The sequence below is a fragment of the Lepidochelys kempii genome, chromosome 2, assembly GCF_965140285.1.
Source record: "Lepidochelys kempii isolate rLepKem1 chromosome 2, rLepKem1.hap1, whole genome shotgun sequence".
NCBI lineage: Eukaryota > Metazoa > Chordata > Testudines > Cheloniidae > Lepidochelys > Lepidochelys kempii.
In genome coordinates, this window is record NC_136381.1 from 125,364,952 (window position 1) to 125,437,040 (window position 72,089).

The window sequence follows — 72,089 nt, forward strand, 5'->3', positions numbered from 1 at the left end:
TAGGGCCCCTGGGCTGGGACCTGGAGTAGATGGCGGGCCTGAGTCCCTCCCTCTCCACTCCCCTCCTCTAGGACACTAGTGGGGCACTTAATACCCCAGTTCAGGGGCAAGAAACGGTGCCCTGAACTCCCCCACAAGAAGAGAAAGCATGAGACCCATCATAGTAGTGCCGGCAATTTGCCACAGTATGTATTGCCTTGATTGGAAAAAGAAGTGCGGTAACACTTTGAATAAGTATCTGAACTATTTAACATACGTTAGAACTGAACTTCCAAATCCTTTTCGTTCATCCATCTCTAATATGAATAATTGCTAATGATTTATTTTTGGAAGTTTTACTCTTATTTAAAAAAGAGTTCTAGAACAGCAATAAAACAGGACTTTAGCCAATTTTGCATTATGCAAACACCAGTATTAAGCTGTTTACATAAAGTTCTGCTCTGCAAAGTCAACAATTGATTCATTTTTTATTAGGATCTTTATAAAGACAAAACAAATATAACTGTGGTGACCCCATGAAACTAAAACCCATCCATTCACCACAAATCATGCAAATGACTATATAATTCAGATATTTGTTAAAGAAAGACAACATTTAGGGGATGGCTGAATCACCAGAGGAGTGGTTAGCTGAATGTTTGCCAGCCTTCATTTAACATAGATAAAACTAGAATAAAATGTTGAAACTTTAGCCAACATAATGGGAGACAAGATTGTCTCATGTTATATTCATGGTATTCTGTTAATGAAAAAATCATACATTAGGAAATGATGTGCAAGACTGGGACAACCCACTTTACTTTCAGGCTAGAGGAGTAGACTGCTCAACAAAAGCTTCTGGGGAAAAATGCAGATTGAAACAAATTAAACTTGACAGATCTCTTTGCATGTTTTATTTTTCAATAAATGTCCATATTTCAATGTGGTGTTTCTGCATAAGACCAAAGAGTAAAAAATGAAAAACATAGAAACTGCCTATTATAAATGGGTTAAATCATGGAATATATTTCCTAGAGGGATGCCTAACAATATCTAGATTTCACCATTCACTCTCTTTCCTATAATAGATATTAATTTGTCCCAACTAATTGAAACTTTTCTATGGATTTGGTTCCTATTGAAACCTCCTGCTATTTCTGTATCTTCCCAGGACTTTGCAAGAGGAAAAATGTCTTAATTTCTGTTACTATGACACAAACAAAATGTAGTTAAGGCGAAATCTGGGTATGAGCCTGTATACCACTGAAAGTGTGCATTTAAAGTTCTACTCCACCTCATAAGCTTCACATCTAATGAGGCAAAAGAGCACTTCAGTGGCAGTGTAACTGCAGTGCAGCTGAGGAGTATATAAAATTTAAGTTAGATACTGTAGACATGAACAAAAAAAAGTACATCTCAGTTAAACTGAAATATTTTCCTCTTTTTGCAGAACATTGATTGAATGATGTGTGCTCTATTTTAGGACAGAAATTGTAACTTTATTTTAAAGAGTTTTTTTTTTTCTAGAGGAATAGAATGGATCTCATTTTAGTAAATAAGTTTGTACCTAAAATTATCATCACCAGAAAAAAAATGATTAAAAAATCTATTTTTTGTTCTGTTGAGAATCGTGGGGCTGGTGTTTGTAAACTGGTGTTTGTAAAAAATAAAGAGTAATGTTCATTTACTATACAATATATACTTCAAGGCATAAACAAACCTCTAACTAAAGGGTGTTAGGAAGAAATTTTACCTATTTTATAACTGTTTACTTCAGAGTTTCTTGCATCTTCCTCTACATCATCTGGTACTTGCCAGTGTGAGAGAGTCACTGAATTAGATGAATCTGTAGTCTTATCTGTTATGGCAATTCTTATGAATCTACATTCTCTGCAAAAATAAAAAGCTGGAATTTCACCAATGTGGAAAAAGTTCTTGAATTATCCTTTCCACAATCACTCCATTTTCAAAGCAAAAAGTTTTATATTTTTGCTAGACATGGAAAGATTCTGCACTGGATCAAATTTGACAGATTACAAAAATGCAAAGGAATTTACTTTTAGTCAAGTCAGATATAGCAAAATTCCAGGATAATGAACTCAAATGAAAGCTGGATTTTGTAAATAAAATGTGCATGCACGGGTACCAAAACTGTATTTGAAAATTCAGGAAGTGTGCTCACAAATGGCATTGAGGCATAAGGGCAAATCGGGAAAGGCATCTGAATTGGAGCCTAATTTCTAGTGAAAATGGGTCTGTTTTCAAGCTTAAATTAAATGCATACTAGAAGATCAAATTAGGGAAAATGGGCCCGTCTATTAAGTGAATATGGATTTCACACTGAAAACATATAAAAGTTTACATTCTTGGTTGTTTCTGATGCCAAAGTATATTTTCAATGCCATTGAGTTCCAGAACTTGGAGACAGCTCTATTTAGTAGTTTTTCAGGTTCCTTCCATATTAGTCATAAAGGTTCACAAATCCCACCCTTTGGCAACCCATTCCCCTTTGACATCCTCTCCAGGCAAATCATGAATGCTATTGTTTCAATTTGTTTGCAGTATTGTTGTGTCCATGTTGGTCCTAAGATATCACTCAGACAAGATGAGTGAGGTAATTACTTTTATTGGACCACTTACCTTCAAAGATCCAGTGACCATCCCAAAACAAATCAAGAAATCTGTTCTCTACAACCTGGCCCTCAGACACCACAGATTATGCTCCGGGGAGGAAGTCCGGGACACACACTTTCACACACTTAAAACCTTCTTCACCAAATCAGGACGCTCCACCAGAGAAGGAGATTGCATCATGCGCCAAAATACCACAAGAAAACCTGCTTCAATATAGGGATCGAAAAAACAATCTTCTACTGCACACCCCTAGTTGTCCCTTACCACCCCACAATGGAACCAATAGAGGGGAATCATTAAACAACCTCACAACTTCACTAAGTTAATCAGCAGAGACAAACTCCCCATAGACCACACTGATTCAGCGGCACCAGATCCTACTATGCTCACAGAAAATAAGACAAAAACACCCAGGGGCAAATACTTTTCACAAAACCATCACTCCATATCTGACCTCCCAGTCCTTGTCCTCAATACCTGCAAAAGATGATCCTGGGAACTTAAATTTGTAACTTTGTTAGACATTAAAAATCACAGTCTTAATAAAGACACTGGATTTATGGCTTATTGCAACAATCTGTAACCCACTTACTCCCCCCTCCTCTTTTTGTCCTATGACCTTGAATATTCCCTTCATGTTAACTACTTATGCTATGCAATGAGTTTCATCTTGTATTCAGGTGTGACACTCTGAGTAACTTTCCCAGATCTGAAGGCCAGCTCTGAGTAGCTTGAAAACTTATTTCACCAGCAGAAGTTGGTTCAATAAAAGATATTACCTCACCCACACTGTTTCAATTGTCAGACAATGCAAAATGGAAAAAGGAAAAACACAGGCAGATAAAATCATGGTATCAACATTAAAAATAAAACAAAATCAAAACAAGAATTTCAACATCCCTCCCAAAGGAATACCATTTCTAGATAAACATATCTAGAATAAATGGAACATAGAGATATACTGAGCAGTAGTTTTTTTGTTTACCCTTTCATCACAATTCTATCTGCAAGGAAGACTCAAAAGATGAGATGCTTTCTAGAAATGGAAGGCTGTTACACAATCTTTGCTCATTTAAATTCAGAACCACATTCTAATGCTTAAAGTTCGCAGATGTTTGCGTTTGAAACTAAGCCATTTGCCCATACCTTCATAATACAGAATGATCACGTTTTCTTCTGTTGTCATATTTTAGTCATTGTTTCAGCCAATGCCTGAAACAAATGAGCTGTTTCCCCCGGTAACAGTCAAATACCCCTTCTACTTTTTAAATGACAATGCCACTAAGACAGGCTCATTCCCGTCTTGTGCTATCCTTTTCTTTCATGATACTTTGAGAAACATTAACATCCCTTGTATTTTTTCTCTTTTATTTGAAGACTGAATATCCAGCTGTTACCTTAATTACGTCTGCCACCAGCAAGGATCTGGCTTTACATACCTGCAGAGAGAACCTTTGGGGTGTTTTAATGACTAGCTATAGCTTGAGGAAAGTGACTCAAGAGCAAAGCAAAAGCTAGTTCAAATGGCTACCGGAGCTGTCAATTTCCAATTAAGAAATTTGTTTGTCTCTCGATATATTGAACCACTGCAAATTATATGTTTTAGCACTATTGGTTAATCTTTTGCCACCTGACAGATGGAAATAAATCAGTTGACTTATATCAATCACTTTCACTAAGTAGAAATATTGAAATCCTGGTACAATTTTGCATCTGTCAAGGACAACATTAAATCACAAGAGCAACCTACTATTTTCAGACAAAGTGGCATCCGACATGTAGAAATACGCATAGATAGCATTACTCAATCTCCCTCCAAAAAGGTGTGATGGGATGGGGGTTAGGATGGGGGAGTATCGCAGAAGACGGAATCCTGAGAATCGGGTGGAGATACCATGTTTGTTGTTGTGTGATCTCATGATCTCCTTGGTAGGTTAGCATAAACAAGCAGGGTCCCTGGAATGATGACATGGCATGAGCTTAATAACAACAGAACATGTATTTAGTACTGGAAGAAGGGACAGAGGCAGCTCCCTTGCTGCTAGTGCAGCTGCTAATTCAAAAATCCCCTTCACTTTCCCTCCAAGCAGGAAGCACACATGCACACATGCTCATTTTCCTGAGAGCTGAGTCATACATACAGATGTGCCATACATACTGATCCAGGAAGCACAGCAACTTCGTGACAGCATGGGTATGGCCGGAGCCAGTTCTAGGAGTGGGTGAGCAGGGCGGTTGCCGTAGGTAGCAACTACTAGAAGGCACCGTACCACTGTGCTGCTGGCCTTCCCTCTCCTCTGCTGATTGGCTGGCTGTGGGGGTTGGTTGTTGTTGTTTTTTTTGCTCAGCTGCTCAGGGTGTGCGTCACCAAAAGTATTTTTTGCCTTGGTAGGCAAAACCTCTAGGGCTGTTCCTGGGTGTCTTTCCACAGCATAGTAAGCTTGAGCTATAACTTGAGTGTTACCCCTACCTGGACTCCCAGACACACACAGAAATTTCTAGTTCAAGTTCTTCTCATGCCCTTCCACCACAACCATAAGTTTTTCTAGCATTGGGCACATGGTATGGCCTGGTCTGTAGACCTGCCAAGATCTTCCATTGCTCCCCAAGAAATCAGCAGAAGAATAGATGTTCCATGGTTTGTGTTTCACTGCAATCACATGACTGTGGGTAATTGGAATAGCCTCATTTCTGCATATTGATTTTGGACCTACCAACTCTTGCTCGGAAGCAATATAAACATCTACAAGTTGACCAATCCATCTTCGTGCCTCTGCGAAGGCATTCAGCAATGTCAATATGCATTTGGACATACTCATCAAGTATTTCAAGTCATGTATACCATATTTCCAATTGTGTAGCCATCAGTGATTTTTTTATGTGGTTCTGTTGCAGCTAGGAAGCATTTCCACAATTTTGAGCATCTAAGTACTACAGTGTGGCTGTGTAGCGGATATCTGTTATCTTTGGCTTGTCATAAGTGTTCCATTTCACTTGTGACCACTCTCCTGATAGCTGATGAACCAATTCCAGTTCACATTTGTTGGTTTTAAACAATCTGTGATATAGCAGCAGCTGTCTTTTCGGCACAAGGTCAAGCTTCTTTGCACAAACCAACCTTCCCCACACAGGACATACATATTTGACGTCAAATAACAAAGTGTAAGTGTAGTGGCTCTTACTGCTGCTGGTTGGTTCCCCATTTTTGAATTTTAGCTCAATTTAAGTCATGATTGAAACTAAAGTTAGCTGGCCCAGAATGCATGGGGGAGGGTGGGAGAGGGGAGTTGAAGCTCAAGTGATGGTGATGCTCCTGTTGGTAAAGTAGTGGGAATGCAACATCTCAAATGACAACATCTCATCATCAGCTATCCAATCTCTCAGTGTACCTCCAGTGCTGTTTTGAAGTGTGGTCACTCTCACTAAATGCAGAAGAACCACACACACAAGCTCTACAGAGGTAACCAAGAAAAAAAAAAAAAGAAAGAGAAGAAAAAACATTTGCAAACATTTACCTTAGCCATTTGAAAAAAGGTAATACTTGAATACATACTTGGAAAAAAGGTAATAAATACACATCACAGAAGCTATCGGGTGATCATTATAACTAGAAGGTGGCTTTTTAATGATTACTTCTGTAAGAGACCATGGGGAATCAATTTCCCAATGTAAAGATCCATCAACTCTCTTTTTGTTATGTGTTTTCATAGCACCTACCACAATGGATTCCTGATCCTGATCCATGGTCCTATGTGCTAGAATAATAGCACAACCAGTATATTTAACTAAGACTAGCAGTGTTTGGGCCTTTGTCCTTTTGTGTCTACCCAGCCTGTGACAGTGAGCTTCCCAGCACCGGTTGACAAATTCTGGCTCGCAGGGCAAACACAATGTTAAAAATAGCTGCAGAGACAGCTCTTGAAGCAGTGGCATGGGCTGGAGCTCAGGCTCTGAGGCCTAGGGCAGGCTTACAAGCCTCAGCTCCAGCCAGAGTCATGACTTCAAAATGCTATCTACACAGCTATTTTTAGAGTACTAGTGCAAACCCCATCTCTTGACGTAGGCTGGGAGGCTCAGTGCCATGGTCCGTGTAGGCATAACACTAGTGACTGCTCCACAGAAGAGGTGAATTAGTCTGCTATACCTGCCATAAATGCTTTGCTGTACTAAGGTGTTGGCACTGACATGGCTGCCAGCTCAAATGAGGTCAGTGGCATATTATGCAACCAAAACTATATTGGGTATATGATTTTGTTACTAGAAAGAGAGAGATCCACCCTAAGAGCATCCCAATGCCAGAGGCTCAGTGGTATCAGGTAGTGAGTGAGCTGGCCCCAATTCACTTATGTCTTAATCTGCGTTTAATATGTGTCGTGTAAGGTATCAATAGAAAACCAACAACAATGCTCACTAATATTCTTGCATGTTGTATGTATGATAAGGGACAGTAAAAATGTGAAGGAAATATGGAGCTAACACGTATTTGAACCAGACAAGTCCGGAGAGTAGGTAAACAATTTGTTTTCCAAGGCAAAGGAACAGCTGACGCCTCCATCCAAGTGCAATCACTAACAATTGGCAATCACAGCCAAAAGGCCATTCATCGGCACATTGGAGGCTGCAGGGACAGATCAGTTTGCATTATAGAAAACACCATGGGGGAAGAAACCATCATGGAACCTTCTCCATCAGACTCCATGGCAGCTTTCCTCACATCAGGGGCACTGGACTTTGAGAATAATACATTTCCAAAGTACACTGGTTTAGAAGAGAAAGGGGCAAAGAACCCCAAAGTTATCTTTCTTCAAAGACCACAAAAGAACCAAGCACTTTGGATTTTGTGGGCGATCCTGACAGAGGGAGTGGTCAGCTATCTTGTTGCAAGGTGATGTGACAAGAATCTTACCTTGAACCAAGATTGTAGTTTTGTTAAGTCTTAGTCAATAGAAAGTGTTTTTTTCTTTTTATTTGCTTGTAACCATTTCTGACTTTATTTTTTACACCTGATCTCACATAAAACCTCTCTCTTTTAGATTAAATAAACTTGCTTTTATTCTAAATCAATCCAGTATTATGTTTTACTTGAAGTGATTAACAACTCCAGTTAAAGCAACAAGCTGTTGGGCTTCTGTCTGTTTAAAGGAACAACAGACCTTATCACTCCTCCGAATGTTCCAGGAGAGGGCCGGACATTTCAGGACAAGCAGTTTTGGGAAAATTTTGGACTGGGGGGTGTGTGTTGGGGTCACTTGGCTAGTAGTAACCAAGGCTGGTGGAGATCAGAGTGGGGTTCTGGTGTAACAAGCAGGCTACTGGAGTCAGAGTTGCCGAATGAGGGCTGTTTAACATACAGACATTCAGTACTTGCTTGTATGCCATCTGCGAGCTTCCAGACAGGGAGCTACAATGGCAGAACATTTTACGGCACTCAGGGTTCCAGGACAAATGGTGACAACACCTCTCACCGGTCTGGGTTGAACTCCAAAATATGACTGATAGGTAGATGTGTGTATTGTATCTACCTTTCTCACACTCTATTATAGAGGAACTGGTAACAACCTCTATATCTAGATTGCCTGACATTTTCTATTATTAAAAATTTGAAAGAATCTAAGTTCTAACATCTCTGTTTGTAGCAAAACTTTCAAATTTGACAGGGGGAAAAGCTTTCAGGATAGAAAAGTGCCTCTTATTTGTTCGGTGAAATTCCACTGAGGTTTTGCTGAGATACCAATTGTTGAGAGTCCTCATTTCCCTTCTGTGGCTTGTTTTCCTCAAGACAATATAAGGAGTATCCAAAATAATAACTGAACACAAACATTCTAAAAAGCTGAGATCATGATACCAGCAGAATATCAACAGCCGCCGCTTTGGGAATGCCTGGTACTTGCCAGTGCAGCTGTAGCAGTGTTCTGGGGGAAAAAGCTTTTTTTTCTCCCCTTTTATTAGTTTACAAAAAGAAATTACATACAAAAATATGTTAAAACAACATTATTTAGGCTGCAGGAAAATGAGGAAGTGCTGAATTTACAGTTGTTTACACAAACTTAATTATGCTCCCCGTGGGTATGCAGTATGGAAAAGGCTTTAATTTCATACTGTTTTTTGCCAGAGGATCCCTTCCGCAGTCATTGCTTAGGATGAAGGCACAAGGGGGCAGAATTAAGATTCCACGGGCATACACACACATACAGATCCTCCTGAACTTTGCTCATTTAATTTTATACATTTCTCTTTTCTTTGGTTCCCACTGGAAAAGGCTTGTAATATCTCACTTGCACTGTTCTCCCAGTGCTTTGCCACATGCCATGATCAAATATCCTTATACATAAATGTGGAATCAAACGCACTAATTAAAAGATTGTGTCCTTGATTTCTCTGACAGAGAGGAGATTATAGTAAATCTTTGTAAACATTTCACTTTGCCTTTTTTTGTGTGATTCTTTTAACATTTAAAAGCATCTTTTAGATGGGTGGTTTTGATTCCAACATATCAGTTTAACTTGCTTTGTTTTGCTTCCACTGTAATGGTTTTGTACAGTGTTCTGATTGATCCACTTTAAAAACACACCTGGTAAACAGCCATTCATACTCATAACACTCAGCAAGCATTCCACTTGAATGGGTGAAGAGGATTCTCAAGTGATATTTAAGCAAATGAGATGGCCATAGGAAATCATTGTGTTAAGATCACTTCCCAGCTAATTGTGCCTTGGGTGCACAATTTTTTACATTTTACGTTGTATTGATTTGTATTCTGTACAGAACGTTATACATTTCAAAGATATAAATGAACACTGCATATTGCAGTATGTTTATCAGTTCCTTCTGTCATATTTCTGAGTTTATTTTCTAGCATGCAACAAAGGTTATTTTTAACAATATTAATTATTTCACCATTGACTTTAGGGGTACAGGTTCCGGTGCAAGCCATTCACTTCAAAAGTCATGATCTAGCTGGACTTCTCCTCATTTGTCCATGTAAGTGGGCAGAGTTAATTGTATTTCAAATCCAGCATACTACATCTTTGTAGTTCCACGATAGCGTTCCACAACATTTTTAAAAAGTTAGCAATTGTTCTCCTGAGATTATACCCAAGATTCCTCATTCTGTAGACAGCCACTTTATCAATGAGTTGATGGCATTATTAGAAAGTATTTCCTTGTAACTTATTACCATTTCCTTTACAGACCTGTCTGTGCTGCAATAGATTTAACCAAACAAGATTTGCTAAGTTGTTAGACTATCCCTAGTACCTATATTATATCTACATCCCTTGGTTCTGATTATTTTATTAATCCATGTAATTCAGATTAAAGACAAAACAATCATCCATAAGTGCTGAGCTCTGGGGTATGACTACAAAATGGCACATGTGCCACATAGTCCTTCAGCTGCATTCCCTCCTCCCCCATAAAACCTGCTTTTAACAATACTGTAAATTCCTATTACTCCATTATTCTTATATGGCACTACTCTCAAAGAAAAATAAGCAGCTAGGTTAGCATATTAGAGTTTCAACAGCCTTTTACAGTTTGAGAAGACCCTATTTAGTTTAATATGATTACATTTATGCACACCACAGCCCATATAGATACAATAAAGAGCTTACATTCTAACAGTGCATTTGTAAATACAGCTTGTGCTTTCTCAATTAAACTGACAAAGTTAGGCTCACATTGTACAGTCCTATCCCCCTTTCCCAGGGCAGTTTCTGTGGCTCTGGGTAAAACAGCAGAGGCTCTTTGGAGGTCATCCACCTTCGGGCCCCTTTTCTGACACCATCCCGTAACACAGCCAAATGCACATCATACATCCCAGGGTCCAGGCTCAGACAGGAGCCCACAGGTGCAGGCTTCTCTCCTCCAGCACTCATTTAAGCTGCAAGTACACACGTGACTTGACCTAGGGTAGGGACCTCCACCCCAAACAGAATGTAGGTTTTTGCAAGTAGGAACAGGGAAAGTAACAAACAAGAGAATAAAAAAAATACATACGAGTTCGTAAAAGAACAAATATAAGAGAAAAAAAATGCAGGAAAAAAAAAAGCATGGGCCAAAAGAAAAGAGAAAGTTTAGAAAAAAGTTATTGACAACTGTACAGGAACCTGGTTTCAGGGGACATCATAAAAGGGCATCTGCCCATCTATTGCAAGCGGGGGTCCATCCAAAAAAGAGAACAGAATACACCGAGTTAGACTCTGGTATAAATATTAAGCCCGTGTTACAGAGGAGCTGTGCAGCAGCAGAAGTCCTATGTTCCCAAGCCTAGTCTATATCTAAAATGTAGGTTGACCTAGCTACAAGGCTCAGGGCTTTGAAAAATGCCCTCTATGACATGTTAGGTTGACCTAACCCCTACTGTGGTCACAACTATGTCAATGGAAGAATTCTTCCATTGACCCGGGCACCGCCTTTTGGGAGAGGTGGATTTACTACTATGATGAAAAAACCCTTCTATCACTGTAGTAAGTGTCTACATTGCAGGGCCACAGTGACATTGCTGAAGCTATGATGCTGCAGCGCTTGCAGTGTAGACATACCCTTAGTAACAATTCTCTCTGAAAAAAGAAAAGGAGTACGAGTGGCACCTTAGAGACTAACCAATTTATTTGAGCATAAGCTTTCGTGAGCTACAGCTCACTTCATCGGATGCATTCAGTGGAAAATACAGTGAGGAGATTTATATATACACAGAACATGAAAAAATGGGTGTCATCATACACACTGTAAGGAGAGTGATCACTTAAGATGAGCTATTACCAGCAAGAGAGCAGGGGCGAGAGCCACTAGTACTCCTTTTCTTTGTGCGAATACAGACTAACACGGCTGCTACTCTAAATTCTCTCCGAAGAGCACATACTGCAGCAACACCTCCAGCTCCCTGGGAAAAGGTGCAACATACACTCCCTTTCATGGATGCAGAAGAGGATGCGTTCTTCATCCATCTGCGGGTTTAGCATCACTGGGCTAGGGATAGCTATGTGCAGAGCCTGTGTCCCTCAGCCACATTATGGCTGGTCCATGTGAAGATGGGAAGGGCTTGTGCAAAATGTTGCAAAACTGCCTGTCTTTAATGTTGAAAATGCAAACTCTCTTTTACAAAGTTAATGCTGCTACAAAACAATCATATCCAACCATAAAAAAGTTCCTCTTTGTAGTAATACTCCCAGATTGACTCTTTTTCACATACATACATATTGTAATTTGGGTACCCAATGCCCTATATATCATGTAGTTTTGTCTCATTTTTTCCAATAAATGATAACCTACAATTTTAATTTAGCAGTATTTTTGTGTGTTTATGTTGTACTAAAATGTTGAGGAGGAAAAATATAGCCCTTTAAGAATGAGTAGGACAATAGAAATTGCAGTATATATTTTCAATATGATATTTAAAAACAAAATCTTGATGGACTGCCTAAATCAAACAGCTGATTCAATTGTATGGAAAGTAAAGATTACTGTAAGTAGATAATTCTTGAAGTGGTGAGAGGTTAATAGAGTTTCTAAAATCTGCAACTATCAGGATTTAACATATATCCCAGGGCAATTTTGTGAGGTTCAGAAGGAATTCATTTTTATAAACTCACTCAGTTCACTAGAGATTCCTGAAGAATGCAAGCTGTAACACCAACATAATAATATTTAAGAATTAGATTAAGGATTAGCGTCATACTGTTCTAGACCTCACAGGCTAGAGTAAATAGTTTGACATTTCAAAGAAAATATTATGAAGCTCACTCAAGGGCACGCTTCAAAAATCAAAGTCCCAAATTTGATCCAGGTTTTCACCTTTTCTATAAAAGCATGGATTTCTGCATTAAAAAAAATCCAGTATGGGATGTGGAAATGGAGCAAGGGAAGAAATACTCTGAAAGAACAAAGAAAAGAACTCAAAGATCTAGATCTGACTAAACAGATGAATATGCAGTGGATAAGTCGTGCTATAAAAAACCAGAACCGATAGACTGAAAAATGCTCAGAGAGACCTGTCAAGATAGCGACTTGGGAGTGATTTCTGATAAATCCCTAAAGTTTTCAGTCAGAGTTTTAGTCATAAAATGTACCCACATTCCCATAACATATGTCAAGTTAACTGGCAAGTCACGGAATACTGTGCTGACTCTGAACCTACCTTTACTGAAGTCAGAGATAACATTCCTGTTAACTTCTACAGGATCAGAATCAAGTTTTTTGTGATGCTGGGCTAGCCTTGTAGCTGCAGTTAAGAGAGCAAATATGATATAACAAGCATATGAATAATCTGTGCAACTAATGGATTAATAACTTTTTATATATATATTTTAGAAGTAAACCCTATTAAGCTCATAGTTCTGGGAGAACTGTGTAATGTAAATAGAAGTACTGTAAAGATCAGTATTAGGACTTCTTTTAATTGTTTCATAAACAGCCTGCCATCTAATTACTTGATGACAGCACAAATCTGAGATATCCCAAACATAAGGAGTGCAGAACCCCACTGAGTGCATAATTGGGTAGAATGGAACTGTGGCCTGCATACAGTTCACTGGCTTTAATATCAATCAGTGTAAAAATCAGATACCAAGGGACAGAATACAAACAAGCACAGTCAAAAATTGTGTGGCAGGAATCTAGGAAAGCAGCAAGACTGAGCAGCACATAGGGTTGAGGAGAGATAGCAAACTAAATAGGAATTTGCAGTGTAACACCATTCTGAATAAATTATATTCTCAAACGTATTAACAGGAAGATCACAAACTAGAGAAGGTTTCCTCTTCTGCATACACAAACCCAGATGTGTTTGAATCTAAAGATATGTCATACATTTTATTTACATATGTAGGAAAACCAAAGAAACAACTAAAGAAAAGTGAATACAAAGAAGTGAAAGAAAAATTATACCAGGATTAGCTAATAAGTCGTTTGAAGAGAAATCAAAGGAGCTAAATTTAGCTATTGTAGTAAAGAGAAAACAGGTACAAGGGGCTATGCACAATGGCCATAAATACCTTGAATGATGTATATTTACCTTCAAAGTAACAATATACACAAAGAAAGGAAAGAAAAGAAACTGAAAATATGATAGGACAAGTGCCATGGCCCAGAGATTAAAAAAGGAAAACATTAGTTCATAGATTAGGAACAAGGTGTTACCATCAAGAACTGGATTGTGATTTATACTCCTAAAAGAAACAGACAGGAAATCAACACTTCAAAATCAGATATTAAAGAGTAAATTAGGATATTATTTACAATGTTATAATGGTTAGACTAGAGGATGTCAGACTTGATGATTCCAATAGTCTCTTCTATGATGAATTTTTTGGCCCATTTAGGATACTGGCCAACACTGGGGAAAATACAGAGCCAGAACACTCTAGGAATTGTTCAGGGAGAGATCATGCCTCAGGCTAGAGCTTCTAGCTTGAAACCAGGGCCAGAGACTCTCCTCCCCACCAGGACAGCTGGTGAAGAGAGGACAGCATAGTCTTCTGGATTTTTAAACCTTCTTACTGGTTCACTAGCTAACTTTCTGGGGGGCTCTGACTGACCAACTTTTCCCCATATACACTGGCATCTCCAAAGTCCCTTTTCTGCTCCATAAGATGATCTGTTCCATACCCCTTACATCAGTGGTTCTCAGCGAAGGGTACATGTAACCATCGGGGTACTCAGAGGTCTTCCAAGGGGTACTCATCTCATCTAGATGAGTGTTTCTCAATCTGGGGGTGGCAGCCCTCAGGGTGGTCATGGGATGGATTTAGGAGGATTGCAAGTACAGGGTTAGCATTAGGGGGTGGCAAGTAGGGCAACTGCCCAGGGCCCCATGAAGCTAAAGTTACATGCTTCAGCCCCAGGTGGTGGGGCTTTGGGTTCAGACAAGACTCATAAGTGAAAAACAGGCTCAAGTATCAAACTGAAATGTAAGTATAATATTTATATTCCAGTTGATTTATTTTATCATTATATGGTAAAAATGAGGAGAGCCAGCATTTTTCAGTAATAGTGCGCTGTGACAGTTCTGTATTTTTATGTCTGACTTTGTAAGCAAGTAGTGTTTAAGTGAGGTGAAACTTGGAGTACGCTAGGCAAATTAGACTATTAAAAGGGGTACAGTAGTCTGAAAAGGTTGAGAGCCACTGTCTTACATCACGAACCTGACCATCTTAAAGTTCATTGACTCAAGTGTAATGCTCCCATACACTGAAATAAGGGTCTCTCTCTAATGGATTAGGATCAAATTGTGGTGAACTCTAATTCCTTAAATTTAATACAACTCTGTGTTGTTAGGATGAAAGCTCTTCTAACAAGGCAAGTTTGTGTACTCTCTCTCTCTCTCTCTCTCTCTCTCTGTGTGCGTGTGCGTATACATATATTCGTAGATGAATTTAACTCCCATTTTGCTCCATCACACAGAGAATTTATATTTAATGGGAAAAGGAATCAAGTACGGTGGATTACAGAGGACTTTTGTTAATCCCCACCTCTCAGGATCTGCATCTTTGAGCTGTATAATTACCCAGGCTTTTAGGAGGAGTACAAAGTAGTCTGACCTTTCTGCTGGATAAGGTATTCTCTTGAGGATCCAAAATCCATTACTACCTGAGGTTTGTGCAGCTCAGAGAGGTAGAGAAAGGTACTTCTCTAAATCCAGTCCTCAATGAATAAAGTATAATTCCAGTCTGAGATGAAATATGTATATTAAATGTGTCCTGTACTTTGTATATTAAATAAACATAACAGATGATAAAATCATAGAAACGTAAGGCTGGAAAGGACCTTGAGAAGTCATCGAGTCCAGCCTCCTGTGATGAGGCAGGGGCAAGTAAACCTCGACCATCCCTGAGAGGTGTTTATCTAACCTCTTTTTGAAAATCATCATCCAGGTGATGGGTATTCCACAAGATCCCTTTGAAGCCTTTTCCAAAGCTTAATTACCCTTAGAGTTAAAAGATTTTTCCTAATATTTAACCTAAATCACCTTTGTTTCAGAGTAAGCCCATAATTTCTTGTCCTACCTTCAGTGGACATGAAGAAAAATTGATCACCATCATCTTTATAATAGCCTTAACCTATAAAATGACGTATCAGGTCCTCAGACTTCTTTTCCTCAAGATAAAACATGTCCAGTTTTTTAACCTTTCCTCATAGGTCAGGTTTTCTAAATCATTCATAATTTTTGTTGCCCTCCTCTGGACTCTCTCCAATTTGTCCACATCTTTCCTGAAATGTGGCATCCAGAACTGGACACAGTACTCCAGCTGAGGCCTCACCAGTGCTGAGTAAACCTGGACAAATACCTGCTGTGTTTTATATACAATGCTCCGGTTAATACACCCCAGAATAAAATAATCCTTTTTCGCAGTTGCAATACATTGTTGACTCATTCAATTTGTGACCCATTATAACCCTCAGAGCTTAATCAGTAATACAACCTAACCAGTTTATTCCCCATTTTGTAGTTGGGCATTTGATTTTTTCCTTCTCAAGTGAAGTACTTTGCACTTGTCTTTATTAAATTTTATCTTCATGAATTCAGACCAAGTCTCCAATTTGTCAAGTTTATGCTGAGTTCTAATTGTGTCCTCCAAAGTGCTAGCAACCCCTCCCATCTTGCTGTCATCTGCAAATTTTATAAGCATACCCTCCACTCCATTATCCAGGTCATTAATGAAAATATCAAATCCTGCTGGACCAAGGATTAATAGATACAGCAATGCATATTTAAAAGTCATTATTAGTTAGTCAAATGGTAAACTAAGCCATCTACTTTTTTACTGAACTGTTTATTTTATTGTTCTCATATTCCCATCCATTCCCACCTCAGTATCATCCACCCTTTGAGTCCTAGATTGTAAGCACTATAGAGCAAGGACTGTATTCTTTGTTACTTTTCTGTATGTTCCCAACACAATGGAGCTTTGATCTGTGATCAGGGTACCTAGGAACTGTCTAACAGTAAAAATAAGGGATTACTACTGAGGAAAATTAGAGGTTGTGCTAAAAAGAATACAGTTAAAACACATAACTGAGGTAAGAGGATGATTCAATAAGGAAAAAGGTCAACTGTTTCATTAAAAAAAGAGAAAACTTCCTCTCTTTAAATAAACAGGTGCTTAAAATATTCTGAAGAGCAATAAGTAGAATCAATTTATATTTTTGCATGCTATATTTTACAGAATGCATTATCGAGAAACTTTGGATTTGAAATGTAAAATACACACCTTGAATATTATGTAAGATCTTCTTTTTAAAAAAGAAAATGTTTTATAATTAGGATAAAAGTGTAAGTAAAAGTGATCATTGACATTAAGACTTCTCCACAAATTGTGAGAGCGTTTCCTTTAGCAGGAGCACAACATATTTCATGATGCCAACTTAATTTAATTGGATGCTCTCAGAGACTGCAGAGCAACTGGAGTGTGTTTAAAGTGGTAAGCTGTATCATAAAAATACCACTAATATGTTTGGGAAGTTGATTCTAGAAAATATACTTTTAGTTAAGAGAAAAAAAATACTACAACCACTCCTTCAGGGCTGCTGATTCAGATAATGAAATAATACAGAATCTGGGTGAATGGTGACAATCCATAGTGCATGTAAGATAACTTGCAGTAGAGGAAAAGTGAAATCATTTATACTTTTACATTAGAAATATTGTAGTAAAATACCCATCTGAGCAAAGAAGAATGGTCTCTTCCTTCCAGCCCAATCGGTGAAGCATGAGAGATACTCAGTACTTCAAGGAATTGCAAGCAGGGCACAGCACCTCCTCCCCCAGCATCACTCACATATGAAAGGGAGCTGTTGGTGTCCTGCAGCCAAGACTTCCCTCAGGAAAGAAAAGCAATGTGGCGGGAATATACTGCTGGGGTCAAAGAGCAGCTGTCACTTGTGAGGGAAATGGTCCCATGTGACTGTGCATCAGAGTGGGATTTCTAGGTCCCTACTTACAACAGTGGAGGCCCCAAGTAATATGGCTAAATCCCTGAGGGAGTCTGCAAAGCTACAGGTTTTCTTAGTGGAGTCAGTCAGTTATGCACCCCAGTATCTAGACATGCATGCCTTAGGCACAGTAGCCATTCATGAGGTGTCTGATGAGTTTACTGGCGGCCAATAAAAACCCCAAATAAAAACCTCTGCCCCCACTGCAAGAAGTACAAACTTCCCCTAAGCTAACATTTACACAAATGTGCATGCATGCATCAGTGGCGCTGGAATGCTTTTTACACTGGGGGTGCTGAAAGCCAGTGGTCCCAAAGCTTTTTACTTTGCCCCCCTACCCCTGCCCACGCCTCCTCTCCCCAGAGCCAAGACCAGGACCAGGCCGTGGCTCCGGGAGGGCGGACAGGGGGCAGGTGGCTGAGGCTGGGACCACATCGGTAGTCACCAGAAGTGGAAAAGTCTAGTTCCATTGTCTTGCCTCCAAGATACTTATGAGTCTGTATGAGTACGCAGCCAAGGTACTGTGTCACTAAGACAAGAGTCAGAAAGCTATGCAGTTAAAAAAAATATCCTACATATGTTTTCTTTTTAAATTAGAGCAAGATCTTTAAAAACCCTCCCTTTTTGGTGTTCTCTTCCTTATCCTTTTACTCGATTAAAAAGTCACTTTATCATCATACACATCTTTGTCTATATTGTCTTATACCTGACAATGAAGGAAGAAGTCCCTTTTCCCACTCGTCCCAAGAAACATCTGGACCACTGACCTGAAATCAAGCAGTAATGAGTATTTTGCACTTGCATTTCTTGTACTTTTGTTAACAGATATACTGCTAAGTATTACATAAGACCAGAAAAAGAGAGCTGCTCCTTAAAGAAAAGGCTTGGGCAGTTAATATTAGCGTGAGCTTGCAGGAAGCTCAGAATAGTATGCAAGAGATCCTGAGTGGAGTTCCAGCGTGGAAGTCCCTGGCTATTGAAGCTCCAAAAAAGTCAGGATTCAATATAATAAACTTAATTGTCAAGAAAGCAGCCCTCATTCGTAAAGTGGTAACACAGGGCACAAGTGGTTAAGCAGGTGATTTGTTTGAAAAGGAGGTTGGTAAAACATTTCAGAAACTCCCAATGGAAGTAATTCCTGTACAAGTATGGAAATACTTCAAATTAAAAAAAAATATGCAGATAAAGTAGACGCTACCCCCGATCACAAATACTGGCAAATTTAATGTCACTTGCAAAAACCAAACATGCAAAGTCTAAAACCATAAACTCTTGAAAGAAGACACACTGACATGCAGTTAAAGATTGTATGGGAACATGACATAAGAAGGAAGATTACACAATGAAAATAGATTCTTATTCTGAACCATATAAGAAGGCTTTGATGACTCTCTAACAGAGCCATGCTCTCTAAAAACCTACACATATACTTAACAGAAAGATTAAAAGTAAGCCTTTCAGCATAAAATACATTGGCTGCAAATGTTATAGCACTGAAGTTATGCTTTTCTTCATTTTGTAGAACTATCCAAATGTCCAACTCATCTGAGTCAATGTCATTACCAATTTTAATTATATATTATATCAGGATTAACCCCAACCAGAATGTTAATTTGTTACACTCAAGCACCTTTCAACTAGACAACCTGAGTGCCATCACCCATTCCCAACTTACATCCTAATTTTCACAAGAACGTCATATACATCTCTGTGTCTTAAAAGAAAAAGGAACAAACCTACTAAATGTGTAGGGATGAGTGAACACAGCTGTACGTTTCACAGAACAGTTATGGCCTCTGATTTCACAGGAGTTTCCATTAAATTTAATAAACTTAAAAGAAAAATGGTAAAGGCAGAACTACTGACTGCTGGGTGGTATCATTTATTTATAGTGCCCTAGAAAGATCTCTGAATGCTATGGAGCTACAAGATAGCATACTAGCTCACCAGGAAGTAAGGGCCTTGAAAAGGACAAGTTATGAGTCAAGATGGTTGAATGATATCCTAAGGTAACGATGTTGTGTCTGCTAGATGGAGTGAGAAGGCTTAAAAGACCAGAACCTTTCAATTTTTTCTGTTGGATGGGACCAAGGATTTGATTCAGAAAACTGGTGTTCAACTGCAAAATTGACTTCAAATATAACAAAAAATTCAGCATGAGGACCCCTACTGTTAAGAGTGCAATTCTGTAACAATGCTAGCAACACAGACACTAGGCCAAACTCATCCTTGGTGTAATTCCACTGAAGTCAGCAGAGGTATGTCTTGGAATGCATTTGACTCTGTGTTTGACGTTGAATATTCACAAAGACTACTTGGGTTGTTCTCAAAAGCAAAATATTTACAAATACTTGTGCTATTCCATGGGAAAAATCGGCATAGATTTGTCACTGTTTTGACATTAAACAGTTTTGAAATGCTGAGCATTTTAAAGCATTCGGTTGTAAACTGCACTAGATTAATCTAAGGTACTTATGTAATTTGTTAGAAGTTGTGTAAATTACAGGCTTCAAGGAACTCATACTTTATATTCCTTCAGTAGGTTTTGTCAGATGCATTATTGGAGAGCTTCTTCTTTTCCTTATATAAGCTTGTCTTGGGTATATACTGTAATGCTCAAGTGTTTTCCTACAGCTGTCTTCTGAAGCAAATAATATATTTACATTTTCATTCCAGTAAATAATGCTGAGTATTTGTGTGAGCAAACCTGCTTCTACGTGCTCTTATCTCTAAGAAAGGTATAACAATGCGTCTGATATTTGCATTTTCATATTTTGTGTCTCTTTTTAACCATTTCACTGCTCCGTGTATCTCAACAACCAGTTTTAGCTCATGAATAGAAAAGAAGAAGAAAGACTGCACCAAATTGTACTAAAAACTATGGTGGAGGAAGTATAGAAACAATATCCTTTCTTTATGCATGAACTGCGCATCAAAGATATTGGTTACTATTGTCAAGGCTCCAATTCAGCAAAGCACTTAAGTGCATGCTTAACGTTAAGCACATGCTCCAATGGAGTTCAATTGTGTTTAAGCACATACTTAAGGACTTTGCTGAATCAGGGCCTTATGGGACCAAGTGATCTGAGGCATTCCCTTCTTACTCTACGTTCTATCAAAGAAGTTATGAACTAATAGGCTGTTTTTGCTGTCAGATCCTGGAATTCTACAGCTAATGGGAGGGAGAGCGTGCAAGGTCTCTGAATGTATTCCTACTGACAAGCTTTACTGCATAGGTCAAGACTTACATCTTTGGTCAGGTTTTTAGCTGATTTGTGGATCATCAGAATGTCAGCATGTGAAATACCCTGGGTACAATCTAGACCAGGGTGGGCAAACTTTTTGGCCTGAGGGCCACATTGGGTTTCCGAAATTGTATGGAGGGCCAGTTTGGGAAGGCTGTAGTTTGCCCACCTCTGATCTAAACTAGCGAGTAGCTGTGTCACCCCTGCCTTCGAACCTGAGGTGCCCTTTACAGTGCTTTTCTGTAGTTGCCTCTTCTTCTGGACTGCTCACAATCAGGACATGAAACACTCCCAGTTATGTCTGTGTGCAATTCCAACTCTCCAGACACACCTAGGCTTTCACCAGTCTTAGTTTTTCTCATCACATGCTCTCAATAGTCTTACTGGCTAGACTTCTAGGCAGGACGCCTTCTTCTGTGTAATGCCTGCTTCTTTTGTTCCTTTTGCTGCATTAAATCTATGGACACAGAGAGGAGCCCACTACCTCCTGTGGCCTAATCCTACATTTATGTATAGTTCTGGTGACTCCCCAAGTGTCATTAAAAGAACTGTGGGTAGCTATCCTTTACAAATGAAGTGTCTATGGCATGACTTTTCCCCTTTCAGAATAGCGGGAGTAGAGAAGCTTGTTCCCCTCTAGAGCGTCTCATCATAGGGCTTGCATTTAATATATTGATAGAGTTATGAGGCAGAGCAATATCTGTGTGTGTGCACGCGGGTGTGTTAGAAACACATCTTCAATTGATTATGTGGGGAGACATATCCATTCACGTGTCTCATTTATAAAGAAGCCTATGGGACAGTCTGGATCTATCTACTTCCTTCACTACTATTAGACCTTTGTGATCTGCCATTTTTCACCCCTGGTCTACATGACTTTTTTTCCAAGCTACATTATCCCTTATTTAGAATCATGTTGAGGGATTGTGAGTACAGTATCACATGACATTACACATGCCTACTAGCAGTTTTGCTTGACGGAGAAGAGGTTAAATTCCATTTGCTCACTCTATTTTTATTTGAATATTTGCACAATACATTTTAGACATTTTTGTCAGGGGGAATATCACCTAATGAATACAGAAGTGTTTACTGAGGATTACTTTTGTTTGGACCGAAGATCATGCAGGGACTTAAACAATTAAGCTAAAAGTACTTTTGTGAATGTCCATAGCTGCTGTCCCACAGTATCGGCCAAGATACACATTTAACTAGACAGATATGAATATTGGTCACAATCTTCAGCATTGGAAATTTGATGAGCAGGTGCTGGCTGGAGTAGATAGTGCAGAACTAAAATCTCTATATTTAGATGGCCTCAGATTGAATATGTTTTAATTGTTTTTTTGTTTTCTTTTTTTTTAATGTCACTCCTGGAAGTTGCCCACACTGACAACTTCTGACATCTCCTACAGTGATATAAAAGAATACCAAGAAGAACTTTCTTGCAAATGTATTCAGGAAATCCCATTTGTTTAGAGTTTTGTCCGAAAATGCTGCTTCAAACCCAAAATTTCTCATGAAAGTGAGTTGGGATCAATTAACTTTCATTTACGTGCAAGCAGAGTTCCACTGGAAACCTGCCTTGTTCCCTGACAGCTAACCTGGCAAGTTGCAGGCTACCTGACACCCAGGTTTCTGGATTCCATGTCTCAAGGGCAGCTCCCACCCCCTTATGTCAGGGCTTCCAGGGTCCCTGTCATGGAGCTGAGAGCCAGGCAGTCTTGGAAGACCCAGCTTGAGCTGGGACTCTCATGACTTCCAGGCTCTGTGCCATGGGAAGAATCTATCAGGGCTCTTGCACTGTACGCACAGCAGGAAGCTTGAGAATCCTACGGGCTCTTACAGCTTCAAGGCTCACTGCTGTGGAGCTTGGAGCCAGGAGTTCAGGAAGAGGCTTCTAAGGTTCACAGCTCCAGTGTGAACTGATTATGCAGATGTCAGACAGCCCAAATACCCAGCTGGGAGCCCTGGAGCCCCTGGGGCCTGGGGAAGGGTGGGAGGACTGCTCTGGGTCACAGAACCTGGGAGCCCTGTCAGCTACTGACTGAAATGAACATTGTGAGTTTCACGGCTGCAATAGCAGCTGCTCGCTCAGGGAGCACATTTCGTTTCAAAAACATCATTTGCCAGTGTTCCCGAAACAAAATGTTGAGGATTTGCAGCTCCCGAGAAATTTTTGAAAATGTGTTTTCCTTTCAATTTGGAATAGCGTAACACCAGTGAGACAGCTACAACACCATCGTCACATTTTCTATAAACAGCAAAATAAATGAAAGGGAAACAGGGAAACTTTCCATAGAAAGGCAAGTGTAATGCAAACTATAGTGACAAAACCTCCAACTGCATAAGGCTAGTTGATACTTACGCAGTATAGATATGAGTTATATTTGCACCCGTGATATGATCTCACATGCAAATTCCCATGGCTGTGGTGCACCGTTTGAGATGAAGTCCAGCTGGGGAGCCTGGTGCATAGAAGAGAACAGTGATACAACATAATCAAACTGCAACTCCTGTGAGGCATAGCAACATTTCCAAACTGAAACATTTTGATTTTCGGCCCCAAACTGAAAACTATTTGGTTTATGGGCATTCAGTTTTATAACAAACAAACAAATATCCAAGGAAACCAATAACTTTTCCTGAAAATTGCATTTAACTGAAAGTCAAATTTTTTGTCAAGAAAAGTTTAGACAAAGTTTTCTTCTGACTCCCAGTCCAGTGCCCTATCCACTAGATCGTAGTACCCATAAACGATATCCATTGACTTCAGTAGGCTTTAGTTCAGGCCCTAAGTAGTATAGAATTTGACTGATGATAATTATTTATTGTTTCTTATATACCAACAGCATGATTAATTCTGTACCACAAACAAAATGAAGGCAATGCCCGCTTCAGAGAGCTATAGAGTAAAAGAACCATAAAGAAATGAAAACAATTAGAAATGTATCATGCTGGCTTAGAATCCATTCAGTTACAAAAATAATAAAGTTAAATAATAAAATTGCCTGCAGGCAATCTAAAAGGGATTTAATTATTTCTGAATTACCCGTCTTGGATGAAAAATCATTTCCAGTACCAAGAGAATTAAGCATTCTTTTGACCGAGTGTGAACCATATTTTAAAGAACGTATGTAGCAGTTATGTTTTCTTGTTTTGTTTATAAAATGTATGATGTGCCATCAAACACAAATTAAAGACTATTAAAATGTATTTGTAAATACAACATGAAATTCTGATGTGTGTAATAGTTTGATCATTAATTGTAAATTATGGCATATGGTGTTTATAGATTTTTTTATGAATACCAAAATTGTGCCAGCGTTTGCTTTCTTAGCACTATTGTATTCCCCTCTGCATTACATACTGTGTCCAAACTGTGAACGAGATTTTAAAATAAAGGGTTATTTTACTACAATTGACATGTCTCAGACTACTACTGGTGGGAGGTCCATCTTGCTGAAAAATGTCAATTTGTGATTCTGCTATTAAAGGAAGGCACTGCAAGAGATTGCCAAGCATTTTGGAAATCCATTTTTCTTTAATGCTAGTTTAACACCAATGAAAATGTTTTAGGGCTAAATTGTTTTTAAGTTCTTCAATTAAGCCTCCACATTTGGGCATCCAAATGTGTACACTCCGTACTCTTAACTGAAGTACTGATGACAAATACTCCTTATATTACTACTACTTCTTCTCCACCATGTAAAGAATCTTGTCTTCCTTTCATTTCCATAACTACAACCCCAGTAAGGGCCAATATCCTAATTACCTGTCCAACAGGTTGATTGTCTCCTTTTCCCTCCTCACCCTGCACTGCCACCGAACACACCTCACTCCTCTCCCCACTTCTGTTCTGATTCTTCCCAGAGCCTTGGCCTAAAGTCTCACTCTTTCCTACTGGATCCAACTTATTTGTTCTGTCTTGGGTCTGGAATCAGAAGCAAAGGAGACAGATTACATCTAGAGCACAGCCCAGAGGATGAGGTAGGATTTCTGGCAGTGGGGAGGCACAGAATGTCAGGACCCACTTGGGAGTAAGTATGGATTTGCTTGATCTCCAAACCTCTAGAAAGCCCCTCTAACTTACTGGCCTAAGTCTGAAACAGGCCAACCCTGAAGAGTCAGCTAGTTCCCTAATATCTTCCTCCTCGGAATAGGCAATTTTCTATGTATTAAAAAGAGAGATATAGAAATGGAAATAACTTGCCGATATCTAAAAAGCAACATTCTCAGAATAGGAGAAGAATGGTTGAACATTCTGAGCACTAAACTGGGAATACGGTGGTTTTGAGATTTAATCTTGGCTCGGACACTGCTTGAGACCTCGGGCAAGTCACCTAATCTTTGAACTCAGTTTTGCCCTTTATAACAGAGATATTAATATTTACCTATTTTACTGTGTTTTTCAGGGGTTTTTTAAGTGACTTGGCATGAAAAACCACTATGGAAGTATTAATATTACCACTATTCTGAGGTTCTCTCCAGAAAAACAACAACAACACTGAAATCTTTGGATGCTGACTCCAAATTTATCTGAACATTCAAGGGCTGCCATATTGTGCATAAACATTGCAAGAACAGGCTTTTTTGAAGAGATCCAATATTGCTTCAAGCTGGACCCAGAATACCACAAGAATTTTCTTTCATGATACCTCATGACAAGAATCTGGAATTAGAGAAGCGTAGCACAAAGATGCAAAACAATGATGAAACAGTTACCTGAACTTTTTCAAACCTTCAAAAGTTTTAGGTTTATATGTGAAGGTTTAGAACAGTTCTCATTTTATCAAAAGTGATCTGCCCATCCTTAATATAACTGTAGATACAAGCTAATTGTAGCTCATGAATACTGTTTTAAAAAAATTGCTTGTATAAACACCATTTAGTTACCTTATAACGTCCGACTTAAAATTAAAGAAGCTTATCCAATCTTCCCATAATAAATACTCCACATTCCTAGAGGTAAATTTCATGTCTAATTCTTGTATGAAGATTTTTTGTGGTCACTCATTTTATGGAACATTCTCTTACTTGCCCTGGAAATAGCTTGGCGGAACTTGAAACTGCTTTGATGGTCTTTGACTATTGCTTCAGAAAATAAAATAAAATAAAATAAAATAAAATAAAATAAAATAAAACTAACAGAGCTCAAAGCTCTGTCAAACATTGTCAAAAATGTTGTCAAACATTGGACAAATGTTCTGTAAAAATAGTATGTTTGCTTGCCCATTGTGATGCAAGAAAGTTATTTCTTTCACCTGACCTTTACAAATGTATATGTTGGAGTGTATATATTTAATGGTGTTTACATGTGCATGAATGATTATGAATCTAGGTACACACAAACAATGATAATTTTGCCAAAGTGGTTTCAGCATTTAGATATTGAATGACAATACCTAAAACTGCCATCAATGCACTTTTTGATTAATATTACTTTCTCCAATTAATATGATATTTTCACTAATGTAAATGTACAAGGCAATCAACCCTAGAAAACAGGATTAGCAAAGGTTTTTGTCAGAGAACAATGAAGCTCTTTCCTGTCCTAGTAGGGGGGAAAGGCTTGATAGGACCAGCAAGGGAATCATCACCCACTCTATGTGATCCTGATCAATAGGAGGTTATGCTCTTTGACAGTAGCACCCTCCCTCCTTTTACCCTTCCCATACCCAAAATGCATGTGGGGATTGTGCATCCTGAGTGAGTGCTGTAGGAGAGTAGAGCAGAGTCTCTGCCTCCCCTGGCCACCCATTAGCCAATTCAGGGATGGTGGGATGATAGGGGAGCCTATTAGGATGGAGCCAACCCTGCCCCCCTCAGTGTTTTAGCCAGTCTCTCCGTTGAAAGTTACTCTGCCCTATAGATGTTGCAATTGTCAGAGATGGGATTCCAGACTTGCTATGAGTCAAATCTGATCACCACTGTGGTAAAAAAGAATTTTTTTTCCTTTATACAAGGAAAGATGCAATGTCAAATGTGGTGTGTTTCCTCTCCTACTTTCCTCACAATGTCCTTAGGACTCATTAGATGATGATAATAAGGAGTTGAGATAATATTAAAACAAACCACCACCACCACCACCACAATCCTCTCATTCCCCTTCACAGGGTCAGGGAGGAGAGATTAAACAGCAGGCAGAATCATGAATTCAGGAATATTTTAGCTAAGGAGACCAACCCTTATCCCTTTAGTTTTAGGGAGAAAGGCTATTTAGTCCTGAATTCATTATTTAGGTCAATGAGACTTAACATAAGCTCAGAATTAATACATGATTAAGGGAATTGCTGGATGGAGGACAGAGTATTCAGTCCTTTGGACAATTGAGCCCCAAATGAGGAAGACTTGAGGGTTAGGAAATCATCATGAGTTAGTGTCCTTTTGATGGTGCAATAAACATACACCCAAAAAAAGCCAATATTTCGAACACACCATTGAAAATACCTAGTGCAAGTGAAAATACGGTATATTGCATGCTCAGCTGAATATTTAACTGAGCATCCAGTTGGATGCACAATTGTGCATGTCAAGTACCAGATTTTCAATAAATTTGAGAGAAAAGATTTTGTTCTGACAATCACACACTGATCATTGCTCCCTTGTCACTACCTGACGTACACCTTGCTCTTTGTGCTCTCACTTGGCATTACAAAAAAAAGAGGTTTCCTAACACTTTCTTTCTCCTCCATAACTTTAATAAAAATACAGCCTTTGGAACCACAAAGAAAAATAGTAGCATGTTAGATAATAGATGCCTATTTTAGGCTGTGTTGTTTTTTTTTAAGCAAACAGATGCTGGGGCAAAAAACAATAGTTAAAAATAATAGTTCCCTCCCCTTCAAATCCTTTTTTTGACACCACACACATATTACTTGCAGGAAAGTTTAACAATCCTACAGCATACTTCTGAGAGGATGAAGACCCTAAAGCCTAAGATTTATCCTACACTCATTATTAGAAAAAAAGCCATCTTTCTTTCTCAATAAATATTATGAGAACAAACATAGTAACTGGGATTTATACACTTACATTTCTCTTTTAAACACTCTGCGCCTTTTCTTGACTTCAAGAGTAGTTTTGCCTGAGTAAGGGCTGTGGAACTGATCCCTACAGTATTCTATTAAGAAAAAAGGTAGAATTCTTTGTGCTCTGGTTTTAGTCTAAAACAGGGATCGGCAACCTTTGGCACGTGGCCCATCAGGGAAATCTGCTGGCGGGCCGGGATGGTTTGTTTACCTGTAGTGTCCACAGGTTCGGCTGATCACAGCTCCGACTGGCCGCGGTTCTCCATTCCAGGCCAACGGGGGTCGAGGGAAGTGGCGTGGGCCAAGGGACATCCTGGCTGCCGCTTCCCGCAGCCCCTGTTGGCCTGGAACAGTGAACCACGGCTAGTGGGAGCTTTGATCGGCCGAACCTGTGGACACTGCAGGTAAACAAACCGTTCCAGCCTGCCAGCGGATGTCCCTGATGGGCCGCATGCCAAAAGTTGCCGATCCCTGGTCTAAAATGTGCAACAAGAAGAGCTAGGAACTTCTCATGAAGTAATAAATAACCTGTTTTCTGGATAAATCCTCCAGACCAACAAGATACCTCTAATGCCAGAGGTTCTGTTTCTGAATCGGACAATACTATACCTATGTCCTATCAATAGGCTAAAATGCAAATGTAGGCCTCCACCCTTAGTTGGGATCTACCACCATGTCCTTCTCTGTCTGTGTGTGGCGTCCCACTGAAGTCAAAGAAAGCACCCTGAAAAATAAGGATTATATCCTATTTAATGGCAATTACACATCTAGATAATCTTCTCGAGTATGCAATTTTTGAGTTTAGCAGAGCAATACAAATTATAAAATTGCATTAAAAATCCAGTCAGCTGATCATCTGCTAAGAATTCTATACCATTGTGGGATCCCAACTCTTACACTATGAGTTTGCAGCTACCTTTCAAAATAAAAACTTAATCGCAGAAACTAATGCAATGAAATTATAATATATTATTGTTTTGTATTAGAAAAATAAATGAAATGTAGGCTTGCATCTTGCCTCACCTTTTTAAAGAATATTTTAAAAATAGTCATAAATTCATAAATTTTTCATCCAGAAAGAACAAATACAGTCATCCAGTATGGCCTCCTGCATAACACAACCCATGAAATTTTACCCGGTAATTCATGCATAAAGCCCATAGCTTCCTGTTGAACACATCTATCTTATATTTTTAAGAAAAAGAGATGGGGTGCATTTCCCACACCTGTTTTTTTCTCTCATTACCTAAAATTGGCACAGCTGTATTTTCAGTTCTGTTTTTAATAGGAATGTTTATTTTTATTATGAACATTAACAAATGAAATGGACTTTAGTGGCCCCTCCCATTCCCCATTTGTACACACACACAAACCACCACACAATTCAGCATGACTGGCAGCCTGCACTCAGGAGGAGTGACACAATGACATCTGGAGAAGCAGAAGATGTGGTAAGTCAGGGCATAATTGAGATGCATTGGCAGATAAGATTAGCAAGGAAGTTTGCTTGATTTATACCTGGCTGTGACTGAACACACCCCTGTATTCACACCTTACACACTATTGTAATACTCTGTACAAAATATGCCTGGGGACTTATTATTTGAAAACTAATAACTCACTGATCAATAATATCATGGTGAAATGTATGTAGCAACATTATATGTTAGTTGTGAATTCCCTCTGTGTGATGTTGGTAGCACACGTTCAAACCCATGATTAGGCAGAAATGGTTAAGCATGTCTATCTTAAACAAAAGCATGTGTGTTTACCTCAGTTTACATATAAGAAATATACAGGGTCCTTGAGACAGTAAGAAGGAGACAAGGCAAACCTGCGTTTCCGCATACATAGGGGAGAATAAAGAGCATTAAAGGGCACCCTTCACTATTTCAACAAACTTTGCTTTGAGCAGTAATCCTTGGAAGAATCCACTTGAAAGGGGGACTGGACTGTAAAAGTGAGGGGCAAGAATACCCCAGTCTCTCTCTCTCTCACATGTAATCTTTCACCTAAGATGACAACGGAAACAGCCCTTTGGACTTTGAAGGCAGATATTGACATGAGAAATTGGTCAGCTATGTTGCTGGGAACATGTGTTAAGGATTGTACCTTGAAGCATGTCTCATTTGTTATGTCTTAGCTACTAGAAAGTGCTTTATCTTTATTTCTCTTGTAACCATTTCTGGTTTTAATACCTTGTACTCACTTGAAATGTCGCTTTCTAGTTAAACAAACATATTTTGTTCTTTAATCAAAGCTAATCCAGTGTTATGTTTAAACAAAATTGTTTGGTAACTCCAATTAAGCAGCAAACTCTTGTATATTGATTCCCTTATAGGGGCAGCAGACCTATAATGGCTGGACAGTGAAGAACACACTTTTGGGGGTGGGAATCCAGGACTGAGAGTGTGTTGGGGTCACCCTGGAAGTGGTAACCCAGGCTGGCGGAAGCCAGAGTGTTGACTGGAGTGTTGCTGGCAGGCTGCAGCTTTACATAGGCAATCAGACTGTAATCTGCATGCTATTCATGAGGGGCCCAGGTTGGGAGCTACAGCAGCAAAACATTGATCTGGATTTAGCCCTGGAATATGATACTTGCTCAGTGCAGCGTTATTAATCTTGCTCTTTCAGAAGCAATACATTTCACATACGAGTTGAAAAAGAGAACCCCTCCCTTATTTATAAACCAATGATCACTCACAAATTAAGACCTCCAATACTTACACTCCCATCTATAAATCAATTTTTCCCTACCTAGTCAGTGCATAGCAGTAAGGGAATTTTTGTACGTAGCTATAAATATGTATAGCAATGACTTTGGGGCATATTAACATTTTGATGGATGTTGATTTGTGTACAAAAATCCCTCTACACTGAAATGAAATATTTCTCTATTTCACAAAAATCACTTTCAAATTCTGCAATTGAGTTTCTTTGTTTTGTTTTTCTTTAACCTCTTTGGTCAATTGTTTGTATTAATTGCAACAGCTTTATATTTTACAAGACAATAGTACAGCATGAATAGATATATAATTTTCAGCAATTAGGGAGCAGAACAGCATAAAATAACTCGTCTCCTATTCATAATTTCTGCCTTTGCAGAGGTGATTAATAGGCTAGCTTTATTCATTAATAGGAAAACTCATTTACATATGAACAGTACATTTCTTTCCTTAGGAAGCTATAATCATTAATAAAGAATACCTCATTAATTACAGATTGATTTTTCCCCCACAATAATCATGAATTAACCAAAATACAGAAAAATAATATAATAATGCTTTAAACTTCATATTAATTTATTTATCTCCCCTGACCAGCCACGTTCTTTCAAATGTAAATCTTATAGCACTTTAGATGGTTAAATCTATGTCTCCTATGTTAAATGTTTGAAAACATTAACAAGTGAGCAGGTGTTTGTTTAAATGAGTTTTTATTATTGCTTATACTCGATCAGAGATGTAAGAAGTAAACATGTTTTTCGTAAAAGTAGTTGCTCGCATTTTCACATTATTGTCCCTCTTCTTTCTATTTATAAAACCATTCAGAGGCACAAATGGCCACCCAATGAACTATAGAACCACATGAACAGTACTACATGTTGCAATCGTCCACAAAACATGATAATGAATGCACCAATCTTGATACCTCAATTTGTGCTCCACATTACAGTGTGCTGGGTACTCTGGCTCCAGTCCAGCACAGCACTCAGGCCTTTGCTTAGTTTTAAACATTTGAGTAGAGACATTAGAGCCAATGGATTACAACGTTGCTCAAAGTTAAGCATCTGCTTAAGTGCTTTGCCAGATCAGAGCCAGAGTAGTCAGCACCTTGCAGGTGGTTTGGAACAGGGCTATCTTAATTTGGAGTTTCAAGATTTTGTCTTCTCCCTGTTTGTTATTGTTTTGGTATACAGGTACAGCAACAGAAAAGTGCAAAACTAAAAGAAGCAGGCAACAGGAGTCAACCATGAGCAGGATTGTCAGAGAACTCTGCTTCATTAGTAGCATTACAATTTTAAAGTGCTCTCAGACATTTTAACATTCAGAAGCAAATTGCTCCAATCAATATTCAAAGTAAAAACAAGGCTACTTACAATTTTTCAGAGGCATATACCATTCCCCAGCACTATTAGCTGTATTCTCCTGAAGTAGCTGATCGCCCACAAAGAAGTTCCATGACCCAGGGTACCCCTTATGATACAAAAACAAAGTTTTAGATTTTACTCTTAGATGTTACATACAGAGGATTGTATTAGAGCAACCACCATGCCCATTTTTTATTTATTTTAAATTTCTCCTTGACAAATCCTCAGTTGAAGTTATTATCTTGCGGGGTGGGGAGGGATTCACCTCTCATCTTAGTTTTAGAATCACAAAGCACAAAAGCAGAGAATATTACACACATTCTAAGTTTTCTCCGATCTCTTGTATCTGATCTTTTTACCTTTTAAATAATTTCTTCCAAGACTTGAGCACTATGAGATATTATAATGGAGCAAGTCTCAGCAAGAGCATCACAGAACTTAGAGCATTTTGAAAGGAAATGGGGAAACAACAATCAATTACTTCAAATTAAAAAACAAACAAATAAATAAAACAAACCAACCAACCTAAGTTACCCCTACCATATGGTTTTGAATCCATGTGACATTCTTAAATAGGTCTAGTGCACCCTGGCACATAAACTATTGAAAACAAAGGGTAGACGTTACATTCGTGTGTATTCCTGTAATATTTACAATAAATAGAGTTTGAAAAATGTGTGTCAAATACCATCATCAAAATGAAAATATATGAGTGTGAATTCACAGTAAGCTAGCCTAACTACAAAAGCATCTTGTGTCAACCTCACCCATAAACACTGATATGTAAAAGTACACAGTAACAGGAAAATTACAGTCATCCTTGTAAATATTCCATCTGAAAAAATACATAACAGAAATAGAGGATGCTCAAAGATAGGTGATGAGAATGATGTGTGGAGGCAATGAGAGAGAGGAATGGATGAGGTATGGAATAACTGTAATCTTCCACACAGAAAAAGAGTACTTGTGGCACCTTAGAGACTAATAAATTTATTTGCGCATATGCTAGCTCACGAAAGTTTATGCTGAAATAAATTTGTTAAACTCTAAGGTGACACAAGTACTCCTTTTCTTTTTGCAGATACAGACTAACACGGCTGCTACTCTGAAACCTTCCACATAGAGAAACTGGGAGTGGATACATTCAAGAAATGGAAAAAAGGGGACATGATGAAAATATACAAAATGGTGAATGGTACGGAGAAAGTGCAGCAGGCACTTCTATTCAACTTCTCTCAGTCTCTCCTAAAAAGGATCTGCTATTACTTAAAACACATAATTAATCTGTGGAATTCATTATCTCAACACACTGTTGAGGCCAAAACCTTGACAGGATTCAAAAAAGAAGTGTATATTTAACTGGATAACGAGACCATCCAAAGTAGTAATAGTAAGTTTTAAAAAAAAATAACTGCTTTGGAATACATATACATCCTTGTGCCTCAGGGCATAAACAAAGCTCTAGCTGTTGGGGATTAGGAAGAAGCTTTCTTTCTGGACAAGTTATTCCAAAAGTGAAAATAGAAGGGTCTCGCACCTTTCTCTAAAGCAGCTGGTACTAGCCACTTCTGGACTAGATGGACCACTGTTCCAATACAGTATAGCCATTCCTGTGTCTGTATCTACAACCACAATGCATACATGTTAAACTAGTGATGGGAGAAGATTAGGAGTTAGGTTTATCCAAATCACTCTGAAACTATAGATGCTTTCACTAGACTCCAATTTTCGATTTCCATTCAATCTCTGTTGCCACGGTAGACCCTTCAGCATCCCCATCCTTCCAAAATGGAGATTTTCCAGTCCAAGCACTTAGTTTTGATTTTTGTACTGGGCAAATGTAGCTGAATTAGAGTCTATTTTTTAATGGAAGGGAATTGTTTTAGATCATGTTTATTGAAACAGATTGAACTCCATTGCAATATAATCATATTTTTCTGATATCAGCAATTTACAGTAATTCATAGAATCATAGAATATCAGGGTTGGAAGGGACCTCAGGAGGTCATCCAGTCCAACCCCCTGCTCAAAGCAGGACCAATCCCCAATTAAATCATCCCAGCCAGGGCTTTGTCAAGCCTGACCTTAAAAACTTCTAAGGAAGGAGATTCCACCACCTCCCTAGGTAACGCATTCCAGTGTTTCACCACCCTCCCAGTGAAAAAGTTTTTCCTAATATCCAACCTAAACCTCCCCCACTGCAACTTGAGACCATTACTCCTCGTTCTGTCATCTGCTACCACTGAGAACAGTCTAGATCCATCCTCTTTGGAACCCCCTTTCAGGTAGTTGAAAGCAGCTATCAAATCCCCCCTCATTCTTCTCTTCTGCAGACTAAACAATCCCAGTTCCCTCAGCCTTCTCATAAGTCATGTGTTCCAGTCCCCTAATCATTTTTGTTGCCCTCCGCTGGACTCTTTCCAATTTTTCCACATCCTTCTTGTAGTGTGGGGCCCAAAACTGGACACAGTACTCTAGATGAGGTCTCTCCAATGTTAAATAGAGGGGAACGATCATGTCCCTCGATCTGCTGGCAATGCCCTTCCTTACACATCCCAAAATGCCATTGGCCTTCTTGGCAACAACAGCACACTGTTGACTCATCTCCAGCTTCTCATCCACTGTAACCCCTAGGTCCTTTTCTGCAGAACTGCTGCCTAGCCATTCGGTCCCTAGTCTGTAGCGGTGCAAGGGATTCTTCCATCCTAAGTGCAGGACTCGGCACTTGTCCTTGTTGAACCTCATCAGATTTCTTTTGGCCCAATCCTCTAATTTGTCTAGCGCCCTCTGTATCCTATCCCTACCCTCCAGTGTATCTACTTCTCCTCCCAGTTTAGTGTCATCTGCAAACTTGCTGAGGGTGCAATCCACACCATCCTCCAGATCATTAATGAAGATATTGAACAAAACTGGCCCCAGGACTACCCTTGGGGCACTCTGCTTGATACCGGCTGCCAACTAGACATGGAGCCATTGATCACTATCCGTTGAGCCTGACAATCTAGCCAGCTTTCTATGCACCTTATCATCCATTCATCCAGCACATACTTCTTTAACTTACTGGCAAGAATACTGTGGGAGATCGTGTCAAAAGCTTTGCTAAAGTCAAGGAATAACACATCCACTGCTTTCCCCTCATCCACAGAACCAGTTATCTCGTCCTAGAAGGCAACTAGATTAGTCAGGCATGACTTGCCCTTGGTGAATCCATGCTGACTGTTCCCGATCACTTTCCTCTCCTCTAAGTGCTTCAGAATTGATTCCTTGAGGACCTGCTCCATGATTTTTCTGGGGACTGAGGTGAGGCTGACTGGCCTGTAGTTCCCCAGATCCTCCTTCTTCCCTTTTTTAAAGATGGGCACTACATTAGCCTTTTTCCAGTCATCCGGGGCCTCCCCTGATCGCTATGATGTTTCAAAGATAATGGCCAATGGCTCTGCAATCACACCCGCCAACTCCTTTAGCACTCTTGGATGCAGCGCATTTGGCCCCATGGACTTGTGCATGTCCAGCTTTTCTAAATAGTCCTGAAACACTTCTTTCTCCATAGAGGGTTGGTCACCTCCTCCCCATGCTGTGCTGCCCAGTGCAGCAGTCTGGGAGCTGACCTTGTTCGTGAAGACAAAGGCAAAAAAAGCATTGAGTACATTAGCTTTTCCCACATCCTCTGTCACTAGGTTGCCTCCCTCATTCAGTAAGGGGCCCACACTTTACTTGACTTTCTTCTTGTTGCTAACATACCTGAAGAAACCCTTCTTGTTACTCTTAACATCTCTTGCTAGCTGCAACTCCAGGTGTGATTTGGCATTCTTGATTTCACTCCTGCCTCCCCGAGCAATATTTTTATACTCTTCCCTGGTCATTTGTCTAATCTTCCACTTCTTGTAAGCTTCTTTTTTTTTGTGTTTAAGATCAGCAAGGATTTCACTGTTAAGCCAAGCTGGTCGCCTGCCATAGTTACTATTCTTTCTACACATCGGGAGGGTTTGTTCCTGTAACCTCAGTAAGAATTCTTTAAAATACAGCCAGCTCTCCTGGACTCCTTTCCCTCTCATGTTATTCTCCCGGGGATCCTGCCCATCAGTTCCCTGAGGGAGTCAAAGTCTGCTTTTCTGAAGTCCAGGGTCCGTATTCTGCTGCTCTCCTTTCTTCCCTGTGTCAGGATCCTGAACTTGACCATCTCATGGTCACTCCCAGGTTCCCATCCACTTTTGCTTCCCCTACTAATTCTTCCCGGTTTGTGAACAGCTGGTCAAGAAGAGCTCTGCCCCTAGTTGATTCCTCCAGCACTTGCACGAGGAAATTGTCCCCTACACTTTCCAAAAGCTTCCTGGATTGTCTGTGCACCGTCGTATTTCTCTCCCAGCAGATATCAGGGTGATTTGAAGTCTCCTATGAGAACCAGGGCCTGCAATCTAGCAACTTCCGTAAGTTGCCGGAAGAAAGCCTCGTCCACCTCATTCCCCTGGTCTGGTGGTCTGTAGCAGACTCCCACCATGATATCACCCTTGTTGCTTACACTTCTAAACTTAATCCAGAGACACTCACGTTTTTTCTGCAATTTCATACTTGAGCTCTGAGCAGTCATATTGCTGTCTTACATACAATGCAACTCCCCCACCTTTTCTGCCCTGCCTGTCCTTCCTGAACAGTTTATATCCATCCATGACAGTACTCCAGGCATATGAGTTATCCCACCAAGTCTCTGTTATTCCAATCACTTCATAATTCCTTGACTGTGCCAGGACTTCCAGTTCTCCCTGCTTGTTTCCCAGGCTTCTTGCATTTGTGTATAGGCACTTGAGATAACTTGCTGTTTGTCCTACTTTCTTAGTATGAGGCAGGAGCCCTCCCCTTTCGAGCTCTCCTGCTCGTGCTTCCTCCCGGTATCCCACGTCCCCACTTACCTCAGGGCTTTGGTCTCGTTCTCCTGATGAACCTAGTTTAAAGCCCTCCTCACTAGGTTCGCCAGCCTGCTTGCGAAGATGCTCTTCCCTCTCTTTGTTAGGTGGAGCCTATCTCTGCCTAGCACTCCTCCTTCTTGGAACACCATCCTATGGTCAAAGAATCCAAAGCCTTCTCTCTGACACCAACTGTGTAGCCATTCGTTGACTTCCACGATTCGACGGTCTCTACCCAGGCCTTTTCCTTCCACGGGGAGGATAGACGAGAACACCACTTGTGCCTCAAACTCCTTTATCCTTCTTCCCAGAGCCACGTAGTCTGCAGTGATCCGCTCAAGGTCATTCTTGGCAGTATCATTGATGCCCACGTGGAGAAGCAGCAAGGGTAGTGATCCAAGGGCTTGGTGAGTCTTGGCAGTCTCTCCGTCACATCGTGAATCCTAGCTTCTGGCAAGCAGCAAACTTCTCAGTTTTCCCGGTCGGGGCGGCAGAGAGATGACTCAGTCCCCCTGAGGAGAGAGTCCCTGACCACCACCACCCGCCTCCTTCTCTTGGGAGCAGTGGTCGTGGAACCCCCATCCCTAGGACAGTGCATCTCATGCCTTCCAATCGGTGAAGTCTCCTTCTGTTCCCTTCCCTCAGATGTATCATCTAGTCCACTCTCCGCATTAGTACCTGTGGAGAGAACATGAAAACAGTTGCTTACCTGTATCTGCGCTGCTGGTACATGGACGTTCCCCTTTCTTCTTCTGGAGGTCACATGCTGCCAAATTTCTTAAGCATCCTGTCCCCGCTGCGCAGCCTGCTCTGAATCTTCAGAACATTGTGCCTGTAGAAGCATACCCTGACATCTGTCCAGGAAATCTTCAGTTTCTCTTACGCAACGCAGGGTCGATACTAGTTTTTCCAGACCTTGAACCTTCTCTTCCAATATGGAGACCAGCTTGCACTTTGTACAGACAAAGTCGCTTCTGTCCTGAGGAAGAAAGACAAACATGGCACATCCAATGCAGGTCACAACAGCTGAACACTCTCCATCCATACTACCTTCCTTCTACGAGCTTCCTCAGGAGTTGTAGTAACTACTCAGAGAAGTCGGCAAGATGTAAGCCTCAGTGGGCTCTCCCTGGGCGAACTCCCAGGCAAACTCCCTCTGTTAGCCGCTCTGCTGTTCGCCGCTCAGCTGGTTCTCAGCTGACTGGCTTTTTCTAACAGTCAGGCCCACTCAAGGCTCACCTGGAACAAAGCACTCCCAATTCACACTTTTCAAACCACCAATCAAGCACACGGTCAAACGGTCAACCTGTCCCCACAGCAGACACTCAGATACTCACCAACACAGCCTCCCTAATGCAGCCCTTAGCATACCTCCTCTCAGGCAGATCCCAGGCAAACTCCCTCTGTTCGCCGCTCTGCTGTTCGACGCTCAGCTGGTTCGCAGCGGACTGGCTTTTTATAATTGTAAAACTGAAGTAGATAAACACTGTACTTATAATAAGAAAGCACATATTTCAGTTTACTATGCAAACAAACTTAAGGGACTGTCCATAAATTATGTAATGCAGCGGTTCTCAACCTTTTTTTTCCCATTTGCGGCCCTCTAGAACATTTCAAACGGAAGTGCAGACCGCTTTGGAAATCTTAGTTTACAGACTCCCAGAGCTCTCCAGACCACACATTGAAAACCACTGCTCTATGGTAACGACAAACTTTCGCTGACCAGTTAGATATGATCCTCAGACTACAGGTTGGAAACTGCTGATGTAATGCATTGGGGGAGGGGCCTTAATTTTGCATGTTTGTTTCAATGTTAAAAAGGAGGGTGGGCCTTGGCAATCACCAAAAATGTATTACGTGGTTTATAGAGAACCCCTTAGAAGATCTGGGGGAGTGAGGCTGTTTTGCTTTGTTTTTTTTTGTTTTTTTTTTTAAGTAGAAGTGGCATCAGTGAAATTAGGAAAACACAGATAGGAATAACCATTAAGGATCACAGAGCAATAGCTGCTTGAGCTGCTTTTGGACTAAATATTCAAAAAAAGTTGCCCACTTTTTCCTCATATGTTTATTCATTGTTACTGCACTTCATGTGTCTTGGTGTTTCAAGGTTTCGCTCCACGTGTGTTTTGGGGGTGGGGGGGGAGTGGGGCGGGGGAGAGAATGAGAGACTGTGTTTTGAGGTTTCTTTCTAAAGTACTTTTAGGAACAGGGAGGGTCAAGTTGTCTGTGTGGATAAAATTATAGTTGTGTGGTTCCTGCCATTGACTTCAAAGGGAATAGGCGCAGGCCCACAGATGTTAATCAGTCCAAGAGAGTGATTTATACATCTTTATAAAGGGATGTAACAGAGCCATCCTGAGTATATTAGAAGAGACATTAAACTTGTCCGGACCAATATTAATAGATAGTTGCATACACATACAAAATGATGTGTTCTTTAATGGTCAGCAAATACTTTAAAATGGGAACTTTATTAATCATATTCATTACACACTCCTGTTGCCTCAAGCTCATGAGCACAAACTAAATTTTCCATTAACCTGCTTGAGCAGATAGCACACAATCAAGATCTTGAGGAATTAGCCAAAATACAATAATAATACATAAGCACTTGATACAAATCCTGGGGTTCAGCGCACCGCTTGAGTCACATTCTATATGCTGGTGATCCCCGCAGGAAACCAGTGTGGTGGGGAGGAATTCACAAGCTATGGAGTGGATACAGATATGCTTTTCAGCAAACTACTGCATTGCACATGCCACTGTACTTCCTGATCCCCATTATATGTGAAACGATTGCCAGTGATCTGCATAGGATAGATATCTTGGCTCAGCTTTCCCAACATCCCTCCACTAGTCCCCACTAAAGAACACAGGATAACCTAGCTCTGTTGCATGTTGGTAACCCGCCCTTTGCATAGTGCTCCAGGTTTAGCTAAATCTCTGTGATTGAACTACCCAAGTTCTGCTGTGCATAGGGCCATTGTACGTGGTTCCATCATCACTGTAGCATCCCCTGGCATCAGAGTGTAATGCTGCAGAAGACTGTCTCCTGTATCCTCTGTTGACCACTTCTGCCCTGGGATTGCCTGTCTCTGGCTATGTTTTCTGGCCAGATCACCTGTTTCCATTTCTGTTCCCTCCAGGGGTAGCAGAAGTCCAATTAAAGAAGCCACAACAGCATCCAAATGGAAGGTCCTTCTGCCTTTCTTGAGCTCCATAGAAATTCTCTACTCCGAGGGAATGCCAAGTTCCTTCTTGGCTCCTGTGACTGAACACTGTCTCTTGGAGCTTTTTCCCCAGTGGCCCTTCTTCCTAGCAGGTTTCCCCACCACCTCCTCCCCACAGACACTCTGTCCACTTCTCCCAAGAACCTCCTTGCTTCTTACAAGCTCTGCCTTCAGGCTTCCCTTACAGGATCTTAACCTGCTTCCTGTAGGTTCTTTTCACTATGCCTTCACCAGGCCCCTCCAAGAGAGATGCTTTCTAGCTTCTTTCTGCTGTGTCTCCTCTTCCTCTATGTAGTTCTCCCTTACCCTTTCGCAGCTGCAGTCACTAATGCTCACTAAGCCACCAGATCAGGATCAGCTAGAGGATAGCTGCTATGTCACAGGCAAGGCTAAGCCCATCTCCCTTAAAGGGGCAGCAAGTCTGTGAGCCATCCACATCTCAGAGGTGAGGAAAGTCCTTGAGTTTATGTAGGGACAGAGCAAAGATTGTTTTACTGCATTTTTTACTCATTTTAGCACATATTTATATAAAACCCATCTATTACTATTCTTAATTAGTGTAATAAGAGTGGCTCATAGTTTCATAGCATTTGAGACCAGAATGGCTCATCAGATCACCTACTTTGGCCTCCTGTATCACAGGCCAATAAGGCTATTAAATTCCGCCTAAATACCCTTACATTGAACCCAGTGACTTCAGTTAAACAAAAGTATTTCAGTGCTTAGGAAACTACCACAGGCAGAGGACAGGAGAGACCAGGCTGCCACTAATTGCCAAGTCCCCTGTGATGGCAGGGAATTGATTTGGGAGATACGGCCAAGTGATCCTAACAGGGGAACCTTTGGGGGGAAAAAAGTCAAAAGGATTGGATTATGTTTTTAGTATCTTGTTTTGTTTTTTCAGATCAAGGATTTTACCAATCTCACTGGTAAGGATTGTACTGTATGAATAGAACAAATGTTGCACAATGAGCGCTAACAAAGATATATCAACAAATTATGAACACTTTAAAGAGTAACTTTTTAGGATATGCTGGTCTGTCCATTATTACTAGATTATCTTGCAAATGTAACAGTTAAAAAAATCTACTCTTTGTCCCTAAACATAATCTTATTCTTGAGATTTTATTTTACAATTGAAGCACAATTTGTGGGTCCTTGTGATTGACACATTTATGTATTCCCAGCAAGGGTCCTGTAATTAACATGACCTTTTGATAAGGTGGCAGATATAGGGGGAGACAAGTGCTCTCATGAGAGCTATTAACAACTTCTGAGCAATTGGTAATAGTAAAGAGCTATCTTTTTTTTAAAAAAAAGTACAGTTTGGAAAATAATTGACACACCATGATAATGAGTATGTGCAGAGAAGGAAGAAGAGGATAGGAGAGGCACAGAACCGTTAATTATTCAAAGAGAGACAAGTTTTCAGCACTAGGTATACTGTGCATTTTGGACTCTGGCCTTAGGAATATAATTAACAATGCCAATAAAATGCAAGGATGAAAGAATAGGTCTATGTGGGCCAGAAAAAAAATTCAACTTCATCCTTCTTAGGAAACCTTTGTACAGCATAACAGGTGGTTTTATTTCTTCCTGTCAGATGGTATTTACACCAAGGGAATTTTGTCATTTCCCTTACCATCTGGTCCCATATCCAGTGATGCTATAACATAATACAGAAATGACAAAGTTCTACTAATGTTATTTTTCTAACAGGATAACCCACTTGTCACATGGTACCTAGGAGGCTCACTGTATTGACTACAATGTGATAAAAGCATGGTCAATACAGTGATTGTTTCTTCAAGGTAACATAAAATCATGGTCAATATGGTGATGTTTCTTCAAGGTAAAGGACAGGATAAGATTGGGCTGACCCTGAAATAATTGAAACATGAACCACTTGTGTATCTGACGGCATTATCAAAACATCCACAATTAACTGTGCTAACAATCATGTCTGTACATGAAAATTTTGAATCGGGTATTTGATGTTCAAAGAAATTAGACAAAACATCAGTGCCTGATGATGGAACAATCATAATCATATCTCCGTTCCGTATCTCTGTCAAATGTGGTTTCCCCGTCGTTTACATAGTAAAATTGAGAAGGAAAACCTCAGACAGAAGATGAAGTACTAGAGTAAATGCATGTAAGAGAAGCAAATGCAATTGAACTGGGGGGAAAAAGAAACAGATCGCTAGCAAAACTAATGGAAGCAGTCATATATGGCTGGACTGGATGGCAATGTGATCCACAGGAACTATGCACTGTATTTTGAATATGTTGGCTAGAGCAACAATATCATAGGCAAACTAATTTTCATTAGAACAGAAGTCATGATATGTTAAGCCAGTACCATCATCCTTTATTACATATACTTTCTTACGTGTGTTTTCACTGTTGTTTGATTAAATGCTTTCTAATGGATCAGTGGACTTTCCACTTCTAATTGGCCCTCTCCTCTGCCCTAAAGAAAGAGATGAATGTCTATTTTCCTCTGAAAACAAACCATCACAATATTGTGTAGTAAAACATTCCCCTTACACCTGTTTCTGCCTATGGTTCAATGCTGTACCAACAGCATCTATAATATGTATGGTATTCATTGACATAAAGCAGGTTAGACCTCAAAATATTATCCTGTAGGTCAGATCCTGCACTCTGATACAGTGTTCATGGCCAAAAAAAAAACTAAACAGAGTTCCTGAAGATCTTACTCCTGCAAAAATTTCAAAACACATCAATGACAGTTGCATGAGTAAAGGCATGCAAGATTCTGCCCCATAGCAAACCTTCATACATTTCTGAAAATCCAGCTCTTTTCAGTTCATTTATAAAGTAAGTTAACATTTAACTACATATATAAAACCAAGCAAGAATTTTACATGGCTACAATTCTATGCTGTGTACTTCACCAGAATTATGTCATAATACATTTAGTTATTGGTTGATTGTTTAGCTCTTGATAAATTGGTTACACTGCATCATAAGCTCTATCTTTCATTTCTGTGTGCAACCAACTCTTATTGAAATCAAATAGGGGAAATAACGGATATGTTGTCAGCAAGCTCATAAAGGGTCTCATGTTTTATTTCTCACAAACGAGTTAATGGGAGAATTTTGGGGGAAGTTTAATGGGAGTTTTGCACACGTAAAGAATGCAGAATGTGTGGTTACAAAATATCCCTTATTCATTGTCTGGTTATACCGAAAGAAAGACAGGAGACACTTGATATGGTTTTAATTAGGCCGTAACTTTGTTATTAGATGTCTGGGACTACCCGTCAGATAAAGCGTACAGTACAGGTAACCCCATGTTCATTCATTAACTACCTGAGGGGTTTTCACCAGCCTCCCCTCTTTTTCCATCCAGGTCTCCCAGCCAACCCATTGCTGGGATGTTACATCCACCCTCCCTCGTAGGAGGGTGAAGGTGGGCTATAAGAAAGGGGGGTTGGCTCCCTGCCATACCATTCGTAGGAGCCCCAATTCCCCCCAACACACGTTCCATTCGTTTAATCAACACCTCCTTTTTAAGTCCTTTACCAAGCCATTTATCCAGTCACTGTATTCCTTCCCTATGGAGTAACTGCACTGGCCATCCACCACAAGACCAACAATTAGCTTGGCTGCCTCCTCCCCACACCCAGTTGGGTTCCAGACTTCTCCCAATACCCTGTTTTATATTGGCAAAAAACATGTTTGTACCCCAAGTCCAACAAGTGAACCCCACCTGCTCAAAAAAACTCTGTTGCCCTCTATGCAATGCCAAGGTCAGTGAGGGCACCAGTTGCCAGGTTGCAATCACACCATGTACCGCAGCACATGCTCCTCTGTAGTGAGCCATATCAGTAACCAGCTTTCCAGAGCCTGAAATCACAAGAAATCATTAAAACTGCCCCATAGTTCAGCCATGTGCCCACAGCCACTGATCTCTGCACCACTGACAACATTGTACACGGAGGCTCCATAGTGCTAGTGGCATCCACTTGGGTTCCTCGCTGGCTTTTGGTGCAAGCTCCCAACATCTGTCAAATTGAAAATGGAGACAAGGCATCTGCTATGCCATGATCAACCCCGGGCATGTGCTTGGAAGAAAAACAGATGTAAAGGCTTAAACATTGTAATGCTAATGCCCTCACTAACCTCATAACCCTGTGTGATCTGGAAGTTCAATGACTGATAACCATGTACCACTGCCACGTTGTTGCACCAGAAAAAACATTGTGTTAGCCGACTCCAGGCCCCAAATAACCCATGCAATCAAAATTGGCAAAAAATCAAGGAAAGTCATATCACACACTACCCCATTTTGCATCCAGCTGGTGGGCCATTTCTGGGGATCAGGTTTTTCCTGCTCTGAGACTAACTGAGTCCAGTATGGTGTTTTTGATCATCAAAGGCAGCCCTCTAGACTGGTGGTTGGGGTGGCTACAGGGGAAGCAACCACACATGCATGTGAGCTGGTTGTGTTTGCTGGTGGAACAGGCAGAAGGGATTTGATGCAGGTGATTAGGGCTGTTGCTTCTAAAGTTGTCTTCACAGCATATACATGGATATATTATCCCTGTTGCATAGGAAGGTGTTGACAGACAGTAAGCTGGGACACAGCTAGCAGAAGAGAGAGATGCCCAAGCAGTCAATGGTACCTAGAATGTGGGGAAACTGAGGCTGCCTTCCTTATATATGCAGGTGTTATAGCAGAGGCTTACTCAGAGAGCATCCCAGCCTTGTTTAAATATATGGTTATAATCAGGAGGACATAAAATATGTTCAGGTGCATGTCTTGGTTTAATTATGACAAGCAGTTTAGATTGAGGGCTGCAACACAAACTGAGATCCGGTGGGACATACCCCACCATACACTGTGTTTGGAGTGGATGGTGCCATGGAGACCATGAGCCCACATGGATAATGGCCCAGTTCATTCTACAGCAAGCCTGGCAGGGTCAGAGTTACATGATGATATTTGTTGGGCATTTAATGACAGCGGTTTTTCTTACAGCATCTGTAAATTTAGGCAGGCTTGAGAAATATGATTAGGGCTGTGATTTTTTTTAGTACTGACATAGTGATGCTTGACTATGCCCTAGTGTAGATGAGCTTATACGGGCATAAGTGCTTTTGCTGATATAGCTTCTCTCTGTCAGGGAATTGGTGTAAGCTGTGCTGGCAGAGGCATTTTTCTGCTGATATAAGATGCACCTACAATAGGGGGGCTTATAGGTATAGCTATAGTTGTAGAGCTATGCCAGCAACATTTTTTAGTTCATACAAGACCTTGCCCATCTGCCATTAGCTTCCACCACTGGCTCTACTTATTGTAGGGATCTCTGAATAAAGAGACTGCCCTTATGTACTTTCTTAGAAGCTAGACTTCTAGCCAGGTTCAAGCAATCTTTTTCTTCTGAAAACTTAATGCTTTTGGCTTAATACATCTACCTCAGAAAACAGTCTGCAATGCTGAAGCATTCGGAGTGTTCAGGATGTCTCAGCATTGACTTACAGTATCCACTGATCAGAATGGTGGCGAGCTAAGCTCAGAAACGAGCCGTAATTTCTGAATAAGAAAAGTAGTCTGTTTGAAAGAGGCTGTATGCCCCTGAGCAGTTGTGTGAATGAAGGTGACACTCGAAGGTACAGTGAGGGAAATTTAAGATTATACATAAAAGCACATAAAGCCTCTCTCAATACAGAAAAGAAATTTTTACTGACTTCAATAAGTGTGAAGACCGGTTCTCTCTGGTGAATACCTTTATGGAACTCTTAATTTCTCAGATTGTTTGGAATAATAATCATCTATATTTGTGCAGGCTCTCTGATTAATACTTTCGGTTTGAAATGAATTGTCAGACAGCACTGTATTGCTGTCATTTTGGAAAATTAAAATTTGACTCATTCTCATAGCTTAAAAGAAACTGTACAAAATGAAATTGACATTTCAATGTAAGATATCATTTTATTCCCGTTTCTGTAGCCAGCTGTTTGAAACTTCTTACATTACTTTGTGTATGTGATTTAGCACACCTCAGACTTCTAGGCAAATTTAATAGCATTAAAATGTCATGGGAAAAGAAGGTCAAAGGTGGTGGCTGCTGTCAAAATGAGTGTGTTCCATATTAAGATTCTTATACATTAATCATTGTTTGATTCATGCTTTTCACTTGTTGTTTTCTTGTAGCCAAAGAAACTCTTTCCTATCTTATTTTTTAATATCAATTGTATTCAAAGACCGTGTAACTTGAGCCATTAATATCAGCAGAGACTGAAGGAAGAAATATTGTTCCCTTACAGAAGTCAGCAGAAGTTTTGACACTGACTTCAATGGGGTCAGGATTTCACGCAGTATGTTAAGTTAAAGAAATATCTGGTTATGGAATGAAAAGAGTGGCCAAAATGCACACAAAATGTGCTGAAGCAAAGTAACATGAGTATTACAATATTGCTCCTTGAATGATGCTGTTCAAGCCACATGTGGAGGCTGCACTGGATATGACTACTAAAAGCAAGATTCTAATGCTGTCCTTCACTGAAGACTTTCAACCATCTTTCAATGACGTCAGATTTGCTCAGTTTGCAGCAACTGCCAGCCCTGCAAATTCACTCTGGCATCTTTAAACCAAGCTGAGTTTTCCCTGGCTTGCTCATTAGTAAACTCTGATGTAAATGAAATTATAAAAGGAGTGTAGTTATAAAGCAATTGAAAATACAAGGTTAAAATTACTACATAAAATAAAGGAAGATATTAAAATATTTAACAATTCTCTTTCCACACATACTTTGATAAACATACTTATCAGTAGAGTACTTATTGGTCAAAAAAATGGGTCAACACTTTCATTAACATTTCCATGAAAAGGTCATCTATTCTTTTTCCATTGAAATTGTAAATGTCAACAAAAATCTCAGGATCATTTTTAATTTCAACACATTTTGACCAACTCTACAGTAAACTGAAAAATGAAATGATTCTTTTTTTGGGGGGTGGAGATATGTGGAGGATCTACATTCAACTATTTTGGTCTACATTCAACTATTTTTTAAATTCAAATTTCTCCGGTAAACTTTGCTTACTGTACAGTAGTTGGAGCAATTTGGTTTACACCAGAGACAGATTTAGGGACTCATTCCACAACTTTGCTGTTAGGAGAACGTCTCCTAAAAGAGATGAAATTAGCTTCCTTATCTGAATGGTGAAAGATTGGGCTCAACTTGATTTCTCATGGTAGTACATTCTGCAGCCACTAGAGCCATTGAGAACACACTGGTGCTTTCACTAGCCATCATGAAAACACACTGGCATTATTTTCCCCTAGTGCTTTCAATAACTCTGATTTCGAGACTCACATAAATTCCATCAGGAAATTCCTTTCACCTGTGCTCTGTTTTCAGCATGTTGGAGAGATGGCCTTTGGCATGCCTCCTCTTTTTCACAGATTAGTACAATATATTCACAGCAGGAGGTACTGAAGAATGGAATTGTGTGAGGGTGATGCAATTTAGTGAAACTGCTCACACTCTGGAACCACTTAGTCGACGAGCCTTTGCTAAGGAAAACTAAGTCAGAATTTGGCTGACAATTCTATTACATGATGCACAAGCCAGGAAAAAAAAAGAGACCAACTCACTATCACGCTGGATAGAAAACAGACGTAAAAGGCAGCAACAACCTATATTTGACACTAAAAATGACACAACTCAAAATACACACAAGAAGCAGATCGGTTGAGTAAGCGGATATTTTTATACAGTCACTTTCCTGTATAATCACTTTTTTAAAGGAAGGTGTTTGTATTGCTGTAGAGTCTTATCTATCTGATCCAGAGACAATCTAGAGCAGAGGTCATGCAGCCTGGCTGGGGAGGGGGGTGGGGGAGATGTTGAGGGAACTTTTTTTATTAGCGATCAGTGAGCTGTATGGCTGCAGGGGACTGAATGAATGCAGACAATGTGGAACCCACTGAAGGATGGTAAGGCACAGGACCACTGTAGTTACAAAATAAGTGCTAGTGACAGCCAGCAAAGCTGCCACTACTCAACGGGCTGATGTAGCACAATCATTGTGCAGTGCGTGCTAGGAAAGCCCCTGCACAGTCCATGTGAGAGTTATGGTACTTATTGAGCAAGCCACAGTTAACAACCAGGACTCATGGGCATTGCCTAACATCCAGACCACAGAAATACAAATTGGTGTGCAACATCAACGAGCAGCTCCACATATTTAGTAGCCCCCAGCCCCTGTGAAAAAGAGCAAGGAAGGATGAATTGCTGAACACGTAGGAGCTGTAACAGGAACTAGGACGCCTGGAAACCACTATTGTGTATGCAGCCTTGAATCACATCACATGTACATACTTCCTATTCAAGTGTATTTTCTCATGCGTTACCTTCCCTCTGAGCCCCTAGAGGGGATAGTCCCATCCACTATGCCTAGCATTTAAAAACTGCTGCATAATTTGCAGTCAAGCATTTCTGTCCATGGAGTAGGTAATGTGCTGCATGACACTTCTCACTACAGCATCACTGAAAATGCCTTCTGCCCAACTCTCCAGCTCATAATGAGGAGCTACAAGTCTCCGTCCTCCCTTGACATCTCAATAACTGCCTCTTTCGGAAAAGCAATAATGTGTGAGATTTGAAGACAACAGCCAGGCAAAAGAAGTTACAGCTTTTGAGACCTTAAGATTTTAGAAAAAAGTTAACTAACAAATCTGTTGGAACTTGGAGTCAGGGAGAAGGAAGAGTTACTTTACAGGACTGAACTGAGCCTTCCTTCCTGCTCCCCTGCCCCCCCCCAAAATAGTTCAAGAGTGTGATTGAAATTTTAATTTAGGTTTGTTTTGCCCCTATGATGAGTTTCCTCATTGTGATTGCTCTCTCTAATCCCCCTTTCCTCTTCCTCCATAGACTTTGTCCCTTTGGTCTTCTACTTCTCTCTATAGCGTGTGTACACTCACTCCAATAGAATGTGATATTTTGTTAATTTGCAGACAAAGTGAGGTCCTTAGCTGGTGTAAATCAATTTAGCTCCCATTAAAGTCAATGGAGGTATATGGCAATTTACAGCAGCTGAACCTCTAGACTCTAGTTTCTGCGCCAACAATTCAGAGCTTGCAACGTTTTGTAATTCCACTGATTCTGCAGCTACTGCTAACACATGCAGTGCAGCTGGAGACAAATGTTGGATGTGGGAAGAGAAACACGAGGGGGAAGACCTTTGAATCTCTCCCTGCTTAAGCAGGGAATAGCAGGAGTCTCCAGACACCTCTGCATGTAAGAACTATTCATGCAGGAGTCACTGGAGGAATCTGAAATCGTTACTCATTTGTAGTGAAACTAATTTGAGTCTCATTTTCAAGTCATTTTAAAGTATCTCACTCAGGCAGCATGGAACTTGAGACATTTAAACCTTCACCCCTATTTTTCCAATATCACTCATTTTAAAATTGTCACAGCTTGGCATCACTTAAAGAAAAAAAATGCATCTATGCTTGTTAAGCAAATGCATGTAAAGTTTTTTTTCTCCATTTATTATAATGTATAATAAAGCTAATTAATGAGTCACAAGGGAATGAGCTATGATTTCAGTAGGAGTCATAATAAAGAGAGAGTGGAATACAATTCTGAATACGTCCATTGGCCCGTGCCGCTTCCCGCAGCCCCAATTGGCCTGGAGCGGCGAACCATGGCCAGTGGGAGCCGCAGTAAGCCAACCTGCAGACGTGGCAGGTAAACAAACTGGTCCGGCCCGCCAGGGGCTTTCCCTGAACAAGTGGTGGTCCAGCTTTGAGAACCACTGATCTAGATCGCTTGGTAAGCTGGGCGTAAACAAATATATAAATGTATGAACAAAGAATATAGGCAATACTTATAGGAGAAGGGACTTTATCCTGGGAAACAATGACTCTGGGAGCTGGTTCTGCCATGGAAGGTCAGATAGTAGGTTGCTTTGGGGGTGCGACTAGAGACAGTTAACAGCTAATCTGGCAGGGGAATAGCAATAGCTGCAGCAGTAAGACAGGTGGCCATGGCTGAAGTTTTACAGACAAATAGTTTATTCCTCCTGTGGCTATATGGTGACTCTAATCCTTCTTTTCTTTTGTTTTTGTTTCTTTTCCCAGAAATTAAGCAAAACGTTTTGTTCAATCCAAAATTAAATGTGTCAGCTTTTCTGATTCTCTGATTATTTGGGGTTGGGGGGCGGGGAATTTTCAGATTTTGTTAGGATCAAATCAAATATTTTTTTCTGATTGTTTTTTGAACTGCCAGCAAACAGAAGAAAAGAAATGGGAATTTGCTCAGCCTTAGCTGCAACCAGCAGACAAGAAGATTGTGCAGAGGGATTACACCTGGGTTTATTCTTTTATACCCCCTGGACTGGACTGCTCTTGGGGGTGGGGGAGGTGTTAGGTTCATCTTAGTTTATAAAGTGTTGAAATCATTGGACCTAGGACACTTGTAACCTTTGTTTTCTGGCAGCCCTAGTAAAGAAATCCTTACAAATGTGCAAGTGTTTTTGGGAAGGGCTTGAGCAGGAACAGCTGGAGTAGTGCCTACAGCACTTGCCACGGAATGCGTGGTATACTCAAAGTGCTACTAGAGGCTGATGTTCCATAACACTTGCAGTTAAAGAAGTTACACTGTGAATCTTAGCCCTGGTCTACACTAGGAGTTGAGGTCAAATTTAGCAGCGTTAAATCGATTTAACCATACACCCGTCCACACGACGAAGCCCTTTTTTTAAGAGGGGCTTTTTTTAAGCCCCTTAAAGGGCTCTTAAAATCAATTTCCTTACTCCACCCCCGACAAGGGGATTAGCACTGAAATCGGCCTTGCTGGGTCAAATTTGGGGTACTGTGGACACAATTCAACGGTATTGGCCTCCGGGAGCTATCCCAGAGTGCTCCATTGTGACTGCTCTGGAGAGCACTCTCAACTCAGATGCACTGGCCAGGTAGACAGGAAAAGGCCTGCGAACTTTTGAATTTCAGTTTCCTGTTTGGCCAGCGTGGCAAGCTGCAGGTGACCATGCAGAGCTCATCAGCAGAGAAGACCATGATGGAGTCCCAGAATCGCAAAAGAGCTCCTGCATGGACCAAATGGGAGGAACGGGATCTGATCGCTGTATGAGGAGAGGAATCCGTGCTATCAGAACTATGTTCCAGTTTTTGAAATGCCAAAACATTTGTCAAAATCTCCCAGGGCATGAAGGACAGAGGCCACAACAGAGACCTGAAGCAGTGCCGCGTGAAACTGAAGGAGCTGAGGCAAGCCTACCAGAAAACCAGAGAGGCGAACGGCCGCTCCAGGTCAGAGCCCCAAACATGCCGCTTCTATGATGAGCTGCATGCCATTTCAGGGGGTTCAGCAACCACTACCCCAGCTGTGTTGTTTGACTCCTTCAATGAAGATGAAGGCAACACGGAAGCAGGTTTTGGGGTCAAGGAAGATGATAGCTCACAGCAAGCAAGCAGAGAAACCAGTTTTCCTGACAACCAGGAACTGTTTCTTACCCTGGACCTGGAGCCAGTACCCCCCAACCCACCCAAGGCTGCCTCCTGGACCCGCCAGGCGGAGAAGGGACCTCTGGTGAGCATACCTTTTAAAATACTATACATAGTTTAAAAGCAAGAATGTTTAATGATTAATTTGCCCTGGCATTCGTGGCTTTCCTGGATATACTCGCAAAGCCTTTGCAAAAGGTTTATGGGGAGGGCAGCCTTATTCCATCCACCATGGTAGGACACTTTACCACTCTAGGCCAGTAGCACATACTCGGGAATCATTGTAGAACAAAGCATTGCAGTGTATGTTTGCTGGCGTTCAAACAACATCCTTCTTTATCTCTCTGTGTTATCCTCAGCAGAGTGAGATATCATTCATTGTCACCTGGTTGAAATAGGGTGCTTTTCTTAAGGGGACAGAGGTGCCCATTCCTGCTGGGCTGTTTGCCTGTGGCTGAACAGAAATGTTGCCCGCTGTTAGCCACGGGGAGGGGGGAGAGTTGAGGGGGTAGCCACGCACTGGGGGGAGGCAAAATGCGACCTTGGAATGAAAGCACATGTGCTATGTATGTACTGTTAACAGCAAAGTTTACCGTGAAAGAGTTTACCCATTGTTCTATAAAAGGTGTCTTTTTAAATACCACTGTCCCTTTTTTTCCCTCCACCAGCTGCATGTGTTTCAAGGATCACTGGATCTTCTCCTACCCAGAGGCTAGTGAAGATTAGAAGGCAAAAAAAATGCACTTGAGATTAAATGTTCTCTGAGCTCATGCTGTCCTCGCACACTGACAGAGCACAGACGAATGCGTGGAGGCAGACAATGTCAGAGTGCAGGAAAGCACAAAATGACCGGGAGGAGAGGTGGTGGGCTGAAGAGAGTAATTGGCGGGGTGAAGAGAGGGCTGAAGCTGAAAGGAGGTGGCAGCGTGATGAGAGGAGGCAGGATTCAATGCTGAGGCTGCTGGAGGACCAAACCAGTATGCTCCAGTGTATGGTTGAGCTGCAGCAAAGGCAGCTGGAGCGCATACTGCTGTTACAGCCCCTGTGCAACCAACCGCCCTCCTCTCCAAGTTCCATAGCCTCCTCACCCAGACACCCAAGAACGTGGTTGGGGGGCCTCCGGCCAACCAGCCACTCCACCCCAGGGGATTGCCCAAGCAACAGAAGGCTGGCATTCAATAAGTTTTAAAGTTTTAAACTTTTAAAGTGCTGTGTGGCCTTGTCCTTCCCTCCTCCACCACCCCTCCTGGTCCTTCCCTCCTCCACCACCCCTCCTGGGCTACCTTGGTAGTGATCTCCCTATTTGTGTGATGAATTAATAAAGAATGCATGAATGTGAAGCAACAATGACTTTATTGCCTCTGCAAGCGGTGATCGAAGGGAGGAGGGGAGGGTGGTTAGCTTACAGGGAAATAGAGTGAACCAAGGGGTGGGGGGTTTCATCAAGGAGAAACAAACAGAATTTTCACACCGTAGCCTGGCCAGTCATGAAACTGGTTTTCAAAGCTTCTCTGATGTGTACCGCACCCTCCTATGCTCTTCTAACCGCCTTGGAGTCTGGCTGTGTGTAACCAGCATCCAGGCGATTTGCCTCAACCTCCCACCCCACCATAAACGTCTCCCCCTTACTCTCACAGATATTGTGGAGCACACAGCAAGCAGTAATAACAGTGGGAATATTGGTTTTGCTGAGGTCTAACTAAGTTGGTAAACTGGGCCAGCGCGCCTTTAAACGTCCAAATGCACATTCTACCACCATTCTGCACTTCCTCAGCCTGTAGCTGAACAGCTCCTGACGACTACTGTCCAGGCTGCCTGTGTACAGCTTCATGAGCCATGGCATTAAGGGGTAGGCTGGGTCCCCAAGGATAACTATAGGCATTTCAACATCCCCAATGCTTATTTTCTGGTCTGGGAATAAAGTCCCTTCCTGCAGCTTTTGAAACAGACCAGAGTTCCTGAAGATGCGAGCATCATGCACCTTTCCCGGCCATCCCACGTTGATGTTGGTGAAACGTCCCTTGTGATCCACCAGGGCTTGCAGCACTATTGAAAAGTACCCCTTGCTGTTTATGTACTCGCAGGCTTGGTGTTCTGGTGCCAAGATAGGGATATGGGTTCCGTCTATGGCCCCATCACAGTTAGGGAATCCCATTGCAGCAAAGCCATCCACTATGACCTGCACATTTCCCAGGGTCACTACCCTTGATATCAGCAGATCTTTGATTGCGTGGCTACTTGCATCACAGCAGCGCCCACAGTACATTTGCCCACTCCAAATTGATTCCCAACTGACCGGTAGCTGTCTGGTGTTGCAAGCTTCCACAGGGCTATTGCCACTCGCTTCTCAATTGTGGGGCCTTCTCTCATCTTGGTATTCATGCGCTTCAGGGAAGGGGAAAGCAAGTCACAAAGTTCCATGAAAGTGCCCTTAAACGCATGCGAAAGTTTTGCAGCCACTCGATATCATCCCAGACCTGCAACACTATGCGGTCCCACCAGTCTGTGCTTGTTTCCCAGGCCCAGAATCGGCATTCCACCGCATGAAGCTGCCCCATTAGCACCATGATGCCCACATTGCCAGGACCCACGCTTTGAGGAAGTCTGCGTCCATGTCCTCATCACTCTCGTCACGCGCTGACGTCGCCTACTCGCCCGGTTTCGCTTTGCCAGGTTCTGGTGCTGCATATACTGCTGGATAATGCGTGTGGTGTTTAATGTGCTCCTAATTGCCAAAGTGATCTGAGCGGGCTCCATGCTTACTGTGGTATTGTGTCTGCACAGAAAAAAGGCGTGGAACGATTGTCTGCCATTGCCCTGACGGAGGGAGGGGCGACTGATGACATGGCTTACAGGGTTGGCTTACAGGGAATTAAAATCAACAAAGGGGGTGGCTTTGCAAGAAACTGAATGGCCCCCTCAAGGATAGAACTCAAAACTGGGTTTAGCAGGCCGTTGATTTCACAGAGGGAGGGAGGGAGGGAGGAGAAAATGAATACAAAACAAATCTGGTCTATTTCTTGTTTTGAGCCACTTCATCTATCTTTATACATCTTACAGGCAGCAGACTGTGCAGTACCACCACCAGCCATCGTAATCTCCTGGGTGCTCAGCAGAAGATGGTGCAGTATGACTACTGACCATCGTCTTCTGTTAGCTGCAGATTAAAAGACAGTGCACTGCCGGTAGGACTCAATTGCCATGAGACGAAACAAGGGAAATGACCTGGCTGAGTTAAAAGAGCACCCAGGACTACATCGACGACGGCTACCAGTCATACTGCACTGTCCGCTGCAAAAAGGCAATAAACTGCTGCTGTGTAGCAATGCAATACCACATCTGCCAGCATCCAGGAGACATACGGTGACGGTTAGCTGAGCGGGCTCCATGCTTGCCGTGGCATGGCGTCTGCACAGGTAACTCAAGAAAAAAGGTGCAAAATGATTGTCTGCCCTTGCGTTCACGGAGGGAGGGAGGGAAGGGGGGCCTGACGATATGTACCCAGAACCACCTGCGACAATGTTTTAGCCCCATCAGGCACTGGGATTTCTACCCAGAATTCAAATGGGCAGCGGAGACTGCAGGATAGCTACCCACAGTGCAACACTCTTGAGTAGACGGTTGCCTCGGTACTGTGGACACACTCCGACTACATGCACTTAGAGCATTTGTGTGGGGACACACACAGCAACTATATAAAAACGCTTCCTACAAAAACTGACTTCTATAAATTCGACCTAATTTTGTAGTGTAGACATACCCTTAGTTTTCTAAAAAATCTTACATTACGCAGTGTTAAAGTTGTTTGAAAAATAACCGTTGTCAGGCTTTAGACAGGCTGTCCAGCCAATTTTTTAAAGGGGAAATGGCATAAGTTACACTCATGAAAATAAAACACAGGTATATGCTGAATAATAATTGAAAGGAAGGGTGATCCAACAGTTAGTACACTAGTCTGGAAGTTGGAGAGGTGGGAGATGTACTGACACAAACTTCCTGTGTGACCTTGGACAAATGACAATCTCTCTGGACCTCAGATTCCCACCTGTAAAATGGGGATAATAGTAGTTCCTAATAGGAGTGTTGTGAGAATAAATAAAATAAAGCTTGGGAGATTCTTAGATGTAATGGGGGCCAATATAGACAGACTGTGGTTGAAAAACAGAAAATGATTAACAATTCATTGATTTACTCAAATTGGTTTGTGGTAGTTTAGCAGAAGTAACTAAAATGAGGAGGGGGGAAATCCTAACCATAGAATCAAGATGTTCATCTTCCCTGAGGTCATTTTGGCTTTGCAGACAGAACAACAGATTTTCTAAGTGATGGAATTTTCTAAGGTTTCCAACTCCAAAGGCAGTAGGGAAATGGCAACTATCTTAACTGAGGGAAGCCTGTGGCTTCATTCCCACTAGAAATATTGGGAGAGAGTGGACATCTTTCATAGGGCATCTTTCTTCCCAGTTTCTTTATTAGAAAGATATTTTTAACAAAACACAAAAACCACAACAGTGATTGCTGCTAAGGAATAACAATGCCAAATTCAAATCCAGAAGTTTCACAAGAGAGAAAGAGTAAGGTCATATACCAACATACATGACGTCCTCATCACACATTTCCACAGATACTCAGACACTATCCATTCTCCAAGCAATCAGTCGTATTCAGCCACACTCTCCAAGGATACCCAAACCACCTTAATTGTTTGGAATGCCACAAAAATTCACATCCCCTCAATAATCCCTGAAGGCAGAGACCCATAGCATGTGTATGATTGGAAGAACTTTTACAAACCAGCTGGACAGGCTTGACATTCTTAGTTTGAAATCAGAAAAAAAAGAAAAGGAGTACTTGTGGCACCTTGGAGACTAACCAATTTATTTGAGTATGAGCTTTCGTGAGCTACAGCTCACTTCATCAGATGCATACTGTGGAAACTGCAGAAGACATTATAAATACACAGAGAGCATGAAACAATACCTCCTCCCACCCCACTCTCCTGCTGGTAATAGCTTATCTAAAGTGATCATCAAGTTGGGCCATTTCCAGCATAAATCCAGGTTTTCTCACCCTCCGCCCCCCCCCCCCCCCACACACACACAAACTCACTCTCCTGCTGGTAATAGCCCATCCAAAGTGACCACTCTCTTTAAAATGTGTATGATAATCAAGGTGGGCCATTTCCAGCACAAATCCAGGTTTTCTCACCCACCTCACCCCCCTCCAAAAACCACACACACAAACTCACTCAAATGGCCCAACTTGATGATCACTTTAGATAAGCTATTACCAGCAGGAGAGTGGGGTGGGAGGAGGTATTGTTTCATGCTCTCTGTGTATATATAATGTCTTCTGCAGTTTCCACAGTATGCATCCGATGAAGTGAGCTGTAGCTCACGAAAGCTCATGCTCAAATAAATTGGTTAGTCTCTAAGGTGCCACAAGTACTCCTTTTCTTTTTGCGAATACAGACTAACACGGCTGTTACTCTGAAATTTGAAATCAGAGTTAACCTTCCCCTATGTGGACTGCCTGTCGTGGCCAACGAGCCCCACCTGGAACAAGTTGGTTATACGACACCTGAAATCCAAATTTCACACTAAAATCCAAATTTCACACTCCAACTCTTGCCTAAAAACCTCTCCTCCACAGGAAGGCAAGTTGTGGGAGTTTAGCTCTCAGAGGCTAGGTATTGCAACATCTGTTTGTGGCATTTTCTAGGGAATGAGATCTTGTCCTCCCACCCAGATACTAGAGATCAACACATCGACACTACAGCATGTAGCCAAAGAAGCCTCAATGGCAGAATTTCAGTGGGGAAAGATAAGTATAGGGGGAGGGCAGAAATCACATTTTCCTTGCTTTTTCCATGAGCACTACTGTAGATCAGGGTTAAACAGGGTCAACTCCCATGAACCAGCCATACTAACCTTCACTGCCCACTTGTTAGAATTTTCTCTGTGCTTTCTCCCATGCTGCCCCTTGCATTTTGGAGTTGTTCTCTATAAACCTCCACAAAGCCACCTCATCTTCCCTCAAACTGCTCCTTAAAAATCTCCTTTGCTGTAAAGCCTACAAAAACAAACAAATTAACAAACAAACAAATGTTGAAAGGTTCAGGCAGCTGGTGAGTTGCGACTGCTGATGATCATGCTGACCAATATTGTCTCCTTGTTTCCTTGTGCTTTTCCATCGGCCTGCCTGTATCCATATCTGTGCTACTTAGCTAGTCCCTGGCCCATAGAGCAATCTTTGGTTCGGTGTTTCTCCAGTGCCTGGGACCATAGGAGTCCTCATCCATAAAGGGGAACCCCTAGACACTACTGCAATACATGTATGTAATAACAATCATGCATTTATATCCCAGCTGTCCCCATGCTTTCCAGTATTGACAACAGGAGTGCAATGTGAGGATCTGGAAGAAGATTAAGGGTCAGTGAAAATGGTATTATATTACCATACTACCCTGTATAAACATTGAAACAGCAATCTTTTATTTAAACAAAGACAAGGAACAAGAGTAGCATGAGTGGAAGAAAGGCCACTACTCACATTGTCCTACCCCAGGTCTCCTACTGGTGGGGAGTAAGGCATAATAAATACAAAGCACTATTGTCCCTTGCCTATCCTTTTAAAAATGTTTTGTGGATAACCCCCCAGTAACCAATGAGTAAGTTATCTCATACAGGAGTTTTTCTCAGGGTAGCTTCTCAGATAAGAAACATGACACTAGATCTATATTGGCTAGTGGTTGGTGTAAAATACACCCCATGTAGGAGAAGTGAGCATTTCCCCCTCTCATTCTATTCCTCCTGTGATATTGAGGCCCACTGATGCCCGCTGCCAAAGTGTTCACTCTTTCTTACAAGCAACTAATTTCAGACCTGGCAAACTCACCATACGTAATACATCACTTTCATGGTATTTATTCATAAAAGGTAGCATGTGAGGTCTTTACTGAAAGTTTGTAACTTATCAATATTTATAATCATGGTGATGTGTGTGTATGGGTAATATTAAAGGGATAATGCAACTATACTGAAAATTATGCCTGACAATGGAAATCATGATGGCCCATTCAAGCAGGAGAGAGTTGCCACCCATCCCTGGTGAGCCAGTGATTCAGTGCAAGGCTCAATTGTCCACTCTTCCCCATCTCTGAGCAGTCAATGAATATCATGAAAGACAACTGCAAATAATCAAAACCCTCTTGGAGGTAAAAAGGGAACATAACAGACCAGGGCTATCCCTCTCTGTGAAAAAAGACAAAAATCCTGATTCAGTATATCACAGAGTAGAGAAAGACACACTGCATCTGTTCAGTGAGGAGACATCTTGTTGAGCAGGGTTGCCTCAGGAAAGATTGGATCCTGGTTCCTGGGGAAGCCAGCCAGGTCTGCAACAGACTGAACTTTGGCCAGCAAAACCTACTTTATTAGACAGGAAAGGCAACTCTTAATAAGTGTAGGCCCTAGTTTGTGTTTTATGATTTTGTTTTATATTGTAACCATTTGTTTCCACCACTCTCTTGTTTCTAGTGGAGTCACTATTCTTTCTTAAATATACTCTCTTGTTTTATTGTAAGTAATCACAAATGCTGTGTGTTATACAGGAGCAGTGGTTTAAGGAAAAACTCATAAACTGGAGTACACCTGTTCCTTGGGAGCAGAGATCTGGGATTTCTGTGAGTAGCCAGTGTACACCTCAAGGGGACTTGGGGACTATAGTGAACCTATTAACCCGCAGGGTAAAGACAGGACTGACATAGTCCAGAGGAGAGTGCTTGAATGGCTAACAGGCTTGTGGTGTTAGGGAGCGAACACCCAGGGCAAGGCTACCTCTTGAGAGACATGGGGTAACAAGATGACTCACAGTTCTAGGTACTCCAATAATCATCCGCCCTTCCTCCCACACACCTTCCATTACCAGATACTCACATGAGGATCGGGGGGCAGGGGGTAATAGGGGGACGGGGAGTGGTTGGTCTTTTTTCTATCCAGGATGAACAGTAAGGTTAAGAATTGCTACAATGGCAGTAAAGTCCCAAATGTTTAAAAGGAAGCAGCAGCCTCTGAAGTTGTACATTAAGACCTATAATTTGCAACTTCTGGGGCAGATTACCAGCTGGTGTAAATCAGCGTAGCTTGAAAGATTTAAATGGAGCTATGTCAGCTAAGGACCTGTCCCATACTGTGTTCTTCCCCAGCCATAACAGGAAAACTCTGATGAAGAAAACAGAAGGTTGGTCAGGGCCAAATTTTACCCTTAGTCACACCCGCTGACTTCAACAAAGTCTCATGGATGAACTTCAACTGAGCAAAGAACACAGCATTTATTGCTTTAAGTTCTCTGGCAAATTTGGGAACATCAGCAGTCCTAAGCAATGAATATTATCAAAGGGAATGCAAATAAGAACAATACTGCATCATCAGAGCTTTAGGGATTAAGTTAAAGTAATTAGTCTTCAACTAATGGTAAATATAGTATACGGTTTAATTAAATCAAACACAAGATCTGAAGTCTTAATAAGAGGAAGATCAAGGCCTCACAGTTTGAAAACTCTGAGAGAAGAATAAAGTGTAGGTGGACATTGGTTAGAATCTTGAAAAGCACAAGAGACATACATAACTATTTTTTTAACATCAACAAAACATCAATATGCCATTATGTAGCATTAGCTACACAATTTACTGTCCACCCCTTCTCCTGAGTTCCCCAAAAACACACTAATCCCTCAGAAATTTCTTACATCTTACTCCAGGGTAGAAATTTTCTTCAGGGAAAAAAGTATATCAGAAAAGGGGTATAAAGTTAAGGCAATTTCTACACATTCCCAGCTGTTTTCTTGAACATTTTTTGTGGCCCACCAGGTCTCCAAACTTGCTTGGTCTCCAAACCCCATGTTTGATTTGTTAGCCTCGCTAAGAATGGGGTGAATTATAAAGATATAAAATAAAGTGCTTATAATATAACTTTCATTAGGAAAGCAGGGTTCATATAACCTTCATACTTACATTAACTTGCAGGTTGGAGGTTATAACTAGTTTATAAATAGAGGTCACAGGAAAGCTATGGTGGGGGAAAAGGAAGTTTTTTCAAGTGTCAAGCAAATGGGAGATGAACTTGTTACATTATATTGCCTAAGAGACTTAGTAAATAAAGGAATATTTGCCATTTTATTATCCTTTTACTTGGTGTTTTGTTTTGTTCCCTTTTAATAGCAGGCTGAAGGAAGTCCCAATCATAACTCCCTGTACACTGGACCAGAGCAGGGAAATGCTCTGTTCAGGGATTTATGTTTTTTAAAATGGCAGCATGCATTATTTTGTTCCCCCCAGGCTTCTGTGCCATTGCTCTTATCTGCAGCTGCCATCTTGGTCACACTCACAGGTCTATTTTAATTTGAGTACAAAGCATTGTTCAAATTATGTCTCAAGGTTTAGAAATATAAATTTGACCAGCTACTGACTGCAAGCAAAGGAATCTAAACCCTGTTCATTAACTACTACTCCATCACTAATCTATGCCACCGCCCAACTTTAACATTGCCCCTTAAACTTTGCAAAATGTATGCAAGATTAAAACTCTATTCTAAAATCCCTTTTCGTATCAAGGGATCCATATCCAATATGCTAAACAGTAACATGTACTACAACAGTACTCAATACATACTTTTTTTGCTATACCCTTACATAAATGTATTGCTACATAAAGTACAAACAGGCAAAGTGTACATATACCTCAAATAAGTGTGCAACACCGTAACATTGCACACATCACAACACTAATTGATCAGTCATTCTTAATTATATTCCAAATCCATTAAACTGCAAAAGTGTATAGAACTTTGTCATAGTTTACTGTATCCTGTGATTATATTCCTTTTAAAATGTTTACTGTCCATTTAGGGACAGAACCTGTAACCAGATCTTCACAGAACGCCACTGAAGTCAGTAAGTCTTTGGGTACATGCAGAATCACTTGCAGGATCAGGACCTTAATAAATGTGCAAATCCAACAGTGTTTGTAAGTACGTGTTTATACACACACACACAATATCTTACACAATCTGTTTCCACTGAAGAAGAAAACTATAATGCAATGTTAAAGTTGATTGGGTGGTGTTAGATGGGTAACTTTGCACGAGGAAGGATCTGTTACTCAGGGAACTGGGTGGATCCCTTACTTATGTATTTCCAGACAGAAATTCTAACATCTAGATTTTTAAATTTACACTTTTTCCTTAGGAAACCGTACAATTTTGGAGATATCAGTCAAAGTCCAGTGAAGAACACTTTCAACCTAAATTCCAAAGAGTGTTTCTTTATGGTTTGTGAATAGATTTTAAAAAGCATATTGACCATCCAGAATATATGGCAGCCAGTGAAACATTACTCTTGCAAAATGCTTAGGCCCTTCTTGAGTTGCCCTACTTTTATGCACAATAATACATTAAATTTGCAGATACATCACATTCGGAGCCAAGTACCATGCCACAATACATAGACCCCAGACAAAACAAGCAGTGAGGATGCTCTGATTGTGTTCATGTGATTATTGCTGCTTGAAAAAAACTACTTTGGTATTCAATCTTTTGGCCGCACTTAGAAGTACACAGCCTCCCCTCTCTAGACCTCTTAAATCCATCTCTCTCTAAATACCTTATTCTGAAGGGAACCAATACTGAATTCAAGGCCAACCAGAATGCAAGTTTTATAGAAAAATTCTCCAAATTATCACTCCTCCTCAGACTTCTTATAACTTACAAGGAAGTGATATTCATTATATGGATTGCTTTCCATGCAGTAATTCAAAGAAATATTTGAATAATTCAATCCAAAGAAAATTCAAAAGCCTCACTCTGGCACAGATATAGTACAATTTTGCTTGCTTTTAAAGCATATTTCTCATTTCATGCAACTCTACCGATAAAGCAGAAAAAGAGCCTTTATTTTATCAGCGTGGTATCTATAGCATCTGAATTACTGGGATAAGCATCTAGGCACAGTTTGTCATTTTCATTAGTAAGAGGAGATAGTTCTCTGTATAGCAAACAGATTAGCATGATGATGAATCGTCAAAAGAGGTACCATGTAGTAGAATGATGTGGACAATATATCAGTGATCAAAAATACTTCTTTTCTCATTTGACCCTTTGCATTATTAAACAAACATTTTCTGGCAGACTATATCTGATCTCCATTTTTACTTCCATAGCCATTAATGGCCTGATGTAGACAAGATATGCGGATGACGTACCAAATCATCATCGTGATGAAGATTTAAATCAGAGTAACTCTTTTAATCAGCTGAAAAGCAAGGTTTGTGAGTTGCATAAAAGTAACTCAGAAAAAAAACTGTTCCATAGGTTCATTTTATGTTTAAGTGAAACAAAAACGTTCAAAGGCAGTACTGAACAGTAAAAAAGGCATGAAAAATGGTTTCAATTTTACTGAAACAGACATTTGAACATCTCTAGGTCAAGCGTGGCTTATATTAGCTGTACCTGACAAGCTACTTTTGCTGGAGCTAACTTTGCATGCATAATTAATTATTCAGGGCATTTTTTTCCCTTCAGAATTTTACTTAGATGCTAAAAGGGAGAATTTATTCATGTGTCCTGGTTCACAACCGGGGAATTTACTGTAAAACTGAGATTACATTAACTAACTACAAATCCTATAAATCTCCATGACTCCCACTAACATGCTCTGATTTTGAAATGTTTGATTTTACTCTTTCTTGAGGGGGGAGGGGGACTTTAAATCTTGAAGAAGGGCTGTTTGTTCTTTGCACCATGGCTGTCAGATTGGCAGGGAAGCTGAGATACACTGGATCCACCTAAGGACCCTGGAGAAGAGGTCTGCTTGGAATGGCTAAGTTTAGGGGAACTCTTGAAAAAGTTGTACATTAAAATTCCTGTTGGTGAATGTGTGAATTCAGAAGTGTGTATAAGGTTTCCTTATATCTATCTATGACAATTCTTCCTCCATCCTGTTTTCTAGTGTCTAGAAATATTCATATTCTTGTCAGATTAAAATGTTATTCATCTACAATCAAAGCCTTTGAGACCTTCAGGCATCAGACCTGAGGTAACATCTACTGGTGAGAGCAGGAGGGGATACTTTTGTAGTAATGACCATTACTGTCAGCTTTGATGAGGTAGTGCACATGGCACTAGTTTTAATGTTAATTTGTCTCTCTTGTGATTTTTCCCTGGATCATCTTCTTTCCTGGGGCAAACAGTAATAGCAAATGTACTCTGTAGATATATACTGAGAGCTGGAAACTTTCTTTTCACTGCAGGCTATACTAGGAATTAACCAGCTCTCTGAGAGACCGTATCCTTAAACTGTTGTACATTTTCTCACTGAAAAGAATGGCTTAATTAAAAATCCAGTTCAGAATACTTGTGTAAATGAATGCAGCTTTACTAGACAGCAGAAAGTTGGCATATTTTGGTCTTGATTTAAAAAACAAACAAACTAAAAATCGTGTGCAAAAGCCCTCCGTAGTTTGATCTGATTACTCAGGCAGCCATAGACAATATATACAGTACAATATTTGCATGAGGAAACACTCCACTTGAATAACCAAAGAACAGAACCTTATGCTGAATGATCTCTGCATTAGTTTATCAATATTTTCCCTCATTTATATAGGACTGAAGACCAGAACCAACTACAAGAAGAGATGATGCTGTATAAAGACAGCTCTGTCAGCATTTCATGCTTGAGTTTATCTTTCAAAGAGCTGTTGGAGCCCCTTCAGTTCATTTTTCCCCCTCAAATGACTGCCAACACTACTGAGAAGATGCTGAATATAAATCAGAATGTTTTAATGTTTAAACTCTCCTTAAACTGCAAAATCAATTAAACATAGTAGTGGACAGTGTAAAGCATCACATAAATGCAAGCTCTAAAAGGTTTGCACAAGGAAGATACCTGGAATATTTTCAATAAACTCACATGCTAAATGAAAAGGAGTACTTGTGGCACCTTAGAGACTAACCAATTTATTTGATCATAAGCTTTCGTGAGCTACAGCTCACTTCATCGGAAAGCTCATGCTCAAATAAATTGGTTAGTCTCTAAGGTGCCACAAGTACTCCTTTTCTTTTTGCGAATACAGACTAACACGGCTGTTACTCTGAAACCTGTCACATGCTAAATGTTTTGCTTACATATAGAGAAAATAGAATGGAGGAGGGGAAGAATTTCCTAAATTTATTCTTAAACCAGAAGATACATTTTTGATCTGAATTCAAATCAAACTTCTCTGCTCATCTGAAACAACTTTTATTTTATCTTAGCACCATGAATGATAAGTACCAGGGCCAAATTTTGCCACTGTTACATGAAAACAAACTCAGTTCAGTTTCTGTCTTATGGCTGAATTTGGACTTATGATCACAAGTTTAATCCCTGTGGAAGGCCAAAGTAAACAGGTTTTGTGGGTGGGGTGCAGGGGGGTGGGGGGGCGTTTACCAGAATGGAATCCTGCACCAACATAGATATCCTGGGCTCATTGTTGTCTCTCTCTTACCCTATATCTTCTCCATCTCCAAATTCTTTCCCTCTCCATGCCATGAAAAGATGCCACAGATTACAGAACATAGAACACATGTAGCTATGGCAATTTGAGTCTGGCCTACATTAACAAGGGGATTTAGGCACTGAGACACTCAGCATCAAGTATTTATCCACAGTAGAAGAGTTTCAATGGGAGGGAGAAAAGACTGGGCCAGAAGGAGAGAGAATGAATGCCTCTGTATCCTGTTTCAGAGTAGCGGTCGTGTTAGTCTGTATCCGTAAAAAGGAAAGGAGGACTTGTGGCACTTTAGAGACTAACAAATGTATTAGAACATAAGCTTTTGTGAGCTACAGCTCACTTCATGGGATGCATACAGTGGAAAATACAGTGGGGAGATTTATATACACAGAGAACATAAAACAATGGGTGTTACCATACACACTGTAACAAGAATGATCAAGAAAGGTGAGCTATTACCAGCAAGAGAGCGGGGGCAGAGGGGGAACCTTTTGTAGTGATAATCAAGGTGGGCCATTTCCAGCACTTTACAAGAACAGTAGGAGGGGAAATAAACAAGGGGAAATAGTTTTACTTTGTGTAATGACCCATCCACTCCCAGTCTTTATTCAAGCCTAAGTTAATTGTATCCAGTTTGCAAGTTAATTCCAATTCAGTAGTCTCTCCTTGGAGTCTGTTTCTGAAGTTTTTTTGTTGAAGAATTGCCACTTTTAGGTCTGTAATCGAGTGACCAAAGAGACTGAAGTGTTCTCCGACTGGTTTTTAAATGTTTTTGATTATCACTACAAAAGGTGTCGTCCCCCCGCTCCCCTGCTGGTAATAGCTCACCTTTCTTGATCATTCTTGTTATAGTCTGTATGGTAACACCCATTGTTTCATGTTCTCTGTGTATCTAAATCTCCCCACTGTATTTTCCACTGTATGCATCCCATGAAGTGAGCTGTAGCTCAAGAAAGCTTGTGATCTAATAAATTTGTTAGTCTCTAAGGTGCCACAAGTACTCCTTTTCTTTTTTTCTGTATCCTGTGTCCCACAACCCAGGTGAGTGCTTTAACCACTGGACTAAAATTTATAAAGTGGGTACCTCCTCCAGATTTTGAATTGGATTCAATCAGGTAAGCAGTCTCTACCGGATTGGATCCCGGACACGAGTTGGGTGGGCAAACACCTATCTTTCCCAGTTCATCAGTCACTCTGGGGCTTGGGCATGAGAGATTCATCCAGGTGCCCAGAGGGAGGCAGCACTGTTCATGCTCAGAGGCAGAAACTTAGATGCCCAAGGAACTTTTACCCTGAAAACTTAGGCACCAAGTGAGTTTAGGTGCCTACAGCAGGAGTTTGGTGATTACAGTAGAGCTTACAACTGGAATTTAGATGCCTAAACCCCAGGTGCTTCAGTAACTGTGTGTTTTACCCTTCCCACACACATGCATCAAAACTGTACCAGCTGAGATACATTTAGGTCTTTCTGCATCTTCGAGATGGGAATTTACTCCATTAATTCATTTACATAAGTCCCATAAAAGAGGCACATTCAAAGTTATATTTTGTGATAGTAAAGGATGACACTAATGGAATAACAGTGAACAAATCTCCTCTGACATATCATATCAAACTCCATAAAACCCTGGTATACACATGCACAAATATGATATGGATGTTGCAGAACTTTTTTAAAGATAGTAGTAAAGCAAATTCTAATATGATAAATTACCAGCACTGTACTAACCTGACATGAAATATTATATATATGATACAATAAAAACAGCTAACAAGATAGAAATTTGCCAGAACAGGGCAATGAAACTCCTAGGGAAAAAGAAAAAGGTTATAACTGTCTGGTACTTAACATAACTCTGCATTCACAGGAAAAAAGAAGAAAGATATTACTGCAGAAACCAGTCTGCTGTTATTGCCACTTTGTCTGATTGTATTGCTTCTCCAAATAGCTTTACCGCTAAAGTGAAACAGTAGCTTTCAATTTTTACATCTTATCCTGCATAACATGTATTGCAATTTGTAAACAACTTTTTAGTAATATCCTTTATGCAAAAGGATAAACTGTGTTAGACAATTTGAATCATATTGTGACTAGTGCAGAAGAATGTGTTTCAATAAACAGCTCTGCTTACTTGGGATGGGCACCCTCTTGAAGTGTGAGGTTTAGTAAGCCTCTCAAACTATTGGTGTGCTGCAAAACTAGCTGTATGTAATAAACATCTTTGCCCCTGTGAACCCATGCTTGAATTTAAGAACAAAAAGGTGCTTCTTTTCATTAAAAGGGAGGGTGTTCTATTTATTAGTGGAAAACTGTAGATATTCTACATACAGCATATGTATTGTGGTTGAGATTCTCAGCACGAACTGGGGGATTAAACCCCACAACTCCTATTAATTTATTTCAATGGGATTTTTTTCATTAGAATATCTTGTCCCCCGTCCCACGCCTTCCACCAGTTTCTCTGCACTTTTTCCCCATTTTGTTCCTCTCCCTAGCTATTTGCTGCAATCTCCAGTCTCTGTATGGAAAGTGGTGTTAAACTTAGTCAAACTTTAGAACCAACAGGTATTATTCGGTTGGTTCAAAAACAGGCAAAATGAGTTTGCCCTTCCTACTATTTAGAGCAGCATATATCCCATTACACTGCCGGCAGTAGTGACTATTATGATTAAGGTTGCAAATCAGATGCCATTGTAACTCCTCCTTTTCACACTGTAATTTCACATACTTGACCTCTGGCTGAGGGTAGCTTTTAAAAAATGTCTGCACCTCCTTACTTCTGAATACATTTCTCCATCTTGATGACATATTAGCACACTTTTAAAAAAAAATTAAATTTCTTTAAGTACACAGACTTAGATATGTAGTTATAGAAACTGTTTTTCCTGCAATTCAGAACATATTGTATCACGATAAATAACACTACTGAAAGAAAAGTATATGTAATATTTAACAATGACATCATGAAAGGAATTAATTCTGATTTATTTCAAGAATGTTTCATAAGCAACCCTAAATTAGTTTCAGTGCTGAACATCAAATACAGTGATATTGCAGTTATTGTTATGGAGAGAAAAAAGATTGATCATGTTAAACACTACAATTGTCAGAGGGATGCTACAAAAGTAATGATCAACTCCGCATGGAGTAATTTACATGCCTTCACTATTTACATTTTCAAAGCCCTTGCTTTAATGTTTGTTGGCTCCCTTTTCCCTCAATTGTGCCTTTAATTCCCCTAAGGTGTGCAGCAGAGAATGGGGAATTTAAGCACATAAATAGATTTCGGGTTTGAAGTTACACAATATGGAATTTGCATAATCCGAAACTGCAAATAGATTGAGTTTACATAGCACGTGTACTTTAGATGTCCTTTGAGTGAGAATCACTTTAATTATATTTTGCATGTTTTCCTTCTGGTTATTGTCTGCCATCACATTGAAATGTGTCTTAATTAAGCACATTGTCTACATAGAGCAGGAAGCTAGAAGCCTAAGAACTCCATACTAGAAAATATATAGGCAAATTTCATATAGTGTGGAAGGTCACTGCAGCCAGCTGTAAATTACACTTTGTCAGGTCATGAAGAAGAACTTTGACTGGTTTGTGGTGCACCTGAGCCTGGAAGTGCTCAGCACCTTTAACTGTGATTGCCAGCAGTGGAGACTGGGGGTTTCTCAGGTTCAAACCCATTGTTCACTTTTAGAATATAAAACATCTATTCATCTTGTAAAGATCCAGATTAACCCCATCCTAAAAAAACACAGTCCAAAATGTGAGCATGCCTTTTTACTAGCTGAGCTATTCTGCACTCCCTCCTGTCTTGTAGACCCCATTGTGAGAACATTTAGAATACAGAATTCTGGTGAATTCCCTTGTTCCAGAAGTAAGGTAATTAGCAGATGATGAGGTATCTGCCAAAACCCTTATGAATAATATTCAATTTAAAACTATACTCTGAGTCTCTGATTGTGGTCTACAGGGGAAAAGATAACTTTATGTGGGATAAGCAATGAAATCTTAGAGTTTTTGAACCTGATTTTGTTTTGCTAAATTTAAAGTGATTAACTTCGGGGGCGGGGGAGGCAGTATAGTTTCTTTATACTTTTGGTAAGCACACTATACACCATGCAGCAGTTGATAGTTATTTGAAGAACAGCTGATCCTGTCTGCTGAGATACTGTCAGACTTTTGCTAGATCTTTCAAATTATTTGCATAATATAAATTAGAGAGAGAAAAAGTTGAGCCAGAACTGGAACCTCACTAATCAGAGCTCCTAATTTTGTAAGAAGACATTTTGTTTTCTAATTGAATCTCAAGATTTAATTCTGCAGTAAACCCAAAACTGAAAAAAAAAAAAAGCTGAATTTTTCTTTTTTTTAAGAGGGCTCAACACTGCAGAAGATAATTGATCTTTTGATGCTTGCAACATATTTCATGGTCTTAAATATCACCCTTTATCAGCTGATGTCATGAGTTTTCTGCCAGATTTGGCTGAAAATTTACCAGAATAATAAACACTACTGAGACACCAAACCCAGAGCTGAACCATAGCCCCAATTTAGCATCAAAGTTGATCCTAAACCTAATTCAGATCTAAACACTACAGTTTTGACATGTTTCTACAAACCAAGTTGTGTGTGTTTCAGTAATATTCTCCACTGGAGCATAATGAAAGGCTTCACAAGTAATTAAACAAATTTCAACATCTTTGTGAAGAAAGTAAGCATTATCCCCCTCTTAGATGAGGAAGTGAGGCCCAGACTGGTTTAAGTCTTCACCTAAGGCCCCTCACCAAATCATTTGCAAGTGGGAATAGAATCCATAGTACCGATACTCTTTACCTGCTACTGTGTTCTCTTTGTAAAGGAATCAAGTTATTTATTGTTAGTTATGAGAGATTGTTGCCATTAATCCTTAGACCTCACAGAGGCGAACCTTCTGAGTTAATCAAGGAGAATCTCTACCTCCCTCACCACTCTTGGAACCTTCCTTTTTGCTTAACCAAACAAAACCCTCATTTCCATAAGTCTTCCTTTCCCCCCACCCTTAAGTGCTGAAAGCCCCTGCCTCTCATTGCAAATGGGTAAACTGAAGTGGTAGTTCACATTCACTGCCAGCAAGGTACTAATACCTTTATTCCCAGCCTGATTGCTGGTAGCTGCTGGTTCGAAGGCTGGGACAGTAACCAACAACTACATAATATAAGCATGTTGAAAGTCTAGACGAGGATAAAGAGACTCATAGCAAGGACGAGACAGAACCTTATTGCGTTTCCAGCAACCCTATTTCCCCCTTGCATAGTGTCCTTCTAGGCCAGCTTAGCCCTTCAAAGTTAGTCCATCCTTAGAGTGTTAAAAAGTCAGCCTATGTGTTACCTTTGGGGGTGGATAGGAGTTGATTACACAGGAGTATAGAATTTCCCTTAGATCTTACATGGAGTCAGAATGGTGAAAACAGTGACATGGCCAGGAGAGTAACCACAAATAGATAGGTAGCACTGAGAACCACAAGTAAAGATCACAAAAATCTGATGGATGCAGGCAGCTCCAAACTCCCCCATGCACTGGCAGCCAGGCTACCTTCTCTGCCATGGTAACACTAGTCCACACACCAGCGGGTCCTCCACTGATGCTACTTCTCCAAAAGGGTTCACTGGTTATAGAGAGTGAGCTGACTCTCATGCCATTTTGCTGCAAATTTGGGTCATTTTTGTCAGGATCATATACTGCATGGAGGAGCTGAAATTTGATTCCTCTCCTCCTCAGACTAGGTATGTACTTTTGTGTTCCATGGAACACTGATTCTGTATGGTGAGTGGGTGGGGGCTTCTAACAGCAGCAGAGTGGTAAAAGTCAGTTGTGCAGCCCTATTTCCCCTATATTTAGCCTGCTTATGCCTTTCCTATTTAATTAAGCCCCCTCTAACTCACCTTGGCAATAAATAAATAAGGGTTTATTTAGGACTGCATAATTAACTAGTACTCAAAGGCTGAGAGTAGAGGAAAAAAAAGAGGGAATAAGAATCCTTGAGATATATAATAAATTTGGTTTGAGCTAACACTCCCAGATTCTGAAAGTACAAGAAATTAATAGAATATCCCAAAGAACTGGAATAGTGTTTCCAAGCAATTTTGTATGTAATCCTGGTTATATCAGCAAACTTGCATTTCTCAAACATCTCACACAATGTTGCACTGGGATAACCAACATTTTTTGACTAACATGGATGTTTTTATAGTAAATTGGCAGTGTCCCAGCATCTGTTCCCTTGAAGGGCAAGTGCTCCTAAGAATAGTGTAAATTACTAACTACAGACAGAAAGCCAAAGACAATGTCAAAAAAAAAAAAGAAAAGAAAAAGAAAAAGAAAAAGAAAAGAAAAGAAAAATTAAAAAAAAAACAACAGGCCCTTTTGGTGGATAAAATAATCCTCTCTCAGCTCCTGCTCAGTGTTCCTCCAAAGGTGTGCTCTTATGAATGGAGGCAAGTAATGTTCTCAGTGACTCTTACTTCTGATTTCACATCAGTATCTCAGTGCTGATGATAATCCCTCAGGATATTTTTTGGAAAGATGGGAAATGTTTACCTGCAGCACTAGAATACACAACATTATTTTTAACCTTACAGATTTTTTACAATTTGACCTCAGACATTATTTTTGGAACACATCCAATGGCCGTGTTTCAAGAACTTTTTTCCTTACATTTATGGAAATAACAAAGAAAAGTACAGTCAACACTTCCCTTAGCGATAGAGAACCTCACTGCAGTCAGATTCAAGGATCTGGATTTTAGGAGCCTTACTTCAGAGGAGTTAATCCTGATTTACACTCAGTGTGAGCTGGTTGAGCCCTTAATTGATCTGAATGAGTCTGGTACAATAATAAGTGATTTGCAATCCCTATACATGTAACTTTTTATTATATTTTATTTTGTTTTATCAATTTCCATTGAATTTCTATAATTGTATGCTATATATTACATT